Source organism: Gossypium hirsutum, chromosome D12 (genome assembly GCF_007990345.1).
Source record: "Gossypium hirsutum isolate 1008001.06 chromosome D12, Gossypium_hirsutum_v2.1, whole genome shotgun sequence".
In the NCBI taxonomy this organism is placed as follows: Eukaryota; Viridiplantae; Streptophyta; class Magnoliopsida; order Malvales; family Malvaceae; genus Gossypium; species Gossypium hirsutum.
In genome coordinates this window covers 32185588-32257676 of record NC_053448.1, presented here as the reverse complement: position 1 = coordinate 32257676, position 72089 = coordinate 32185588, and the positions used below count along the sequence as shown (strand labels likewise).

General features: G+C 34.6%; 2 protein-coding genes and 1 long non-coding RNA gene across 5 annotated transcripts; 1 reads left to right on the top strand and 2 right to left on the bottom strand.

The window, feature by feature from the left end:
* Positions 1 to 27183: 27183 nt before the first annotated feature.
* Positions 27184 to 45446, bottom strand: LOC107945744 (probable sodium/metabolite cotransporter BASS4, chloroplastic). The gene is made up of 14 exons (XM_016879850.2): positions 45145 to 45446; positions 44976 to 45057; positions 38932 to 39039; positions 38779 to 38846; positions 38135 to 38213; positions 36497 to 36555; positions 36341 to 36409; positions 35560 to 35673; positions 35304 to 35325; positions 34644 to 34711; positions 28372 to 28457; positions 27693 to 27822; positions 27450 to 27551; positions 27184 to 27374 (listed from the first exon to the last, which is right to left on the bottom strand). The coding sequence occupies exons 1-14, from the start codon at positions 45304 to 45306 to the stop codon at positions 27300 to 27302; spliced, it is 1224 nt and encodes a 407-aa protein (XP_016735339.1). The 5' UTR covers positions 45307 to 45446; the 3' UTR covers positions 27184 to 27299.
* A 1174-nt stretch (positions 45447 to 46620) lies between these two features.
* On the top strand, positions 46621 to 51552 carry LOC107945743 (uncharacterized). Of its 2 annotated transcripts, XR_005922121.1 has the most exons (7): positions 46674 to 46968; positions 47702 to 47817; positions 47901 to 48018; positions 50163 to 50253; positions 50382 to 50453; positions 50545 to 50581; positions 51503 to 51552. It is a non-coding gene; the product is annotated as an uncharacterized lncRNA (long non-coding RNA). The 2 variants fall into 2 exon arrangements; XR_001696717.2 differs by lacking the exons at positions 50163 to 50253; positions 50382 to 50453; positions 50545 to 50581; positions 51503 to 51552 and having other exon boundaries at positions 46621 to 46968; positions 47901 to 48209.
* A 14247-nt stretch (positions 51553 to 65799) lies between these two features.
* On the bottom strand, positions 65800 to 66855 carry LOC107947509 (protein LITTLE ZIPPER 4). 2 transcript variants are annotated; one of them, XR_001697145.2, is made up of 3 exons: positions 66617 to 66855; positions 66359 to 66454; positions 65800 to 66238 (listed from the first exon to the last, which is right to left on the bottom strand). XR_001697145.2 is itself a non-coding variant. In XM_016882143.2 (2 exons), the coding sequence occupies exons 1-2, from the start codon at positions 66638 to 66640 to the stop codon at positions 65984 to 65986; spliced, it is 279 nt and encodes a 92-aa protein (XP_016737632.1). In that variant the 5' UTR covers positions 66641 to 66805; the 3' UTR covers positions 65800 to 65983. The 2 variants fall into 2 exon arrangements, 1 of the variants encoding a protein (XP_016737632.1); XM_016882143.2 differs by lacking the exon at positions 66359 to 66454 and having other exon boundaries at positions 66617 to 66805.
* Positions 66856 to 72089: the final 5234 nt, after the last annotated feature.

The following is a 72089-nucleotide window of genomic DNA, read 5'->3' as shown; positions in this document are numbered from 1 at the left end:
AACCCTCTGAGATTAGCATACCCGTGGTTGTAACCTCCCTAACCTCGCCTAGACGTTATGACCGAATTATGAAGATTACATTAACTACCAAAATGGTCTACTTTAAACTTTCGTAATTCGAAACATATTTTAAAACCATTTGCTTATTTGTTCAAAACTGTTACATTTGATTGTTTATGATAATTTCATAAATTGATTGACTTAATATTGCTTTTGTAAAGATTAATCATTTTAAAATTTTAGTTGGATTTTATTAAAACCCATTTTTAGTATTGCAATGGAAAAGTATGGTATTGATAGATTTTATTAAAAACCAAGTTTCATGCATAATAATTTCAAATATCAATTTAAGCAGTTTAAAAAATTTATGTCAGCAAATCAAAATAATCCCATAATTAAAAACACGTGCCACAGTCCAAATAAATTTAATACAGTCCCAAAACAAATAATAGAAATAAGTTTAAAATACTTTAATAGCAAAAACATTCGATTCGCTCCTTCGAAAGCTATCCAAGTCCTAACCTCAAGGATTATCTGAAATGAAATAAAAAAAAAACTAAAGGGTGAGCTAATAAACTCAATGTGAGTCATAACGCAAAATAATCAATATAAGACAGTATAATAGCAGTCAAGCCAGTAATTAAATAGAGAGCAATATAGATTCAGAGTTACAATATGTATGAACATGTAAATGCAATATTTTCAGAGAAGTTCCTACCCAACTCTGCTACACACCATAATAAGAGTTCCCCAGAACTTATCCAGCCAATAACACACTAGTTTGTGGTCAAACCACCAGTAATTGCGGATACACTGCCAGTATTGTGGACAAGCCACCAGTATTGCAAACAAGCTGTCAGTATTGTAGACAAGCCACTTTTCTGCAACATTGGTGACTTGTCCACATCCATTGCATGATAGTAGAAACAATATGCCTAGTACTGCCAGTATATGTGGACAAGTCACCAATGTTACAGACAAGTCACCAATGTTAGAGTATTTACTTTCAGCCAATCCTAATAAAATGATTTATTTCTAATTGGTCACTTCACCAATAATTTTTAAGCATTCAGTTAGTCATAAGTTCAGTATGGATCATGTGGATATTATTATTCATTCACATATATTACTTATGGACAAATCAACCACAGTCTTTAATTTGTCAGAACCCACACTTTGAATGAAAGTCCATAATATTACATATACTCCTTCACACTCCTACGCTTCTGATCTAATTAGATCTTGTCTCGATTTAATTATAGCATAGTGGTACATACACCAAAAACACATGTGTCAGTTTCGACTATACATTCCAATAAAATCCTTTTATGAAATCAAATGAGAATCGACTTACTCTATCACCCTTTCAAACGAATATCCAATAATCCTTTTATCCTAATACAAATCCGAGCGATTCGGACTAAAATCTTCAAAGAAAACATAATATACATAAATAAGCGTAAGATTCGACCCTATCAAAGAAAAGAAAGATTTGAGATTTGCTTAGACCAATCATCACTTACGCTTTATCAAGCTAGATCGAAAAATTACAGTTCAACAAAAATCTTCAATAGATGGAGGAAAAACAACTATGAAGAAACAAAAATGAGTAAAAGATGAGTAGAAATATAATGGATCAAATTGAAAAAGAAAGAAGATTAAAGGACATCCAATTACAACCAAAAGAAAAGAAAAGAGGAGAAAAGGAGAAAAATAGGTGGCAACGGCGACGACGACGACAGTGGAGCGGTGATGGAAAAAGAATGGAGAAAGGGGAAGGGCAGTGGTACAGGGGCGGTTATGTGGTGGTGCAACGACAACAACTAGTGGTTAGAGTGGTGTCAAAAAGAGAATATGGTGACACAAGGTGATGATGAAGAGAAAAAAGGAAGAGAGGAGAGAAAAGATGAAAGAAATTAAAGTTGAAGGGTTTTTTTTGGTGATAGAGGCGGTGTGTACTAGTCAAAAGGGGAGGAAATGGAATGTGAGGGAAACAAGGGGAGTGAAAAGAGGAGAAGATAAGGAAGAAAAGATGAAGAAAATGGAGGAAAGAATCTTTGTGTTATGGCAAGTAATTTGGGCGACAATGAGGGTTGACTAAGGGGTGTGCCAAATTTAAAATAAAAATGCTAGAAAAGGGAATTGAACATGGGTCTCAAGGATAACTACACTACTTAACCACTAGGGTAGCTACTCAACCTTATTCAAATGCTAAAGATAACTAAATAAAAACAGGACGTGACAGTGGTAGTACAGGTTGGGGTGCCTCTATCAGTTCTGAGAGCTCATGGTCTCTTAAGTAATCTCGATGTGCGACCACCTCCTTATTTTTTTCTCCACCAGATCGACACGTTGATTACAGAGTCGTGCATAGATGACATTGTTTAAAATGCCCTTCGATAGGTAGGTCGGTTCTTCAGGATCAATTACGACACCTATCCTCTAGTACATTTTCGCATGTTCTCGAGGATCTGGTCTCCCACATTAATCTGTCAGCCTAGCTAAATAGCGTACAGAAAAAAGAACACAATCACGGGTCACCTCTGCGACGTACTGAGAATGTAATAGTTTTGCACTAATAAAGTACATCCACGTATTGGCTTCCAAGGTCATAATTGATTGTTGAAATCGTAATGGCTCTGGGTCACCTGATTTCGAAGCCAATTGCCTCGACCCTTGATTAAGTAGTTAATTATATCATCATAGTCCACCTCATCCTTATTTACTTTTTTGTAAACATTTGAGGTAGGTGTCCTATGAAGGGCTTCGATCGCGACTGGAGAGACGTCTACGTACACACCTCTCAGAAAGACTTGGTTGTCTTGGGCTTCAAGAAAGTTCACGTAAAATTCTTAAACGATCGATATTACGACTGATTTGAGTGATTTTCGATAGAATGTGTTCCAATTTAACCGGTTTACTTTCATAATTAGCGGGTCATGAAATGATTGCATGGAAAAATCGAAGCCACGTTCTGAGATCATTGGTTTATCAAGATTTGCCACTTGGGCCACGACATTATCGGAGACAAATCATCTCCTCGGCTCATCGAGAATATCGTGTTCCTTGATTCACCAAGATGCTGGTCGTTTGTGAGAGAACCAAAAACGTGTTATATAATCATATTCGAGATTTAAATAAGCTTATGAAAGCTCTTTCAATAACCCAAGACTGATTAAGAACTAAAATGTAAAATTTTCAAAATTATTGGGTTGACGTTGCAACTTTAGAAAGTTCATGTCATGACATCAAGAGTAAAATCTCAATGTCACGACTACAATAGTGCAATGTTATGACTTTGAAAATAAGAGGTTGAGGTCGTGACATCACTAGAAGAAGTCGTGAGATTGAAGGTTGATGTCGCAACATTCATAGAGTGGTGTTGCGACAATGAAGGTAGACTCCTTCAAAACTTGCATTATTTTATTCAACCTATCAATTTGGAAAACTTAATGGGTTTAAAGGCACCAAAGTACAATTCAACTCAACATATATAATCATTTACAAATCTCAAACCATTTAAGCCTTATACTACTTATATACACACCTTAAACAATTTGTATGTCATTTTTTTATCTAACATCTATTATCCAAAGTAAATTACAACTTAAAATCAACTTAACCCTAGGTATATGCCATTTAACGAAACATAGGGAGATTATACAAACATTATTGAGTTGAGAGTTGTATATTGGATGCTGAATTACTTTTCGAAACCTCGAGAACTACTGATACCTATGCATGAAAATAACCAAATCGTACGTTGAGCAATAAAACTCTGTGATACTTTCAAAATCCAAGAAAGTAAAACATGAAAATTAACATGTTAAGAAAAAAAATTACATTCAACCATTCATGTCTGATATACCAAGTTTATACAATAATCCATTTGACCAAATTCATATAAACATATCATGTCATGCTTTATAACCACATATCACATTAATTTTCATTTCATTTCCTACTACTTATTCATTTCATCATCTTGATCTTTCTCGAACTTATTGATTTGTTTATATCCATATTGGCCCTTTGGGCTTGTATTAATCGGTTTATATGATCTTACACATGCTATCATGTGTCATATTTCACATACATGTACAATATACCATTTTCATCATTATTTTGTATCACATATCATTTGGCAAGTTCAAGTTTTATAACCTTTATCAACCAAACATAGGCTTAAGACAAATACAAGGATCTATTTTACTCCATCATCCTGGGTTGTTTAACAATGATGACTTTTAGAACTAGTACATTCTACCAATTTGTGTTACCCAACAACAATGACTTTCGCTATTTGTTAGTACTATTCATTCTACCATCTCAGGTTGCACGTGTGACAGCCCAAAATTGACCCTAGCCGGGAAGTGGTTTCGGGACCGCTAAACCGAGTCACCGAAAGGTTTGAATGTGATGTTTATTGTCTAGAATATGTAATCATGAATGTGTAAAAATTTCAAGCTTCGATTTAGTCGATTGCATGTGAATTTAGTCAATAGGACTTATATGAGAAAATTTTAAAATGTGATAGGTCAATGCATGAGGACCTATTAGTGCATGTGGAAGAAAAAGGGGACTTGCATGTCAAATTCCCCCTCCCTAATATGTAGTGGCCGGCCATGCTATAGGTGGAAACATGTCTCCAACATGTTATGCTAGTGATGCATGTTAAGAATAATAAAATAATAAGCATGGTGATTAAATAATGAAAGAAGGGTGATGGAGAAAAAAAAAAAGTACATGGTCTCACCCCCCCCCCTTGTTGCCGTGAATTGAAGAAAGAAAACAAAAAAAAAAAAAAAGAGTTCATTCTTAAACATCCTTGGCCGAATAGAGGAAAGAAAGGAAGGGGAAAAAGGCTTGAGAAAAATCGGCTATGGTGGTGGTTAGACTAAGGTATGTTTGATGTTGTCTTTGAGATGCATGCATGTTTTAAATAGCCCATGTTTAAACTTTGAATCTTGTTGATAACATGAGCAATCGGTCATGAGAAAGTGTTCAAGGAAAAGGTTGTTGATGAAAGAAATTAATGTGTTAAGGGATTATATGAAACTTATTCATGTTTATATATGTTATATGCAACGAAAATGGTTGATGATTTTGGAGGTGATTAGCTTGAATCGGCCACGGTATATCCATAAACACGATCTATGCTTGTTATGTTACTCATGGTTAAAACAATTCGGCTAGGACATTCGGCCATGGATGGTTGTATTTCTTTGATGTTGTTTTTGATGCCTTAGGGCATTGAGAGTTGATTATAGATGAGGTGAGCTTCTTGATTTAAAAATTTGATGGATGTTAAGCTAATTGGGCAACCAAAGGTTCAATATTTTTGTTATGAGGTCATATGTGCATTCGGCCATGGTCTTTGCTTGAATATGAGAATTGTAATGTGATTTTCCTAAATTGTCTATGAATTTGGTTGTTGATTTCATGGTAATGGTATATTGAATCCATGAGAATTTAGTAAGGTTGCATTCGGCAACTTACTTGAAATTAAAAATCGATGTCTAAGCTTAGGTGATTTCGATGATGATATATGTGTGTATACATAAGTATATTTAGTTGATTCGGCTTTGGTAGTTGCATGAGATTATTAGCCGAATATACTAACATACATGTACATGTGAGATTGGATTGTAAATATTTAGCAAGGTGGTTAAACTAGTTAAATTATTGATATAGCTCAAGGAGCTAAAGGAGGTGAATCGAGCAAAGGCAAAGAAAAGGTTATCGAGTAGCCGAGTTGGAACCGTCTTACCCAACACGAGGTAAGTCATTAAGCATGTAGTTGGTATTATTTCAATGGTCATAATGTTGTGTATTGATGCTGAATGGAATGAATAAATGTACATATATATATGCATGTACGTATGTGATGATGAAATTGTTGAATGAAATAAATGAGGTGAGATGTAATGAGTTGTTGATCTCGGCACTAAATGTGCGGGATAACCATTTATGACCATGAGATTGGTGCTAAGTGCGCGGGATTAAATTGTACAGCACTAAGTGTGCGATTCTACTTTGTTGCACTAAGTGTGCGAAATGAATATGATGCACTAAGTGTGCGAATTGACCATGCGGCACTAAGTGTGCGGGTTTGACTATGTAGCACTAAGTGTGCGATTTGATTACGTGGCACTAAATGTGCGAGTTGATTATATAGCACTGAGTGTGCGGGCTCAATATACATTCGTGAATCATTATGGACACTATGTGTGCGACACTATTGAGCTGATCGCGGACAGCGGATCGGGTAAGTGTCTTGAGGACATGGCTAATATGTGCTATGCGTATACTTGGTGTTGAGCTCGGTAAGTTGAACCTATGTGACAACTATACTTGAAGTCACGTACATAAAAATTTATCGTAGGATGGGTGAAAGGCCGTTTTGTGGTTTGATTGTAACGAAAATAAATTGATTTATGAAAATGCTTCAATGTCCTATTGATGAGTATATGAATTGTGAAGGCATGAATTGATATGAAATTGAATCGGTAGGTTGGTGGAACTATGGTATGGTTCGGTATGGATGGAGTAAATTGTCTCATTCCATTTTATTCCTCTTGTGATAATGTTATTGATGTATAGTAGAGCATTGCTTATGACTTACTGAGTTATAAACTCACCCGGTGTTTCCTTGTCACCCATTATAGGTTGCTTGGACTCATCAATCTTTGCGGGGTCGGGCCGTCAACGAAGTCATCACACCAGATAGCTAGTTTTGGTACTTTCTTCTTAGTGTGCTTAGAAGATCATTTTGGCATGTATAAGCTAGTACGTTGTGTTTGAATTATGGCATGTAAACTTTAAGCCATGCGAAAATGGCACGAATGTTCGATTGAGTTGGATCGAGGGTAGGCATGAAATGGACCTAGTTACTTTCGTAACAGATGCTGGCAGCAGCAGTGTCATGAGATTGAAAAATCACTAAAAATAGTAGGAGTGGAATTAATTGATGAATAAATTATGTAATCGAAGCTCGATGAGTCTGTTTTCATGAGGAAGTAACGAAAAGATCATATGGGCAGTATATTAAGAGATAATCAGATTTTAGTGGGACAGGGCCAGAACGGTTTCTAGATTCCCTGCTCCAACTTTGGAAATTCATTATAAATTAACCAGAGATAATTAGGGGTCGTACCATATATGTGCAGATTCCTCTCTGAGTCTAGTTTCCATAGAAACAAACGGCAACAGTATTGAAGCCCCGTGCAGGGAGATATCCCAGTCGTAATGGGCAAAGGTCAGTGTAGTCGACCCCTGCAACTTGGGGAACTTTGACTAATAAACTGTACTAATTGGCCCAACCAAAAATTCTAGAAAAAAATACATAGATGGGCACATGAGTCTAGTTTCTGGGAAAAATTACGAAACTGATTTTCGAGTTACGAAACTCAAGATATGAATTTTAAAACGACTAGTACACAGATTGGGCAGTGTCTGGAAAATAAATTTTGTAAGAGGGTAAAGCCAGTCAACACCTCGTGTTCGACCCCGATGACGGTTTCGGGTTCGGGGTGTTACATTTTATTGGTATCAGAGCTATGGTTTAGTCGGTTCTAGGACTTCCATAGCACGTATGAGTCTAGCTATACATGCCATAATGTTAATGTTTAAAAGGGTGATGACTTCTGACGGTTGAAATGTTTTTGTCTTGATTAGTAAATGGATCCCGGTGAAGAAAGAACCCTAGCGGATGACGTTGAGAGCGTAGCGGCTGCTCCTGCACAAGGGACGCCGCCTGTTGAACCCCAGTCATCTGCGAATAATCAAGGTGAGGGGGCTAAACAAGCCTTCTTTACCATGATGAATGAGTGGGTCGCGCAATATGCCCGAGCCAACCCGGCTGTCCAACAATTCCCAAATTTGAATAACCCACCCCAAGAGCCTGTAAGGCCGTCAGTCGCTGATCCTGTGAGGCTGAGTAAGCTACCTGTAGACTTGATTAGGAAGCGTGGGGCCGAGGAGTTCAAGGCCATAGTAACTGATGATGCCGAAAGGGCCGAGTTCTGGCTTGATAACACCATTCGGGTGTTCGATGAATTGTCATGCACACCCGATGAATGTCTAAAATGTGCTGTATCTTTGTTGCGAGACTCAGCCTACTATTGGTGGAGGACATTGATTTCCATAGTCCCGAACGAGCGAGTAACTTGGGACTTCTTTCAAACGGAATTTCGGAAGAAATTTATTAGCCAACGGTTCATTGACCAGAAGCGTAAGGAGTTCTTGGAACTCAAGCAAGGCCGTATGACTGTATCTGAATACGAACATGAATTCGTAAGACTTAGTAGGTATGCCCGGGAGTGCGTAGCTGATGAGGTTGCTATGTGCAAAAGATTTGAGGAAGGATTGAACGAAGATTTAAAGCTACTAATGGGTATTCTGGAAATAAAGGAATTCGTAACACTAGTCGAACGAGCCTGCAAGGCGGAGGAACTTGGAAAGGAGAAGAGGAAGGCTGAATTTGAAGCTAGAGATTATCGTAAAAGATCGACGGGTAAAGCTCCGTTCTCAGCTGTGAAGAAGTTCAGGGAGGACATTAGTAAGTCGAGGGCGACTACGGGAATTTCCATCAGGGCAAGACCATCGATGGGCTCCCGAGCTACTTCGGTAGCTAGTGTGGGCAATAATCGGCACGAGAAACCTGAATGTCCCCAATGTGGAAGACGACACCTAGGTGAATGTTGGGGCAAGTCTACTAACAGGGCCTGTTACGGATGCGGTTCGAAGGACCACTTCATTAGAGATTGCACGGAGCTGGATGAGAAGAATAAGATTCAAGGTGCAAGACCTAGTGGAGTGACATCTAGAGGTAGACCACCGAGAATTTTTGGAGGCAGGGGTGGTAGTCAGAGGGGGGCTTCTGATACGGCCGATCGCGCCGAGAACCGTGCTCCTGCTAGAGCATATGCCATTCGCGCACGAGAGGAGGCATCCTCCCCCGACGTCATCACTGGTACCTTCACTCTCTTTGATACTAATGTGATTGCATTGATTGACCCTGGTTCTACTCATTCATATGTATGCGAAACCTTAGCAACCAGTAAGACTCTACCTGTTGAGTCTACTGAGCTCGTAATTCGAGTATCAAACCCTTTGGGTCAATGCGTACTTGTTGATAAAGTGTGTAAGAGATGCCCTCTATTAATCCGAGAATCCTGTTTTCCGGCTGATTTGATGCTTTTGCCGTTCGACGAGTTTGATGTTATTCTTGGTTTGGATTGGTTAACCGCGCATGATGCGGTTGTGAATTGCAAAAGCAAGACTATCGATTTGAGGTGCGCAAATAACGAAATAATCCGAGTTGAGTCTGCGGACTTAAGGGGGTTGCCAGCTGTAATATCAGCAATGTTGGCCCAGAAATATGTAAGGAAAGGGTGCGAAGCATACCTCGCGTATGTACTTGATGACAAGGAGTTAGAAAAGAAACCCGAATCGGTGCCGGTGGTTTGTGAATACCCGGATGTTTTTCCTGAAGAGTTACCGGGTTTGCCACCTGTTCGGGAAGTAGAGTTTGGAATTGAGCTTGTACCTGGAACTACGCCAATTTCGATCGCTCCGTATCGTATGGCACTAACTGAGTTAAAAGAGTTGAAAGCTCAGTTGCAAGAATTGACGGATAGAGGTTTCGCTCGACCGAGTTTCTCGCCTTGGGGTGCACCAGTATTGTTCGTGAAAAAGAAGGACGGAACCATGAGGTTGTGCATTGACTATCGTCAACTGAATAAAGTGACGATAAAGAATAAGTATCCGTTACCGCGTATAGATGATCTGTTCGATCAATTAAAGGGAGCATCGGTGTTTTCAAAGATAGATTTGAGATCGGGTTATTATCAGTTACGGATTCGAGATTCGGACGTACCCAAAACTGCTTTCAGAACGAGGTACGGTCACTATGAGTTCTTAGTGATGCCGTTTGGGCTCACTAATGCCCCTGCGGTGTTTATGGATTTGATGAATCGGATCTTTAGGCCGTACTTGGATCGGTTCGTAGTTGTGTTTATTGATGACATCTTGGTCTATTCAAGAGATGAGGCCGAACATGCTGAGCATCTGAGGCTAGTGATGCAAATTTTGCGGGATAAGCAGTTATATGCTAAGTTCAGTAAGTGTGAGTTCTGGCTAAGAGAGGTTAGCTTCTTGGGTCATGTGGTATCCGCATTGGGTATTCGGGTTGACCCGAGCAAAATTTCAGCCATACTTAACTGGAAGCCTCCGAGAAACGTTACCGAAGTCCGGAGCTTTCTAGGGCTCGCCGGTTATTACCGACGATTTGTCAAAGGTTTCTCGATGATAGCCACACCAATGACGAAGCTACTTCAGAAGGATGTTAAGTTCGAATGGACGGAGAAATGTCAGAAAAGCTTCGATCAACTGAAAACTCATCTGACTAAAGCTCCAATTTTGGTGCAACCCGAATCGGGTAAAGAGTTTGTCGTTTATAGTGACGCATCCCTACTCGGGTTGGGTTGTGTATTGATGCAAGAAGGTCGAGTTGTGGCCTATGCGTCGAGACAATTGAAGCCACACGAGAGAAATTATCCGACCCATGATCTCGAACTAGCCGCCATTGTGTTTGCATTGAAAATATGGCGACATTATTTGTTTGGTGAGAAGTGCCATGTGTTTTCGGATCACAAAAGTCTCAAATATTTGATGACTCAACGGGACTTGAATCTGCGACAAAGACGTTGGCTTGAATTGTTGAAGGATTATGAGCTTGTCATTGATTACCACCCGGGAAAGGCTAATGTGGTTGCGGACGCCTTAAGCCGGAAATCACTGTTTGCTTTGCGAGCGATGAATGTACACTTGTCTGTTCTACCTGACAATGTGTTAGTAGCTGAATTAAAAGCCAAACCATTATTGACTCATCAAATTCATGAAGCTCAGAAAGTCGATGATGAATTAGTTGCAAAACGAGCTGAGTGTGTTCCAAACAAGGAATCGGAGTTTCAGATTGATGATGATGGTTGTTTGAGGTTTAGAAGTCGTTTGTGCGTTCCAAGGAATTCGGAACTCATTCCGATGATCCTGAACGAAGCCCATTGTAGCCGAATGTCAATTCACCCGGGGAGCACGAAAATGTACAACGACTTGAAACGTCGATTTTGGTGGCATGGTATGAAGCGAGACATCTCCGACTTTGTTTCGAGATGTTTAATATGTCAGCAAGTGAAAGCGGAACATCAAGTGCCTTTAGGGTTACTTCAGCCGATCATGATACCCGAGTGGAAATGGGACCGAGTCACAATGGACTTTGTGTCCGGACTGCCATTGTCCGCAAGTAAGAAGGATGCGATTTGGGTTGTTGTTGATAGGCTGACTAAGTCGGCTCACTTTATCCCCGTGCGTACGGATTTCTCATTGGATAAACTAGCCGAGTTGTATGTTTCTCAGATTGTGAGATTACATGGAGTACCTATTTCTATCGTGTCGGATAGAGATCCGAGATTCACCTCGCGATTTTGGAAGAAATTGCAAGAAGCTTTGGGTACCCAGCTGCATTTTAGCACCGCTTTTCATCCCCAAACCGATGGTCAATCCGAGCGGATAATTCAGATACTCGAGGATATGCTGAGATGCTGCATCCTTGAGTTTAGTGGTTCATGGGAACGGTATGTACCTTTGATTGAATTCGCTTACAACAATAGTTTTCAATCAAGTATTAAGATGGCACCTTACGAGGCTTTGTACGGTCGTAAATGCCGTACACCATTGTTTTGGACCGAGCTTGGTGAAAGTAAAATTTTCGGAGTTGATTTGATTAAAGATGCTGAACAGAAAGTAAAAGTAATCCGTGAAAGTTTGAAGGCAGCCACAGATCGTCAGAAATCGTATGCGGATCTGAAACGGAAGGACATTGAATATCAGGTGGGAGATAAAGTGTTCCTTAAAGTTTCGCCTTGGAAAAAGGTACTTAGGTTTGGCCGTAAGGGCAAGTTGAGCCCGAGATTCATTGGGCCGTACGAAATCTCCGAACGAGTGGGGCCAGTTGCGTATAGATTGATTTTGCCCCCTGAGCTTGAAAAGATTCACGATGTCTTTCATGTTTCGATGCTTCGACGCTATCGATCTGATCCGTCGCATATAATTAGCCCATCAGAGGTTGAAATTCAAGCCGATATGAGTTATGAAGAAGAACCGATACGTATCCTAGCTCGTGAGGTGAAAGAGTTGCGAAACAAAAGGGTTCCGTTGGTTAAGGTGTTGTGGCTCAAACACGGGATCGAGGAAGCAACCTGGGAACCCGAGAGCTCGATGAAGGAACGATATCCAAACCTATTTACTGGTAAGATTTTCGAGGACGAAAATTTCTTAAGTGAGGGAGAGTTGTGACAGCCCAAAATTGACCCTAGCCGGGAAGTGGTTTCGGGACCGCTAAACCGAGTCACCGAAAGGTTTGAATGTGATGTTTATTGTCTAGAATATGTAATCATGAATGTGTAAAAATTTCAAGCTTCGATTTAGTCGATTGCATGTGAATTTAGTCAATAGGACTTATATGAGAAAATTTTAAAATGTGATAGGTCAATGCATGAGGACCTATTAGTGCATGTGGAAGAAAAAGGGGACTTGCATGTCAAATTCCCCCTCCCTAATATGTAGTGGCCGGCCATGCTATAGGTGGAAACATGTCTCCAACATGTTATGCTAGTGATGCATGTTAAGAATAATAAAATAATAAGCATGGTGATTAAATAATGAAAGAAGGGTGATGGAGAAAAAAAAAAAGTACATGGTCTCACCCCCCTTGTTGCCGTGAATTGAAGAAAGAAAACAAAAAAAAAAAAAGAGTTCATTCTTAAACATCCTTGGCCGAATAGAGGAAAGAAAGGAAGGGGAAAAAGGCTTGAGAAAAATCGGCTATGGTGGTGGTTAGACTAAGGTATGTTTGATGTTGTCTTTGAGATGCATGCATGTTTTAAATAGCCCATGTTTAAACTTTGAATCTTGTTGATAACATGAGCAATCGGTCATGAGAAAGTGTTCAAGGAAAAGGTTGTTGATGAAAGAAATTAATGTGTTAAGGGATTATATGAAACTTATTCATGTTTATATATGTTATATGCAACGAAAATGGTTGATGATTTTGGAGGTGATTAGCTTGAATCGGCCACGGTATATCCATAAACACGATCTATGCTTGTTATGTTACTCATGGTTAAAACAATTCGGCTAGGACATTCGGCCATGGATGGTTGTATTTCTTTGATGTTGTTTTTGATGCCTTAGGGCATTGAGAGTTGATTATAGATGAGGTGAGCTTCTTGATTTAAAAATTTGATGGATGTTAAGCTAATTGGGCAACCAAAGGTTCAATATTTTTGTTATGAGGTCATATGTGCATTCGGCCATGGTCTTTGCTTGAATATGAGAATTGTAATGTGATTTTCCTAAATTGTCTATGAATTTGGTTGTTGATTTCATGGTAATGGTATATTGAATCCATGAGAATTTAGTAAGGTTGCATTCGGCAACTTACTTGAAATTAAAAATCGATGTCTAAGCTTAGGTGATTTCGATGATGATATATGTGTGTATACATAAGTATATTTAGTTGATTCGGCTTTGGTAGTTGCATGAGATTATTAGCCGAATATACTAACATACATGTACATGTGAGATTGGATTGTAAATATTTAGCAAGGTGGTTAAACTAGTTAAATTATTGATATAGCTCAAGGAGCTAAAGGAGGTGAATCGAGCAAAGGCAAAGAAAAGGTTATCGAGTAGCCGAGTTGGAACCGTCTTACCCAACACGAGGTAAGTCATTAAGCATGTAGTTGGTATTATTTCAATGGTCATAATGTTGTGTATTGATGCTGAATGGAATGAATAAATGTACATATATATATGCATGTACGTATGTGATGATGAAATTGTTGAATGAAATAAATGAGGTGAGATGTAATGAGTTGTTGATCTCGGCACTAAATGTGCGGGATAACCATTTATGACCATGAGATTGGTGCTAAGTGCGCGGGATTAAATTGTACAGCACTAAGTGTGCGATTCTACTTTGTTGCACTAAGTGTGCGAAATGAATATGATGCACTAAGTGTGCGAATTGACCATGCGGCACTAAGTGTGCGGGTTTGACTATGTAGCACTAAGTGTGCGATTTGATTACGTGGCACTAAATGTGCGAGTTGATTATATAGCACTGAGTGTGCGGGCTCAATATACATTCGTGAATCATTATGGACACTATGTGTGCGACACTATTGAGCTGATCGCGGACAGCGGATCGGGTAAGTGTCTTGAGGACATGGCTAATATATGCTATGCGTATACTTGGTGTTGAGCTCGGTAAGTTGAACCTATGTGACAACTATACTTGAAGTCACGTACATAAAAATTTATCGTAGGATGGGTGAAAGGCCGTTTTGTGGTTTGATTGTAACGAAAATAAATTGATTTATGAAAATGCTTCAATGTCCTATTGATGAGTATATGAATTGTGAAGGCATGAATTGATATGAAATCGAATCGGTAGGTTGGTGGAACTATGGTATGGTTCGGTATGGATGGAGTAAATTGTCTCATTCCATTTTATTCCTCTTGTGATAATGTTATTGATGTATAGTAGAGCATTGCTTATGACTTACTGAGTTATAAACTCACCCGGTGTTTCCTTGTCACCCATTATAGGTTGCTTGGACTCATCAATTTTTACGGGGTCGGGCCGTCAACGAAGTCATCACACCAGATAGCTAGTTTTGGTACTTTCTTCTTAGTGTGCTTAGAAGATCATTTTGGCATGTATAAGCTAGTACGTTGTGTTTGAATTATGGCATGTAAACTTTAAGCCATGCGAAAATGGCACGAATGTTCGATTGAGTTGGATCGAGGGTAGGCATGAAATGGACCTAGTTACTTTCGTAACAGATGCTGGCAGCAGCAGTGTCATGAGATTGAAAAATCACTAAAAATAGTAGGAGTGGAATTAATTGATGAATAAATTATGTAATCGAAGCTCGATGAGTCTGTTTTCATGAGGAAGTAACGAAAAGATCATATGGGCAGTATATTAAGAGATAATCAGATTTTAGTGGGACAGGGCCAGAACGGTTTCTGGATTCCCTGCTCCAACTTTGGAAATTCATTATAAATTAACCAGAGATAATTAGGGGTCGTACCATATATGTGCAGATTCCTCTCTGAGTCTAGTTTCCATAGAAACAAACGGCAACAGTATTGAAGCCCCGTGCAGGGAGATATCCCAGTCGTAATGGGCAAAGGTCAGTGTAGTCGACCCCTGCAACTTGGGGAACTTTGACTAATAAACTGTACTAATTGGCCCAACCAAAAATTCTAGAAAAAAATACATAGATGGGCACATGAGTCTAGTTTCTGGGAAAAATTACGAAACTGATTTTCGAGTTACGAAACTCAAGATATGAATTTTAAAACGACTAGTACACAGATTGGGCAGTGTCTGGAAAATAAATTTTGTAAGAGGGTAAAGCCAGTCAACACCTCGTGTTCGACCCCGATGACGGTTTCGGGTTTGGGGTGTTACAGCACGACAATGGTGGTTTATAATAATTATACATGTGGCCCAATGACATGCCAACTACTCAAACAATTAATAGGGTAACCAATGTCCAATTATATATCATTACATGTTCAATATCATACTTCCATACTATTTTTGTTATCAATTCATATTATGAATCATTTAACAAGTTTATACCATGCTTATTTTTATTATGTTCGAACCAATTCATAAGAGAAGTAATGATCTTACTTCAATAGTTAGTATGCAATAATCATGTATATATATAAAGTCAAATCATAAAGTTCAAACCGAATTTTTTGCTACTCGTCTAAGATTTTTGTCTTTCCTTTCTCTCTAGATGGCCCAACATTGTCATTAGCTACATTTGATAATTCAATTATAAAACAACCAATTCACACTCAGATCACATGAAAGCACAATAAAACCATTTTTGTATTTTACTCATTTTAGTCCTTATATTCGTGATAGCCATATTTTTCCGTATCTAACATCAAATCAAAATCTGATTTTACATTCTTTCATTAGGGACCTTAAACTTCGTATCTATAACATAATTTTATGATAGTTTTCAATTAGTTTAATTTAGTCACTAATATCATAAAGTTATCTAACAAGTTCTTAATAATAAGGGCCCTCTAGCCACTTTCATAAGAGCCTAATAATTATTCTGAGTTGTGAGAAAATTAAAACAATTCTTGCTAATAAATGCCCTCTAACCACTCAAGCTGAGGTTAGAAAACACTAGGGGGAGTTTGATGAGATAACTTATTGCCATATACTGGCAAGTGTGGCCAACACCCTATATAGGCAATTAGAGTGGTGGAAGACCGCCAAAATGATTCTAGATAAGCTAGAAGACATGTTTGGAAGCCAAGTTGCCTTGGCTCGACAATATGCCATAACTAGCTTGATGAATGCCCAGCAAAAGCCCGATATTTTGGTTAAAGACCATATGATAACTCTTATAGGAAACTTTTTCGAGGCCACAGACAGTAAGTTTAATTTAGACCAAAACACTCAAATTGGGATGGTGTTCAAAAGCTTGTCCAAGGACTTTACTAGATTTCGAGTTGCATATAACATTGGCAAAAAAAACCAAACACTCACACAACTTAAGAAGGAGTTACAATCATATGAGTTTATGTTGAATGACGATTAGCCAGTCTAAAGAACATAAGCAAATATAGTTGTCACTTTTTCCTCAAAAGAGAAGGGAAAACGCGCTAAGAAAGGTAAGGTTAAGGTCTCTAGCCACCACAAGCGAAAAAGAAGATAACCAAAAAGTCTAAAGACTTATATAAGTCTAAATGTTTCTTTTGCGATAATGAAGGGCACTTCACGGTAATCTATAAAGAGTGGAAGGAATACCTGGCCACCATTTAACACTTGAAACCTGACCGAGTCATTTTGACCGCCAAATTAAATTTGGCGAGTTACATTAGCCACCGAAGTGACTCTCTATTTACTCCCAACCTAACCTCCAACACACCAAGTATATACAGCATAAAATGTGCTAAGTTATAACACAGTAGCGGAATAAATCATACACAGAATGAAAAATATGCGAGCTTAAAGAACAAATAGAGAAAAAGGTTCAAATACAACCTAAGTTCGCACATAACCAAAACATCATAGATTTGCATGCAAATAAGCATATAATAGAGTTATCACGACTAAGGGTTCGCATGCGTATTAGGGTTGCAAACATATAAGGGTCACAATAAAACTGGGTCGTTTATGATATTAAGTCATTCTTTGGTAAAAAGAATACAACATGATATGCATGCAAGGAAAAGAAAGGAAACATTAGTATTTATTCATATTAAAAAGAGACAGATTAATAAGTGAATATATTTAGTGCATAGTTTGCAAAAACTGTTAATAAAAAAGACAAAGTAGACTTAAAAAAATCGTCTCTATAACAAATGTAACATAATAATACTGAGCCCAAACAATTAATCCCATCGAATTTCTCTCGGGTTCTCTAGTATTTGTTCAAGATCTAGCCTCTCCCAAGTTATCTACCTCGCCACTATCATTCGTGACCTACTTACCTACGAAGTAAGAGAGAAGTGGGTGAGTTCACTGAGAACTCAGTGAATATTCAAAAAAACATAAGAGTATGCTTAGAATACGAAGTTTAAAATAATAAGGAACTTAGTTTGGAAATCATTTCGCATGCTAGGTTCGCTGTGAAAATGCGAGACCTAGTTTGAAGATCCTGCTTGTCGAAAAACATATAAGTTTCAAAAATAGTTTCAAATGTGCTTGTTGAAAATCATACTAAAAAAACTTGGCTTATTCTTGTTTGTAAACAGATATTGTAGAGCATGAAACATGCTCTTATAAGAATCTTTGAAGAACATAGGACATGTTCTCAACACTTGTCATAACTTGTATTGTATTTCTGTTAGATATACAGATATCTTTATAACGCCTAATAATGACTTAAAGAGTTCTTAACATGTCCCATTAGTGTAGTGTAAAGCTAAAAACTATCTTGTAAGCCAATATGTCCCTGTGAATGGAGTATAGCTCGACATTCTCTTATCTCTCCACATGTCCAGGGCCTCAACGCCCAAATTATAGAACTTGTAGGTGAGTACTCACAATCCTTTGGTATACCAATATATCCAAAATAAAGCTCACAAAGGAGCTTGCACAAAATAATTATCACATAGAGATCACATAGGTAGGTTGCTTGACAACACTTGTTCACATAAACCTTGCACAAAAGCTCGTAAAACATAGTTCATAAAACCTTACTTTAAAAACATATCTTTAAGATCTAGGCTTCATATAGGAGTACGTGTAGAACATAACTTGAAGCCATAACTTGAAAATAGAGTTTATAGAAAAACTTACTCTTGGAACTTAGTTTAAAAACTTAAGTTTTTAGAAGCATAACAATACAATCATACTAAAAAAAATAATAGTTAACACACATCTGGCGATAAAAACTTAAGTTTTTAGAAGCATAACAATACACTCATACTAAAAATAATAATAGTTAACACACATCTGGCGATTACTAGACACTCACCGAAAAGCTAAAAATTTTAAATGAGTTTTTCTTTATGACTTTACCTTTATTGGTAGATGGTCCGACTGGTCCGGTACATACATAAATACACAAATTACTTATGGAGACAAAACTTAGGAAATTCACAGATGCAAGCGAACTTAGCTTTCTGGACGATCAACCCTAACAAGACAGAGACGTACCTTAGTTGCTAAGAACTTGATTCTAAACCCTAATCGATGAGAGAATTTTCATGGAAAAAAGCTTATTTATAGCCACTAAGTGTCGTAGTATTCTTAAGATACCCTACTTGACTTAAGAAACCCTAGTCGATTTAGAAGAAGGTTACATGCACGAAAAGTATCTTAGATTCACAAAATCTTAATTTCCTAATTTAAGCCTGACTTGACTTTGACCGACGAACACCAATTCGCCGAATCAATTAGCAAACTTCAATTCGCCACTCACCTGACGAACACAACTTACAATGAATCTAACAAAACCCTCTTACTGTATCTTTTGGCGTACACGACTTTGCCTTCCTTCTGGTGTACTTCTTACTGATATTCTTTTGGCGTACCCTCACTTGCAAGGCTAAGACTTCCAAGCCCAATATATAAATGTTACAACTCTTCCCCACTTAAGGCATTTCGTCCTTAAAATGTTTTCTTTCAAACAATTGAGGATATTATTGCTTCATTGCTTCTTCTGTTTCCCAAGTAACTTCATTAGCCTTGTGGTTTCGCCACAACACTTTGACCAAAAGAATATTCTTTTTTCACAAGACTTTCACCTTACGATCCATAATCTTTACTAGTTCCTCCTCATAAGTTAAATCGGGTTGTACTTCAATATCTTCTGCTTACACTACATGGGATGGGTTTGCACGACACTTCCTTAACAGGGATACATGGAACACATCGTGAATTCAGTCAAGTTCGCGGGGTAACTTGAGTTGATATGCTATAGGACCGATTCTTTCCACTACTTCATAAAGACCAATGAGTCTCGGGCTTAACTTTCCTTTACACCCAAATCTTAGGAATTTCTTTCATGACGATACCTTAAGAAACACATGCTCGCCTACTTGGTACTCAACATCTTGCCATTTCAAATCAGCATATGACTTTTGTCTATCTAAGGCAGCTTTCAACCTCTCACATATCATCTTCACCTTGTCTTCAGTCTCGTGAACTAATTCAGGTCCAACGATTCGCTTCTTGTCTAACTTAGTCCAACATAGAGGTGTTCAACACCTCCTTCCACACAATGCTACAAAGGGTGTCATCTGAATACTTACTTAGTAACTGTTGTTATATGCAAACCCCGCCAAAGGTAAATAACATTCCTAACTTCCTACAAACTCCAATCTTCCAACACTTATATCACTCTTTCAGATTGGTCGTTTGTTCGAGGGTGATAAGTAGTATTGAAATTAAGTTTCGAACCTAAAACTTCTTGCAAACTCTTCCAGAATCTCAAAGTGAATTGAGGATTTTAGTTAGAAGTAATAGAAACTGGCACGCCATGAAGTCTCACTATCTCAGCAATGTAAATTTGTGTGAGCCTTTGCAAAGTGTAGCTTGCATGAATGGATAAGAAATGTGCACTCTTGGTAAGGCAATCCAAAATCACCCAAACAACATCTTTCTTTGTTGGAGTCAAGGGCAGACCTGACACAAAATCAATAGTGATCCTTTCCTGTTTCCACTCTAAAATCTTGAATGGCTGAAATAGTCACAGTATATTATATGCGATCGGGTCAGATATGGGGTGTTACAATGAATGTGTCAAAATTAATTAGCTAAAGTGTTGTTAATTATGAGTTAATTGAAATGATAATGATTATGATATGCAATAAAGAAAATGAAAGGTGAATGTGTTCACTATGTGAGAATTCATGTGAATGCTACTTAAATGCCCTAGTAAACTTGGTGTGAGATGCCATCAAATGTAGTGGTAATTTTGGTACATTTAAGCATTTAAAAAGCTTGTTCTCTAAGCATTTTAGTATTAATTATCATATTTTCAGCATTAGTAGCCTAAGTACAAAAATAAGCGTTTTTACACATAAGTTGATATTATTTAACCTATTAGGTCGATATGGGCCTTAGGGAGATTTAATGAGCTTACTTGAGTGTGCAGGATGTGTATTTCTAAAACCAAAAGCCTTAGGAACAATACCCGAGTGTAACACAAGCTTCCCAAGTCGTAACATGTGCAAACGAACATCAAAAGTCATAGTTGAAGTGTCGTGTCGCGACACACACTTGTGTTGAGACGAAGGAGCACCTATGTTGAGACACAGGCCTGAATATGGAAGGAAATATACAGCTGATTCCTAGGACGGCAAGTTTGGGATATTTCCTTACTTGGACCTCAAACATTTGATATTATATTGCATAAATTAGAATCAACGTGTACCTAGGTTAAGTGGGCACCAAGTAATGCTTAGCCTATATAAGTCCCTTAAGGTTACCTAAATAGACAATCAATTCTAGACCTAGCCACATAGTTTTCTTTATATTTTATTTTTACGTTCACTTGCGATCAGAGATTGTTCCGGAATCGCACTTCAATTATTTATCAATGAGAAATTTCATTTTCTCTCTTTTATTCTTTTATTTGTATTTCGTTAGCCTGATCAACTAATGTTTGTATGAATATTAGAATAAATTATTGTGCATTATTTATATCTATCATGTTTTGAATATGGAATTGATTAATCGATTTAATTAGTTATTTATCTAAAATTGGGTGTTTATTCAAGAGTGCTTAATATATTAGGAAGTGACACTTCTAGTAGAATATCGAGACAGGTGAGACCGAAAAAGTACCCTATCGAGTATAACTTGTGTCAAACGGTGAGACCGAAAGGGTATTTGTATACATAGGAAAAGACTGAAAGGGTGACTTAAGTGATAATCCTTAGTGAAGATGAGACCGAGAGAGTTTCTTAGCTAAAGGTGGTAAATAACTCGATCGAGGGTAATTAGCGACTTAATTGATAATTAGTAATTTAATCGATCATAGGCCGGGAACTCGCATCATCAACACTAGAAATAGGAAATCCCATTAGCTTAGCTTAGGTTAATTAATTTAATTAGTTTAATAAATACTTTAATTTGGATTCGCACTATTAGTTCGTGACTTGATTTAGATTAGTACTTATTTTCTGTAAGTAATTTAATAATAAATTTCTCCCATCTACAATCCCTTGGGTATGATTCTCGGAATACTTATTAGGATTTCGTTGTAACACACATATATTATAATTTGACTTGTATACTTGCGAACATCACTGATATTTTTGGTGTGATATTTATAATTTAAATGATAACACATTTAGAGGTGGTCAGTGTGATATGAGTTAGATATACTTGACATGCCAATAAGAATTGTTAACAGTACCGCGTATATTGCATATGAGATTATTATTTGCACTTGTGTGCCCATTAGTGTGATGAAAGATTACTATGCCCTATATGTGCTCATTGGTGTGGTGGTTGGTTCTATTTTGTATATTCGAATTTTTATTCCACCTATGTTTACTAAGGGTTGTGAATGTAATAATAATTATGTTTGTTATCGAGATTGTAATATGTTATGACTATTTGGGATGGTATGCTTGACTAATGATTTGGCTAAATGAGTTAAAGAACTAAAGACATTCTTGTAACGAATTGTGAATTTGACATAAGAGTAAATGATGAATAATGATACTAGAACTTTGATAAGCAATGAATGATAATATGCAAAGTTGAGTTAATAGTTGCAATTGAATGTGGAAATATGTTTAAATGTTCTTAAGAAGTCAGTTACTAATAAGTCATTCAATGGTAATAAAGGGTAATGAATCTAAAATGGCATATAAAGATGACAAATGCTAGGAACATTCACTAAAGGCATCAAATTCATTAATAAGAAAAAAAAAGGTAAAACGAAATTTATTAGGAGCACTAATAACCATATTGGATGCTTTGGTACATGGATTTGTTTTTCTTACGTAGGTTGAGGATCGACTTAGGAATACTACTTTCAAAATTTGCATCATATTCACGTTCAAGCTAATGTAATTGCTACATTTTGAACCATTTTGACTGTGTACTTAAGTTGCTTAGTCAACATGTACTTAGGTTTGTTGCAAGGTACCATATGATGTAACTATTTAGTTGGCATATTTATAACAATATGGTATGTTTTGAGATGAACTATTTCAAATCTTAATATGTTATCCTAGCCAATGGTTGTGATGAAGAGTAAATCTACATTTGGTTGAATTGGGGTGTGAATGGTTATAGGCATGTAATTGTTGTGGCAATTGTAACACTCTAACCTGGACCAATAATGATATCTAATTAAACTATGTGACATGATCACATTTCACAAATGATCATGTCAATCTTATTTTTAATACTATTCATTTAATTCACTTATGATATATCGATAAGAATTTATTTTATCAACAATTTATTTCTTTATGATTATCTAAATAAACACTATTCACATATTGCTCATTTATACTCAAGCTCATTTATAGTTTTCAATGTAATCAAAATCTTAAGTAATTGAAAATAGCATTTCAAAAAAAATCAAATGGATAATGAGCATATGTGCTACAATGGTCTCAACATTTCAAGATTACTATCCAATGATCTTACCTTGTTGGATATACAATATCTTCATTACCACGGTGGTTCGCTCAATTCTATTTTAGAGAATATGATAGCCTTAAATGATAATGATACTTGAGATTTAGTAAATCTGATTACAAGAAAGAAAGCAATATCTTGTAAATAGGTGCTTATGGTTAAAGTAAATCCAAATGGATCAATAATTCATTTTAAAGACATCTTGTTTCTAAAGAGCATGATCAAACTTATGGTGCTTTTTACATAATGAACTTCAGGTGGAAGTTTATATAAAGTAACTACATGCATTTGTTGCTTAGGAAAAGTTTGTTGCCTAGGCAGATCGTATATGGTTAGAAACAATGTACTCACACTTGGTTAGGTAGGTTTAGTGAGACAAATCAAGAATGAGTCAAAGAATAGTAATTGCGATCATTTAGTGTTCTATAAATAGTTTGAGGTTGGTATAATATTGCTAGTTGTGTTATCATTAATTGGAAGTGATATTGCAAGCATTTGATCTTCAAAATATTTTCTTCACATCAATTTTAATCAGTCGGGGTTGCTAAAGTATTTGTTGGGTGTTGAAGTGACACAAACTAATAAAAGAATCTTTTTGTCTTAAAAAATATGTTCTTAATTTATTGACACAAAAGAAATTAGGAGCCACGCCATGTAGTGCACCAATACCAAGTGAAAAGTTGATGGTAAACCTTTTGAAGACCTGGAGTAGCTATAAAAAAAATAAGTGGAAAGTGAAATCATCTTACAAGAGCTCACTCATATATGCTCACCCTATTGATGTTTTAAGTTGGTCCATATTGTTTCCAACAATTAAATTATTAGGCAACTTTCGAATAAATTTGTGTTATTTAAAGAGAGATCTAAGACAGTCTATTCTATGGCAATCATGGCCACACCAATAATGTTTTTTCCGATGTTGATTATGCATTGTTCGAAATTGATAAACTAATAAGAATCATGGAATAGACAAAGTTGCTTGAGTTCAAATGGATAACTTTGGGCCAATAACTCGTACTATGGCTAAACAAATGCAATATGAAATTACATTATACTTGCAAAAATTTTTAGCCCAATTAGAGAAGCTTAAAGGAGATGAATCCAAGCCCACTGAAGTCAAGCCCAAGTTCATTTCATTTCTAGTTTGCAAGTGTATGGAAGTTTTCTAAGTGACCTTTGAATTTATTTAATAATGTGCTTTCATTAAATAAATTAGAATGCATGAATTAGGAAGTTAGTGCATGCACGAATGTACATTACTTGCAGATATTTAGTTAATTAGCTATCAATTCTCTAATTATGCATGTATGTAGGATTAAATAGATGTATTTGATCATTAATGTTTTCATAATAATGAAACATGATGTTGAATGTTCTAAATTTCAAATTTTAATTATTGCAATTCTTTCCACTCTTATCTCAGTAAGTTTCCTTGTTTAGTAGTGAGTAATCCTGATTCTTATTGCTATTTTTTTTTTAAATTCTCTTATCACTTTACCTTTTTTTTTTCTTTTTCTTTTCCTTTTTATTTTTATTTTTTGTTCTTTAAGAGTATGAAGAATCAACCTATTTGTTCTTGTTTGTGGCAAATTTTCTGTATCGACCAAGGCTACTAGGATTTCCTATTTGTTTCGAGATGCAGTTGTCTTGAAGCATTTTCTTCCGATGATTTATTAATCTGTGCAGATTGTGTTTTTGTTGGAGGGAACCTAATTTCATGGAGAAAAAAAACGTGTCTTGATCTAGTGTAAAATTAAATACAATGATATGACAATATCAATATGTGAGATAGTATGAATATACCAAGTACTGAGCCTTAACTTGGTTATGGGTGAAATTACAACTGTGATATCAGGCTCCCTTTCATATAGACTTCAATCTTATGTTTCATGAACAATATTACATATGTTCTTGTGTGTTATAAATTGGCAAAACTAGTTTTCATTTCATCTGAAAAAAATTCAATAAAAGTTTATGTCTACAAGATATGTCAAAATTGAAGATCAATTAGAGATATTTTCATAAAAACTCTAAACAAACTAATTATTACTGTAACAAGGTGAGCATGATTGACATCTGTACTCCCTGAGGACAAATATAATTTGACATATTTGTAGGATTAACTTTAGGGGTTTTTCTTTACTTTCTTTCCATTTCCTATCTTCTGCAACATGAATAAATACAATACAAGCAATTCTTCCTCACTTCTATGATTTACATTTACAAAACAAAACAAAATCCTCCTTTCGTCACTCTTGGCTTCCTAAATTTTAAGTATGTTTTCCCCTCTAAATCTTCATTCCCTTCAAACTTTAAGCCCCAGCTTATCATAAAACTACAGAACCCAACTCATGAATCTCCAGTAATTCACATTTTTGTTTACTGGACTTGGCATAATTTTTTATTCAGTTCCCTAATCTTTAATTTTATCAAATTAAATCATTGGAACTTTTATTATTAATAAATTAAACCATCTATGCTAATTTTACATCTCATCAAGTTAATAATTAAAAAAATAAACTAAGCATGCATACGAAGTTTAATTTTTTTCGACAGATTTTTTCTTTCTAGCATTGACCTTACAATGACAATATGAAAAAGAAGTACCTAGAATGCTAACTAGACGAACTATTGTTACGCGATTTGAACTTTAGTCTAGTAAATCATGCGGTCTTAGGTAATTTTTGACTTCGAATTCACAGAAGTCAACCTAACTCCCAAAAAGTGAAAATTCAAATAAAATTTCACTAAGGCACTGAAATAAAAACGAAAGTAACTCGAAAAGGCAAAATGACTTGAATCAAACAAAAATGCCACAAGATAATAATAACACACCAAATGTTCAAGTAAATACTGTCAAAATATTCTTTAACTCAAGAATAAAGTAAAGGGATGAAATTATTACAAATGAGGAGAAAACCCTCTGGTTGAACTCCCTCAAATCCAACTACATCGATGACTAAGATCAGTGCCTATTTACAAAATGAGAATCATAAGGGATTTAAACTTTATACAATCTTATCTTACATTAATGATAACTTTAATTTTAATAGAGTGTTTCATTTCATTGAGCCACCAAAGCTTCAAATAAATAGACTATCCAATATGTTTCACGAATTGGGCCAATTCAAGTGAATTGAACAAACCCAATCGATTAGTTGACCTCCATGGCATGATTTATTGCATTCGTCATGACACTATATCAACCTTTCCGTTAAAATTACTTAACAAAGTTATTTAATTTATTATTATTAATAATGCAACTTTAATGATAACATAAACCAAGAGTAGATTTTAAACTTTAATAACCCAAAATATAAATGACTAACCCCTCTCTCTCTCTCTCTCTCTCTCTCTCTCTCTCTCTCTCTCTCTCTCATATATATATATATTCCTAATCAAAGTTAAGGTCATTATTTTGTTTAGGGAAACTTTATAAAACAATCACGTTAAGAGTTAGTAAAGCTCTTGAAATCAGGAACAAAGTAAAAAATTTAGTTCAGAGGGACCAGATAAAATTCTAAAATTTTGAGGGAGGCGAAGCTAAATATTTTATTTTAAAAGGACGCTTAGATTATATAATTAATTTTTAAGAGGGGCCAACATTACAATTTTTTAATTTATTTGAATGATTCAAGGAGTTAAAATCAATGATTAATATTTGACCAGGACTACTAATAATATTTTCCCATTTGACCAAGGCCCAAGGTCCAACCTGCTCCTTGGCTTTATCTTTGCTTAGAATTCAGTAATTCCAATTGGCTATTGGGGAACTTAGAGAAACAAAGCCGAATTAGTTACTCGGTCAAATGGGGATTCCACAAGCCAAATAACAGCATTATAGTACCGATAGCCTCGGAATAGAATAGTAATTCTAGTAAATCAAACATGCTGTTAAGGTAACACCAAAGAGAGAGAAAAATTAGGTGAAAAAAAAATATTGGCAAACGCGAGATAGAAGATGATAGCATATAAAAGGATTTTAAAATTATTCAAGATGGTTAAATTATTAGTCAACAGTTAATCTGTTTGACAGCATAATAAAATTGTGTCTACCAAGGATCAAGAAGGGTGTTACCACTCAGGCTACCTTGGCAGTATTTGATGAGAGCTCTTTTCGAAGCCAGAAGTTAGCCAGGAAGGAATCCAAGACAATCTGCAAAACAATATTAATTAAATGTTAAAAATATGGCAGTCACAGCAAGAGAATTGACACATAACTGATAATAACCTGAATTAAATGTGCAGCAACACAGGGTAGAACCAGCAAACCAGATTCACCAAATGCACCACCAAGCTGCTGCACAACAGCCACCATTACAGGTAGAGTTTTCTACAAAGAATAGTACATTTCAAGACAAAAACAATCAGCCAAATGAATAAAGGGAGCTGTAGAAAGTTTAACAAGTAGATGATAGCATCAGGTTTTACAGGATAAAACTGTGTAAAACAATAGCTAGCTCAAGATAGCCACCTGGCTTGCAACAAGCAAAGCTGCTTGGGCATTTTCTTTCTTAGAAAAAATTGATTTATGACCACCAGAGACGGCTGACAGGCTCCTTATAGCAAGTGCATTAAAAGCTAATAGACCGAGGTGTAAAAGCCAGCAAAAATCCATTCCTGAGTTGATGCAACCCCGCGAAGCGTATATCAATACAGAAATCATGCATAATAAATCCATCACATTTTTTTTGGTCTTTCTAAACAACTCTAAATAAAATATGCATCACTTGTATGATTGGCTATAACAAATTGGAAAGAGATTGGAATATCAGTTTTGATATACTGTAATTAGTAAACCCAGGCCAATCTGTCTACTAAAATCGCTTGTAATTCATAACCACATGAAGACAGTTCTTGTTAGTGAATGGCCAAGGACCAACTTAATTGAGAATTAGAATGAGGCAATAGCAAGCAAAAAATTCAAAACCGACTAGCGTCACCTTGCTCACATGCAATAGATTGGTCCCTGTTTGGAACAAGGCCCTGCAGTGACAGTTAAAAGTGGAGCTACTTTCCATACCATTAGGTCTATGACCAATTACTTTGGCACCGGGATTTAAAATCTTATTTTGATGCATGACAGTTTCAGTAATTTCGTGGTATATTACTTTCACTATTAAATTGAAGTAAGAAAGGAAGATAGAACGTACATTCCCATCCCAATAGCTACAATAAAAGCTGCAGGTTTAACCATCATCAGAAGCGACCTTGACCTGCTCACTTGCATCCATGGCACCTGGCAACCATCATATTTATGAAATATAAGTTAACCAATTCAAAGTTGCTGCATTGTTGCTACAAGGGTCACATATAGAATCAGACACATTTCCATAGAAACAATGAATCTTAAGGTTTTGATAAAAAGAGAACTTGATTTCAAATTAGGGTTTTGTTAATAAGATCCCTCAGGGAACTCTTTAAAGTTAGTTAATATACTAATTTTATTATACAAAAATTGCATTAACTGTAGTAGTTGAAAGCTTTAATCATCATTTCCAATATATTGGATGAAGATACTACTACGTATATGGTAACCTTAAAGTGTGCCCTTAGGACACCAGTATGCAAAATCCTCTAAATTAAGGGAAATGAAAACCAAAATTTGAAAAACATCATTTTGTTTCTATTTTGACGTAATATGAAAACAGGCCTTAAGTCTGATAATATATTATCCCATCACGTGTAACAAGAGAAAAGTCTATACACATGCACTTTAGAACCATAACGCTAGCATAAGATTATAGCTTAGTATCCAATAAACCCCACATCCAAACAACGACATGCAAAAATGCCTTTGAAATTATATCTGTTTTAATGATGAATAGTAGGGAATTCCTAACTGCCATAAAATCAGAAATTAAATAGGAAAGTATTTTCTTATTGTAATTGAGAACATTAAACAATTAGGCTAATTAATGATTCTTATTTCCAGATTTTCTCTCCCTCTCTATCTACTAGATTCTTGATAGCCATAGAATAAGGCTAGCCAAACCCAACTGTATAATGAGTCAATCCCAAAATTACTTCGATTAGGTTTCTTCCAAAGACAATATCATGTTATGGCTTTATGGACTTAGATATACAATATTTGTCTCTTCAAAACTTATTTCCTTATTTGTTTCTTAATAATTAACCAATCGAATTTAAGTGTGAGATTTGTCAACTCTTCAAACATACACACAATATATATCCCAGTCACTCATATAAGTCATCTCAACCTTTCTCAATAATCCATAGTGATATGCAAGGACCAACTAGGATAAGAACGATTATTGGCTCTTGTTGGTTTGTTTCCTTTATGCATGATACACTAGACTTACTAGGTTTTTCCTAATGAAAGAAAAATATGAAGGGAAAATTTTCAAAAAATTCAACACCATGATCCAAACACTGCTTCAAACCATGACATAAGTGCAAAGAACTAATACTGCCCAGGAGTTTTTTTTACAAATCCAAACTAGGGGATTACATAACAAGTTAAGGCATAGTTCACCAAGATAGTTTGTAGACACATCCCAGCAGAATGACATTGTTCAAAGAAACAATAGGCCTTTGCCTGAGGTCGCAAGGGCCCTTATGTTTCATCTCACACACCAAATATTTACTAAAAGGAAGCCATTCTCACAATCACACATCTGATAAACAAAATGCCCACTAGGACTCTAAAATTTCAAACTCTTTGTCAAGTGTTACTCAAATCTTTCCCAAATACATCATTTTCCGCAATCATTCCTTTCAAGATATTAAGATGTATTGCTATTGTTCATATCCACCATCAAGGTAAACTAGATCCTAGAGCCATTAACTATATTTTTGTCAAGTATTCTCAAATAAAAAGAATACAAGTGCTATTCTCCTACCACATGCAAATATTATAACACAATGGATGCTACATTCTTTGGCATATTACCCAATATCTGCTATTTCGAGGGAGACTGAACCAACCAAATTTGCTATTCTAAGGGAGAATGGACCAATACTAGAATATCAACTTTGGGGTAACCAAATGAGTCACAATGAGCCAATAAACAACACATATCTCAAGGGTTCACACATAGATTTCCAACCTTGCCAACAAGATCTATCTAATTCTAATCCTACAAAAAATCCTGACTCAGAAATAAGACATGAATCTCAAACCTCTGCACTAGAAACACTAGAACCAAATAGAGATCTCATTGCTTACACTAGGAGGAAAAAAAGACAAAAGGAGATTAAGAAACTAGCACTAATTCAACAAAATCAAGAGTCCGATCTAAGTTTAGATTCTAATAAACACATACCAAGTAACACAAGCTCTAATTCTAATAATTAGATAGCCTTCAATGATCTGTATTGTCCCACTGCTATTAGAAAAGGGGTAATCAACACTTAATCTCCAGCTTTATCTCATATGAGTCATTCTCAATATTTCAAGCATAGGTGACAATCTTTTGATAGAATTACAATTCCAAACAATGTCATGAAGCTTTAAAGGAACCAAAATGGAGAAAAGTTGTGAATAAAGAAATTAGAGCCTTGGAAAAGAATGAAACCTGTGAGATTAAGGATTTGCCACCAAACAAGAATCCAACAAAATGCAAACGGGCATTTACAGTAAAATATAAATATGGAAGTGCGGACAGGTTCAAGGTCAAACTTGTTGCAAAAGGATTCACTCAGTCTTATAGAATTGACTTCAAGGAACATTTGCTCCTATTGCAAAACTCAATACAATCAAAATCCTCCTCTCTTTAGCAACAAACATTTCAACAAGAATCACGCACACAAGGGTAGATTGATACAATATAAACCTCTGGTAAAATGCACCCCCCCGGTAACCCAGCGGATAAAGTACATTACATAGTTTGTTTTAGGGATTGGCGACTTCCCCATTCCGTGACTTTGGCACTGGACGTTCCAAAAATGGGTATTATTAGGTCGGGTGAATTCAATAATAGATGTTTGGTGGCATTCCAGCTTTTCATTCTCCTTTCAAGACCTGTCCGAAAGAGAGCCCAGTACTTCTCAGTCGTGAATATCTGAATAAGGCGAACCGCCCCGTGGATATCTTTGCTTCAGAACAAAACAAGATGAACAAGGAAATATTGATTCCGAGGATCAAGTCAAATTTTTGAAATTTTTATTCAATATAGTTATAACTAATCCCAACAATCAAACAATTAGAAAAAAATCTATTAGAATAAAATAAATAAGTAAAAAAGTTCCTCGATGGTCATACAAATTAATCGACGATTTAGAACAACGGGAGGGAGAAAACAAGGAAAATGTAACAGCAAAGCATGAAATTTGTTCAAGAAAATCCAAGCGCATAGTGATTTTTACTAATAACCAGGCAAACGCCGATACTTATACTAATACCAAGGATGCTAATGATCCTGATCAAACAGACGAAGTGGCTTTGATACACTATTCGCAACAATCAGATTTTTGGTGCGACATAATAAAATGTTCCATACGTGCCCAAAGAAGGAAAACAATTACTTGGGAGCTATTTCAAGCAAATGTACATTCCCCCATTTTTTTTGGACAGAGTAAACAAACCACTCTTTTTTTCTTTTGATATTTGTGGACCGCTGAAACGAATATCTCGAAATTGGATATGTAAAAACAAAGAATCAAAATTTTTTGATTATACAGAAAAAAGGTCGAGAAAAAAGACGAGGACAAAAGAGAAGAGAAAATGCTTTAGGGAGTTGAAAATAAGCAAAGATCCGGAGATTCCCGAATAGGACAGCCTTTCGAACTGCTGCTAAATCCATGGGTAGACAAGAGACAACCTGGTGAATTGAAACATCTTAGTAGCCGGAGGAAAAGAAAGCAAAAGCGATTCCTATAGTAGCTGCAAGCGAAATAAGAGCAGCCTAAACCGTGAAAACAGGGTTGTGGGAGAGCAATAAGAGCGTCGTGTTGCTAGGCGAAACGGTGAAGTGCAAAACCCTAGATGGCGGTAGCCCAATAGCCGAAAGCATCACTAGCTTATGCTCTGACCCAAGTAGCATGGGGCACGTGGAATCCCGTGTGAATCAATAAGGACCACCTTGTAAGGCTAAATACTCCTGGGCGACCGATAGCAAAGTAGTACCGTGAGGGAAGGGTGGAAAGAACCCCCGTTGAAGAGTGAAGTAGAACATGAAACCGTAAGCTCCCAAGCAGTAGGAGTAGCCCAGGGCCCTGACAGCATGCCTGTTGAAGAATGAGCCGACGACTCATAGGCAGTGGCTTGGTTAAGGGAACCCACCGGAGTCGTAGCGAAAGCGAGTCTTCATAGGGAAATTGTCATTGCTTATGGACTAAAGCCTGGGTGATCTATCCATGACCAGGATGAAGCTTGGGTGAAACTAAGTGGAGGTCCAAACTGACTGATGTTGAAGAAGCAGCGAATGAGTTGTGGTTATGGGTGAAAAGTCACTCGAACTCAGAGCTAGTTGGTTCTCCCCGAAATATGTTAAGGTGCAACCGTTGACTGGACATCTAGTGGTAAAGCACTATTTTGGTGCAAGCCGCGAGAACAGCACCAAATTGAGGCAAACTCTAAATACTAGATATGACCTCAAAATAACAGGGGTCGAGGTCGGCCAGTGAGACAATGGGGGATAAGCTTCATCGTCGAGAGGGAAACAGCCTGGATCACTAGCTAAGGCTCCTAAATGGCTGCTCAGTGACGAAAGAGGTAAGGGGCAAAGACTGCCAGGAGGTTTGCCTAAAAGCAGCCACCCTTGAAAGAAGGCGTAATAGCTCACTAATCAAGCGCTCTTGCGCCGAAGATGAACTGGGCTAAGTGATCTGACGAAGCTGTGGGATGTAAAAATGCATCGATAAGGGAGTGTTCCACCTTAAGGGAAGCACCAGCGTGAGCGGGAGTAGACGAAGCGGAAGCAAGAATCCAATGCCCCAAAAACCTAAGGGTTCCTCTACAAGGTTCGTCCACAAAGGATGAGCCAGCACCTAAGATCAAGCCAAAAAGCGTAGTCGATGGACAACAGGTGAATATTCTTGTACTACCCATTGTTGGTCCCGAGGGACAGAGGCTAGGTTAGTCAAAAGATGATTATCGGTTCAAGGACACAAGGTGTTAAGAATACTTTTTTTAATGGAGATCTAGTGGAAGTAGTGTACATGAATATTCCATTGGTCTTTGAAGCACAGACCACTAAGAACAAGGTGTGTAAACTAACAAGATATCTATATGGGCTCAAGCAATCTTCTCGAGCTTATTTTGATAAATTTGCCAAAGTTGAGGAAAGACAAGGATATTTTCAGAGTTTGGCAGATCATACTTTATACGTCAAACATACAAAAAAAGGAATTCTCCGTCCTTGTTGTGTATGTAGATGATATAATCTTAACAAGTAATGATATCGTGGAGATGAATAGTCTAAAGGAGCTATTGGAAAAAGAATTCAAGATAATGGTAAATGCATACTCAACTCATCATAAGTTTTCTTGACAAGGATATGTTCTCTCTGAATTTGCAGCACTTTGATATCAATAGTAGATGGCAAAAGCATATTCAACTGATCATAAGTTTTCTTAAACTCCATAAAATATGCCATGAGGATCTAATATTCTTTCCAATACGATAAAAGGATTTGCATACCTGATAGATACAAAATAAATTCCCTTTGCCAGAACATAAAAGTTCCAAATAGTCTATCAGTCTTTTACAAATTCACAATGTTGATAAGGCCGACTACCTCGCTAAGGTGTGGTCAAAAGTGCAAACCAACACAGAAGTAAGAGGTCAGCATCATGAAACAACCCCATGCTCTCACATGTCAATGTGTGAAAGATGAGTGGAAAATTTTCAGCGGTGCATATGAGTCATTCATCGAGAGTTTGGTCACCGAATTTGGATGGATGGCAAAAAATTGAGGTGCGCTCCTCCCAAGGTGGTTGTAATACCCAAATGTTACGATAGAAAGGATGGAGAGAGTGAAGAGATGAAAAGGAAGTAGTGTATACTGCTTCTAATTATACAAGTATTTATGCAAAGGTAAACTCTATATACAAGGAAATGAATAATTATAATTAATCCTATCTTATGCCCCTAATTGCTCTCTATTGATTCTTTCAGATCGCTATAAATACGTTAATAGACAGTTAATAGTAGTCAAGGTAAGGGCCATAACAAAGAAACAAACAGTTTTATCTAAAACCATCAAAGGGCCAAGAAACACGCATCCAGTGTAATTGCTAAGCTTGAATATTTTGAAGCTAGTCATTATCATAAATTAAAAGATTCAAAGTTCAAAATTTCATTATAGAGAAGAAAATGAATATGTAACATAACTTCTGAACTGCCAAAATAGAATTCGAAAGAAAACAAAGAAATTATTTCATCACAATAAAAGTCAAAATTACTTGATACTTCATCATTATATGTAAAATAGAACTCAAAGGATGAAATTTCAAGCCTTACTAAGCTGAGGAAGACAGCATTGATCTTCGAAAAAAGTCTACGGTTATGGTCAACGAAGTTTGCCAATCCTGTATTACACATTTAATCATGTTTGAGACTATGAGTTGGTAAATAATATGGATGGGGACATCCTAGCACTCGCAGTATGTGAAACAAGAACTCCATGATAGTCTTTGCTGTCAACAACAAAGTTAACGATAGTTCTTGGTGCATAGTAGTAAACTACTTTTGACATTTGGAAGAAAATAAAAGAATGCAGGAGAAGGGAAAAATGTGAACCTTTGAAACCTAAAGAAAGATAACCTCTTTTCCTTCTCTGAACTAATCTTATCAATTCTAAAAGTAGTGATGGAATTCCCTTCTCCTAAACTTTTGCATTTCAATTTTTACATTTTGACAAGATGCATATCAAAATTGACATGTACAAGAACTGAAGGTATTAAGAAGTACCAACAATAATCAATAACTTAACAAAAAGACAATCTCATTATTAGCTATATATTCCAATCAGCCATCTATTGTTTCATGCAATTGAAACATTATAACATGAGAGAGCTATCAAATCTATTGCATTAACATCAACATGGATGCAACATAAATGTTATCCAAAACCTGCTTACAAGGAAAAGGGTAAAAAATAGCCATGACAGAGAGGCTTACCTCTAGAAGATTCTCGTAAAACCTGTAATTACGCAGCAAACATTACAGTTAGGAAACAATAAAAACCTAAAGACAGGTTATTCTAATACAATTTGGAGGATCAATATAGTGTTAACTTCTACATTCCTGAATAAACAACATTTTTTTGTATCAGAGGTTAAACCATTTTTTATGCTGCTGAAGTTTAAAAACCCAAGAAACATTCTTTCTAAAGTAGTGATACCAAAAGAAGTTTCTTCTTTCCAAGTAATATTACCTTCCCCAAGATCAAAGGAACCAAAAGTGTGAGAACAAGACTTTTAAGTAGTTGTGCAGTTGGAACATACACACCAACTCCAACAGCTATGAATTTTGAGATGGAAAATGGAATCTGAAAATGATATAAACCGAAACATCATGCATCATCATACATACATACATACATACATACATACATACAATGTACTTACATACATACATACATACATACATACATATCAAGCAAGTACAGCATCTTACTAGCAATTAAATTTTTTGCATCTTACATATCAAACAATATAATGGTTCCATCACCTAAAGTGTGTCTTGCACCTTTGACAATACTGACCTTATTGATATTTTTTTCTCAATAGTTCAGCTCTAATATGAAAGACATCTACTCAAGCTTACTATCCCATTATAGAAGTTTAATTGACAGTAGATAATAATCTTCTACGACATTACAAAATTCACTAGAAATATATTTGCTTTGCCATTAGATTTTTCCAAAACACTTCTCCTCAATCAATATTGATTTATGAATACAAAAATAATAATATAAGGGTAATTAATACATCCAAATTATGAACAGAAAGAACACATTGGACAATAATGATTGACATCAATAGAGGAGAACAATAAAATAGCATAGAGACATAGATAACACTAACAATCAGCAAATCAATCATTGGCAAAAAGTCCATCGAGATTTTGAAGGGGAGGAAGGTTATATCAAACATCCAAGCAAAGATAGATTTTAATAGGATCTTAACCATACACCTTTTTTGCGTGCAACTTACAATCAAGATTCCTAGCAAATTAGATAGCACCGTCATTGCAAGAGCGAGTGCTGAGTTCCCCCCAGCAAGCTGCACATGAAAAATGAAGGCCCTCTTTAAACACAGAGCCAAAGACATCAAGGAATTGGTTTAGTCAATAAAGAGAAATCTGCATGCCTGAGTAAGTGCAACTGCGCTTGATAATGTTGTTGGCATACAGCTAAATATTGCTAGTCCTGTAGTTAAAAGGGGAAAAAAAAAAAGGGGGAAAAAAAGAGGAGATCCATTTATAATTTAACAAGAATTCAAAATATTCTTTTACCACTTTTGTTGGATTGTGCCCTTCTTAGAACAACTCACCAAAATTTCCATGACTATACAATCAAAGAAGAGCACACAGACATAAAAGGCCTAAGACCTGATCCTTTTTTCTTTCCTTTATTGGGTTAAACTAAATCACTAGTTAAACCCTATGAAGAAGGTATAAAGCTCTTCCGGAACGGATTGTGGGCCTAAAGATTGTGAACCCAACTTAGAAATAAAAAGGAAAGGCGTGATCTATTTGCCATTGCTCTTTTCCATATGGTATAGCTATATAAGATAATGTTGCTTGTTAAGCTCAATATCTTCCTTCCCTCCCTCCCTGCTAAGTCCTACCCTTCTTTCTTTCTCTCTTTGTGGATTACCTTAGGTTCAAGTTCAAATATCTTTCTTGTCCTTGATATAAAAATCCTTGATTTTAGGTATCCAAATTACATACAAAGAATTAGAAGGTTGTTAAAGAACAGCAATCTGGATTGTAGATTCCACGATTTAGAGCCTATTTATGTCTAAGTCATAGGTTTGCTAAGGCTTTCATATTCAAGTTCAGTGTTGATGTTACAGTCCAAAGTTAGACTAGGTTTAGTTGTAGGCAATCTGGCCCAATTGATAGTATTATGGGTCAAGTTGTTTTTAAGTCACGAGTTAGTTATGGCATATAGAAGTGAATATGCAATAGGAAAATATAACAAGAATTGATTTCAAAACTAACTTCTCTCTTCTCATTCTTTTTCTTTAAAATTCTCTTCAGAAACCTTTCTCACACATTTTGCACCCACCGAAGTGGTACCAGAGCCATGGTGCATATAGCGTCCACAAGATTGCGAAAAGAGTTGTTGCATTTGTCATATGGAAATGAAAAACTTTCTCACACACTTACCACTATTTTTGAATCAATCAACATATATTGTAATGAAAAACTTGACACCCACAAAAAAAAATTAAAGGCCCAAAATAATAAATACTCAAAAGATCAAAGAATAACAATAATCGAATAATAACCAATACCACACCTAGGAAACAAAAAACCCAGCACCAAAATAGTGTTGGAGCATTTTCCACAAAAAAAGAAACACCAAACAGCCTTCAAAATCACCTCTAATCAAACACCAAATCTCTTGGATTGGGTGGGAATGTCAAGGTGACACCGAAGGAAAGTTTCGATAAACAGATTCGTGTGAACTTGTACCTTCATTCATCAAAGAATATATACATACACTAGAGTTTATCTAAAAAAGGAAAGAGAAGAAAAGAATTAAATAAAATCTAATCACTATAATCTACATAATCCTTATAATTCTGCTATCTACAATTTATGAATACATATTATCTATTAAGTCTTTTGCAAACTTGCTAGTAGATAAAAACAATAGACATATGGTAAGTAATTAATTTTCACAACTTCATTTTTCTCAAATGATAAAATCAGGAAAGCAATAAATTACCCTTGAAAAGATTAAAACATGAAGGAAGTTTTATTATCAAAATTCAAACCTGTAACAAACTCCTGAGGTTGAAGTGGAATTAGCAATATTATCCTTGAAAAGTACGGTGTAAAAAATAGGATGGAGCACTGCAATAAAAGAACGCAATAAGTATTTAAACAACTATTCTTGCCCTATTTTTTGAAAAATAAAATTAAAAATTAAAACAATGGTCTTGCACGTTTAGCTACAAATGCTGCATAATGCCAAACATTGAAATAAAATGTTGGGAGAAGAAAAGAACAAGGTAATAAATGATAACAAAAAACAGCCATCTAAAAGTTCCTAGTGTCTCTTCTGTAATTGATGAACAACTACCCCTAGCAAAATAGAAGTGCCACTCTTTAGCCCAATCCTGGAGTTCTTGAGGAAGCTCTAAATTAAAGCAATTTTTCTCAAGCTAAAACAGCTTTAAATTTTATAGTATATAATTTCCTTCTGACTTCCCTGGTCCCTTGATTCCAAAATTTCCTCGAAACATAATGTAATAACTCGAAATAAAAATTAGATGTTTTGTTTGATCGGCATTATTGGCAGAGAGAATCGCACAGGGGGAAGAAAATCTAATGTGCATGAAAGAGAGAATGGCGAAACGCAAAATAAGAAATGAACCTACAAAATGTACAGTGGCACATAAGAAATTTGAGGTCATACTAGCCCAAAAAGTCCTACAGGCCATGCTTTCACAGCAGCACCAATTGCATCACTACGCAGAGTCAAACCTGGATCATTGGTGGCTTATGAGAGATGTGCATCATAAAACAAGATCATTACCATGAGAAGAAAGGAACAATGCTAAATTTTTACCTGAGACAACAAATATCCCAAAAGTGCTAAATTTTGACAAATTACATTTATCAGCAAGACAACCAAGGGTAGGATTTACAAGTCCAAATGCTACTCCACTGGTAAGTGCTGCTTGTAACATCACAGATACAACCAAGTCCATATTTTAGAGAATAAAAATAATTATCTCACAAAAAAAAAAGGAATAAGAAAAACAAATTTTGATGCCAAGGCAAATTTTCCTAGATTATAAGAAAAGAAAAACTTTAACATATTCACATTTTCCGTTTTGCCTCAGAATCAAATTTCAATAACATGAATGATATGTCACTACTCATTAGCTGGAACAAGAAGTGCATATGTTTATCCACCTACTATAATCAATACTGATGACATCATTATTAAATCATGAGGATTTGTTTAAGTCTTATTTTAGCCTATATATTGAGCATCTCATGTAGCAAGCATTCCTCTTTTTTTCTTCCTTTGTTGAATCAATCACAGATGACAACATCCCAACTTTTATCCTTGTAATAAGCACTATTGTATACAAATAAAAATAAATTAATATCGAGCATTTGAGAGTTGAGACACGAACTCTAATGACAAGGATGGGTCAAATAATGGGTAAGACATTGGAGAATTTAAGCACTTGACTAAGAGTTTGTCTAACAAATGTTTACGAAAAATTCCAAGAGAACCAGAAAAACACAAAAGGGCAACATGGACTTCTCCAAGGAGGGCGACAAGACTTCTTAAAATTGGATCAGCCTATGTTCTCATCTTGGGTCAATTTTAGTCTTAATTTAATTGTTTTAAGTCCATTATGTAATTAAATGCCATGAGCTTATCGCGTGATTTCATTAATGGCATTTTGATAATTTAATAATTATTCTTAGAGAGTTATTATCCTTGGCCTTTTTTTGTGTTCAAATTGGAGGCTTATATGTAGTTTATTTGGCGATTAAGAAAGCCTTATCTATAGTCCAGCTGGAGGATAAGTGCAAAGGTTAAATTAGGATTAGTTTTAAGAGCTTCTATTTATCCTTGTAATCTAATTTATCAAGGCCAGTTTATCTAAATAGCCTAGGACATTATCTTTGTAACAAAGAAGAAATCAAGAAGAAAGAAAAAATTTTGAGAACTTCTGTTTATTCACATCATAGGTATCCCATTTATACAAGTTACAAAAGTCAATTTAGTGAAAGAACTTAAAGTAAATAAAACCCCTAAAAAATTGTACAAAATAATATCTAAATAATATATCTAAAATTTAGCTAATTGATATCTTATTTACAACACAACCCCTAAAGCAAGAGCATAGATATTAATTATGCTCAAATTGCTACAAATGTAATCAATTTAAGTTCCATTCAAAGCCCTTTTTTTTAAATATCTACTAGGTGATCTCCGGTTTTAACATAGCTTATAGAGATGAATTTTTGTTGAATTTTTTAAAGAACAAAATAACAGTAAACCTTAATATACTCAATTCGTTTGTGAAACAATGAATTAGAGGATATATAGACAGCTTGATTGTCACACCAAAACTTTACTAGTAATGCAGTTTTCAAAATCAACTTCACTTAATAATTAATATGCCCATACAATCTCACATAGGTTGTGGCATGGCCCTATATTCTGATTCTGCACTAAATCAAGATACCACATTTTGTTTCTTGCTTTCCCATGAAATCATTTTTCCGACAATATTCTGTTGTAAATCTTTTGCTAGTCTTCGATTCTGATAGATATCCTAAAGTTGCCTTAAAAAAACCAAAGAATTTGTTCCAAAGCCACCTAATGTTTATCCGTCGAAGAAGACATAAACTGACTCACAACAACAAAGTATTCAATGTTCAGACAAGTTACTGTAAGATAGTTCAATTTCCTAACTAGCCTCCTAAACTTCTCAAGATCTTCAATTAAGTCAATATCATATTTAATAAGTTTTGAATTGGGAACTATTGACACACTACACAGCTTAGACCCTAACAAGAATGTTTCAGCTAATAAATGAAATTGATATTTTTTTCAGATGAGAAAATACCTTACTCATAACTTCACCAAAAAAACACTTCAATAGCCCCAAATATTTCATCTAAAATTGAGTGCTACGGAAAGCCTTCACGGTTGAAATGCCATTGGTACACTGCATGGCTTAAACCTTATCTTTCCACTTTCAGCTAATAAATCAAGTGTATTTTCTTTTGGAGAAGGAAATACCTTTCTTGCTCTTCATAACTTCAATACTCAAAAATTACTTCAATTATACCAAATCTTTTGCCTAAAATTAAGTATTAATTTATTGAACTTGGTTTCAAAAGTTGGTGATTCCTCGATATTCTGTCTTTGTGTGTATCGAGTTTGTTGCTTCCTATTTTTCATTGATTATATTATCATAAAAAATTTTACCGCCTTTGCAAATTCAAGTAAATCTAATACTTATTCTATTTCTTCCTTGTTCAAATGAGTCATTGATGCTGATGCTATAGATCATATAACAAGTAATCCCAACCTTTTCTCCATCTTTTAATCAGATAACTCACCATCTCCTGTGACTATAGCTGATAGATCCACCTATAATACTATTGTTTCTGAAAATATCAATACAACTTTGTCTATTACCTTATCAACAATATTAAATTTGCCTAACTTTGATGTCACAAACTTACACCTAAATTGTTCCATCACGTTATTTCTAATCATTGTCATTCACAAGATCTTGTGATGAAAACTATTAGTAAAAGACATCTGATGGTCTATATATTATTAACATGTGGTTCCTCGATCCATTTCTTATTCGAGTGTTCCCTCTTAAGTTGAAGCACATTGTCAAATGGGACATCCTTCTCTATCATTGTTGAAAAAGATATGTCTACAATTTCATGATTTGTCTTCTTTTGAATATGAAACATGTCATTTTACTAAGCACCATCAAAGCTACTTGAGACTTAGAGTTGATAAACAAGTTAATTCTACCTTTGGGTTGGTACATTTGGATGTTTGGGGTTGCGTCCAGTAATATATAAGCCTAAAATTAAATATTTTGTTACGTTTGCAGATAATTGTTCTCGCATGACATGATAATTGTTTTATGAAAAATCAATCATTTTTTGCTCAGTTCCATGCCTTTTATGCTAAGATAAAAACTCATTTTAGTATGCTCGTCCAAATTCTTCAAAGCAATAAAGCTAAAGAAAACTTTTCTAACTCTTGTGCTAAGATTCTTCATCAATCCTCATGTGCTGACACAACATCCTAGAATGGAATAGTTGAACAAAAGAACAAACATCTCCTTTAGACAAGAAGAGCTCTCTTCTTTTTTTTTCCTTCGCTCGGCAGTTATAAGTTTATTAAAAACAATGACAATAGAATCACTACCAAAATTGGATCTTTAATACAGATAAGAGCACTTTAGAAGTAAACAACTCCAACAACCCAAGCCTTAAACAATCTAGATCTCTAAACACCTACTTTGGTAAGAGATCTTTTATTTCAAATGAATGTTCTTAAACATTTTTGGTTGATGTGATTTCAAAGACTTGCTTTCTAATCAATGCATGTGTTATGATATGCATAATCTTAGATATGATTTTGTTATGATATGCATGAACTTGGCAATTAGGTCCACTTTGGCACCTATACTTGTCTTTGGTCCATTTTTGTGCCTGAACTTGACAACTAGATCAATTTTGATCCTTGAACTTGTATTCTATCAAAATTAGAAAACGTGGCACGATCTTAGAATGCCACATCATCAAACATTTACTTTTGCCACGTTTAAGGACCAAAATGGACCTAGTTGTCGAGTTTAGATGCTAAAGTAGACCAAAAAATATACAAATACTAAAGTGGATCTAATTATCAAGTTCAAGGACTAAAAGTCATATTAACCCTTATCCAAATTGGGTAGCAAGGCGTCTTCAAATTGGATCTTATATTGCTAATTTTAAAAGCCTTAATTCTAATTGTTTTAAGTCCATTATGTAATTAAATGTCACGTGCCAATACTGTGGTTTTGTTAATGGCATTATGGTAATTTAATAATTGATTTAGGTGTTATCTTAGGAGTTACTATCCTTGGTCGATTTTTTTGTTCACATTGAAGGTTTATATATAATTTATACGCAAATTAAGAAAGCCTTATCTACATGGAAGATTGAAGCATAAGTCTTAAGGTTAAAATTAGGATTAGTTTAAGAGTTCTTATTATCCTTGTAATCTAATCTACTACAACTGATTTATCTAAAGAGTTTAAGGGTGGGTTGGATGAACGGTGCATATACTTGCAGTTAGTGTAAAAACATCGGTGGCGGTGAGATTAGATATTATAGCGTGAGACAAAAAGTAAGCTAAACGCACCGCACCATACCGCCCATCCAAACTTACCCTAAGACTTTATTAATCAGTTGGGGTTCTTATTTTTACTACTTTAAATAAGGATGAACCTTGTAAAATTCGACCACATTAATAAGATACATTCCTTGGCTGAATTCCTTTTAATCCTCAAATTTTTTATTTTACTTAGTATAGTTTAAATTCAAGAATTAAATATTTTGAATTTTCCTTAGTTGAGTTTAGTTAGAGGCCTTTACTTTTCACCCTTTAGAGATCTATATAAACCCAAGGGGGCCCAGGTATTTGTACTCAAACTTTTTATAATGAAATTTAAACCGTGAGGATTTTTCTTTTAGACTTTGCTTCGAAATGAATGATGGAAAAGAGTGATGATGGAAAATTTATTAATCAAATAATTAAGAATCATAAATACTTTCTTACTTATAGGTTACCTATTAGATTGAAAAAAATTCCATCTTCACTTTTTTCCATCCTCCATACAAAGGAAAACCTTAATGTTGAGAGTTTCACCTTTGTAACTTTGGAAATTATCTACATCTCAACTCTCTAGTGTGGTGTTTTCAATTTTATATCTAAACTATCCACGTTTCCAAGTGTGAGTTATGACAGGAAGTGGGAGGAAAATAGTGGAAAGGAATTATACAAAAAAAAAAAGTGAACACTTTAGTGCAATAAACAATCCTATTCAAGGACTAAGTTACAATACCCAATTATCAAATGCCGAAAAAGAAAAGCTACTAGTCTATATATACCAAGTACTATTCTAATTGAAAGCTAGGAAAAGAGAGAACGATGGAGCACATTCCCACCACCATCGCATCAGTCACCCAGTTACTTAACTAGCTCACTCCCCTAGTCATCCTAAATATATGAGCCTAACTGAACTAATGCATCTTGAGGCCCAAACAAACAAATAAAGCTGAACAGGTACAAATCATCATTTCTATCAAGTGTTCTATTTTTCATTCGTGAATAAACCCATAATGGTGGAGACACATCAAGTTATCTAGAGGTTGGTTAGGAAACAATCATTGTCATTTCTAGTTACAAATTGATTAAGGGTTACATAGGAAAAAAACAAGTCCTTTTTCTTCTAATTTAAAGGGTCTATTGTAACATGCAGATGCATGTAGTTTTGTTGGCAGAATTTTTGCCTCATGAGTCTAATTATTTTAGTTTCATTTTAGTTAAATGTCCCACCAAAGAAGAACATGTTCTGCTTTATTTTGAGAGGAAATATATTAGCACAAAAGCAGAGCTTTATTCGGATACTTGATGTTTCACTTTAAAGGATATCTTTTTTTCCCCTTTTTGCATACAGAGATGTGCTTCTTAGAAAGTAAGTCATACTGAAAATCAACTAAAATAAGTTCAGGTTTTCTACTCAAAAGTTTCATCATTTAGGGTTAACCCTAAATGCATTTCAAATGACCCATTCTCATTTTTCTCAAAGAGTGAGAAGAATGGATTCAGTCCTAAACACTAACAGAACATTAACTAAAATCCATTCAAAATAAACACACCATAAGAAACTTAAATTAGAAAATCAACAATCTCCCCACTGCGTTCTTCACCTAAAAGAAACATTTTGACCTTATAAAAAACAAAAATACAAGATAAAAAAAAATGACAAATGAAACTACAAGGATAGTTTAAAGAAAAATCAAAGCACTATCATTGCCAATGAATAGAAATTTCATTACCTAGGGGAAGAAAATTATTGGAGGCAAAATTCATTAAAGGTTTTGTCCAATTTAATCCATTAGCCAAATCTGAACCATGTATCTGCGATTCAATTCAAATTTCGTAAGCTGCAAAAGGTTAAAACGTCAAAAAAAAAAGTGAAATTAGAAGCTTAATTTCTAAGGGAACCTCATCGGACGGTTTACGGGAAATGATAAGTGTTGAAATGGAACGGCGAGGAGGATTGATTCTGAGGGAACGGCTGAAGAGACAGCAAGTTTTCCGGCAAGGAAACGGGCTGGTGACGATGGACGGAGGCGTCAAAATTAGGGATTGGATGGTTCCCGCCATAGACCTCTCAAACAATATCGAGAAATGATGGTCCTGAACTCTCCAATCCAGTGTCCAGTGGACAACAGTAATTTATCTGAAAATAAATATGTCATAACTGCATTTCTCACCCTCACCGTTTACAATATTTATCATTTTGGACCTTTTCCTAGCAAACAAACCGTTCAACTTTTTATTTAAATCAAATTGGTCAACATTTGATCAAAAACTTGATATGGCCTTTAAAGGATTCAAATTTAGATGATTCAATGTTTCATGCGGTTGAAAAGTATTTTTAAAAGATATGTAAGGATTGGTTGGGGAATAGAATGGGACTGTAATAGAATAAAACTGTAATGTAATAGAGTTGTAATGAAATAGAACTGTAATTAATAATTTAGTTGTTTCGTTGAATGGAATAGAATAGAACTGTAATAGGATTATTGTATTTGGTTGAGGCATTTGTTTCACTGAAAATGGCTTCCGAAAAATAATTTCTGGAAAATGACATACTTTTTTGGAAAACTAATATTTTCTGGTGTTTGGATGAATCTGTGTAAAATATTTTCTTTTGTTTGACAGGTTCTTTAAAAATATTTCATAAAGTCGTTTTCAATTAAACAAACATACATTTGAGATTTTTTTTATTTTTTTATTGTTTAATTGAGTTTATTTTATATCTATAATTTTATATTTTACATTGTTTTTACATATATTAACAATATTTTGTTAAATTTAGGTTCATTGCAACGATTATTTTTTAGTTACATGACTACCAACTGAGTATTTTTTATTTAAAAATGTGACTTTAACAAAATTGACAAAAAAAATCAACAATGTCAGCAATTGAACTTGATTCTCAAATCTGAAAAGTAGAGGGACTAAATTCTTGAAAACAAAAGTACAGAAACTAAATTGCAAATTTGTAAAGAGTATATAGACTTATGAGATATTTTAACATTTATACTACAAAATATTTATTATTAATATATTTATAATTGTAATAAATATTTAGTATTAAAATATTAATATTGATATTTTCAATAATATGTGAATAATATTATTTAAAATTATTATTTTTTAAAATTTACTATTAAAATAAAATTTAAATATTAAATAATTTATTAAAAATAATAAATTATATTAATATAATTAATATAATTTATTATATGAATAAATATAAATAATAAATATGTATGCTTAATAATATTAAAAATATAATATTTTATATTAATATTTTACATATTTTTAAAAATAAAAATAAAATTTATTATCAATGTAATAATATTAAAGTTGATTTAAGTTAATTTTTATATAAAAATAAAATTATCTATTGATGGGTTATTTTTCAAAAAATTACTTAAATTTTTCAAAAGAGTAAGGCGCTGTTCTCCTCTGCTTTTCAGACGAACTTTTGCAATAAAAAAAATTTTTCTCTTAAAAGCAAAGAAGAACGGACATCCTTTCAGAACTATTTTCACCATCTAAAAAGTGCTTTTTGGCTGATGAAGAAGTTAAAAATTTCAACTTTTCTTCAGCCAAAAGTTCGTTTGGCTGCCATTTTAACCTGTCTTCTCCCCAAAAAAAGTTTCTTTTCTCTGGTTCTTTGGAGCTCTATACCCATTTTTTTCACATTTTCACTTTCAAAGTTCTTTGTTCAGGTCCTTTGTTCCTCTTTCGCCGGTGAGTTTCTTTTCTTCTTCTTCTCTTTAATTATTTTCTCAGGTTCTGATTGTTTGATTTTTACAGGAATTTTACAGAAATTAATTGACTAATTACTTTGAAAATTAATTAGGGAAAATTTTGGCTTACTGCTTTGCTTTACTGCTTCTTTTGCTTTACTGCTTGTGCCTTACTGCATTACTTCTTTTGCTTTACTGCTTTCGATTAGAATCAGGGAAATTTCTGGCTTATTGCTTTCGATTAGAATTTTCAGGGAAAATTCTGGATTACTGCTTTGCTTTACTACCTTACGAAGTTTGCATTACTGCTTGTGCCTTACCGCATTAAACACATGCTCTTTACCTTTATGCTCAGCTTTGCCTAAAACCACCCAAATGGCGGTCACTACCATATTCTGAATCATTTTTGTCTCACATTTAAATGCAAATCCACAACAGTTTCCATAAGTTAAGCTTATTCATCTCCAATCACCACTGCCATGACAAGGTGCTGCAGGTGTTGCTTGCACTACTCCACGAAAATAGTGAATCTCATCATGAATTTTCTGGGGATTGCAATAATTGTTTACTCCCTTTGGCACCAAAAGAAGTGGAATATTGGTGTTTGACATTGTACAATTGTCACAGCAAGTCAGATTAACAAATAGATAACATCCATTTTCTGAGTTCCTCTTTAAATGTCTATATCTCTATAGAATTGTAAATCATTTAAATTTTCCTCCTTTTCTTGGCAGCTTGACTTACGTTATGGGGCAAAGAGGTCACTAGCTGATCCTCCTAAACTTACTCTGGCCTTGAAATCATGTGATATCAGTTCTACTAGACCTCATTTACTCATTGTTGGTGGGAAGTATGTAGTTGATCTTTCCTTCCTTTATTATTTATTATTTGCTTTTTTTGTTCTCTACTAATATTGTATTTGAATGTTTTCAGTGATGCATTTGCTCGGCTATATTATAGAAGGATGTTGCCACCATTGACCTCCTGCCAGAAAAGAATGTTACCACCTACTTGTGTTAATTATTTCTGCCCAATGCATCTCTCTAACTGTGTTAGTTTTGAAATTCTTTGTTAGTTCTTACTCTTATTGACTTCTTTCTTAGAAATATCTCTGGTAAATATGATTTCTTCTCATCAAGACCAAGTTTTATTTTGTATAGTGTGGAATTATGAATAGATAGTCCTGAATGATGTAACTATTCAATTAGCAAATGATAATAATTCTCTGCTTGTTTTCCTTTTCTTTTCATTATTGGTAAGTGAGTGAGCTTATCATCTTCATTAGGTCACTATTGACTAGTTTGCTCTTACTGGAATCTTTTACCTTATTACTCTACACATTGAAAAAAAAGTTTTGTTGGATGTTTCAAGTTAAAACTGTGGACAAGAGTCAGTTGTGAACTGTTGATTGTTATCAATTAACATCCCCATTAGTAACACTACTTTAATACATTTTAAAATAAAATAATACAAATGTGTTAAAAGTATTAATTAAAAATTAAAAATAATTCTGGAATAATACAATTATGTCAATATCTAATTACAAATATTTAATTATTATATTTAAATATTTAAATATAGTTTATAATTCTAATTAAATTTAATAAATAATTAATATTAATTACTTAGAAATATTTAAAATTAATATTATATATTAAAATATTAACAATAAGTTATAATAATTTATTTTTTATATTTTTACTAAAATATCATAATATTAACTTAGAAATATTTAAAATTAATATTATATATTAAGATTCGTAATCCCTTTGTCTCAAAATCCATTCCTCATTTCCTTCTAAAGAATACAGCTTGATATTATATCAAATATATTATTGCCTTCCAAGATCTCAATACCTTTAACTTAATAGGTAAAACGTTAAATGGTTTATCCATCGTTGACAAAACCGAATAGGAGGTTGAATCGGTTGGACTATCTATTTCTTATTTTTTCTTGATCCGTCTCTAAAATATTAGCTGGTCTGATTTTTAAAGTTGAACTTTAACTTATAAAGTTGAACTGCCAAATCAATAGATTCCTAGTTCAACCTGTTGAATTAGCTGGTCTGATTTTTAAAGCCATGGTTTTATCTCAAAAACTAAAATATTTTAAAGGTCAATGGTGCAACATTAACCTGGATAACAACCTCATTACTAACTCGCTGATAAGCACACAAATATACAAAGATAAAATGAGTGAATCTACATCAATACAGCATTTATGCTTGTCTATCGAACCAATAAAGACAACACCAAGTCCTAAACTACAAAATATAATGTGTAACACCCCGGATTTTGGGCCTAGAAGAAATAGGTTTTGAACAAGGGAACAGTGAAAAGACTGCACATAAATATTTAGTTGTGCAAGAAAATGATATAAATGAATGTCTGCTTCAGTGGTTAAGTAATTTAGGAATGTTTGGAAATGTCTGAGAAGTCAGGGGTTCAAGTCTTAGTGTTTGTAGAATTTTTGGTTTTGCTCTTAATTGAATCTGGACAGTGGCGTTTAGGTCATATAAATATTAGTGTCTATTTTATGACACAAAAAGAGTATGTGGTTTAGTGACAAGGTGGCGTGTTGTGTAACCGTGAGGTCTGAGATTCAAGTTTTGGGTTGTGCAACGAAGTACTTATTTTGCTGCTTGAGTCGTGTATGTGGCAGAGTTGGAGTGAAATACTACCGAATGAAGTTTGAACTGGTCATAGAGGGAGTTAAGGAGAGATTTGTGGAGAAAATCGATGAGTTGTTGAGAGGAAGAGTTGTGCCGAAATTGGACTCTGGCACTCTAGAAATTTTGGCTAGGGGGATTGCTAGTGCCGAATTTGGCTTTTGACATTCTGTGCAATTGGAGTCTTGTGTTGTTTTCTCTGCTTGTTTGGTTCTGGTCAATTCCGTATTGCAGCTATTGTTTTTGGCAAGTTTCTTCTCGGGTTTGTACATTTTTCTATTCCGTTTTCTTCTTTCCTCTTCTCTCTGTTGGCCGAATATCACTCCCTTCTCCCCTCTCTTTTTTGCTGCCAAACCTGCTTTTGTCTTTTCCCTTTCCATCTCTTCTTGGCCGAATTCCGTTCCTCCCCTCCTCTTTTTCTTTGACTGAATGTTCTCCTCTCTCTCTATGTTTTGATTCTTAACTGGTATTATTTTATTTTTCCTTTTGAACTGAGAACTATCTCATTTCTTTGTGTGGGGTTTAGCCAATTGTACTCCTCTGTTCGATCACTTCCTGCGCTGATCTTCTTTTCACCGCTGTTACTATTCAAGTGCTGTAAGTATTGCAGATTATCGGTAAGTTGCGATGCACCTCACTTTTCGTTTTAATCGGTTCCTTTCCAATTTTTATCTTTAAGCTGAATACCCCTCCTGGCCATTATTATGGCCTAGTTTACTTTATGAAAGTCATTTTTGTGGTGCAGATTATCGTTGTAGTGTGTGATCATTTTTGGGTTAGCAGTTTGGAACAGTAGGGTTGGTCTCATACAATTAAGGTAAAGATAGTGATTTTTGGGTTGTGTCTTGTAAAAGAAGGTGTCTCACCCTAACGGTTAAAGGACTGATGTTGGATTATGTTGAATCTAGGTTGGGTACGTGGAGGTTGCACTCTTCTTGTAATCAGGTGTGTAATCACACTCTCTTTCAACTACAAATTGGCAAAAGCCGAAAAGCCAAAAAAGACGGCGCTGAGACCGTTAGGGCGTGCGAATGCTCGAATGGTCAACTGAGGCCACGAAACCCGATGTGAGACTATAAAGGCCCCGATGAGCATTGTCATGGGCTTAGGCCGAAATGGGGTAAAACTACCGAAATACCCTCGATGGGTAAAATTATCGAAATACCCTCGATGGATAAAATTATTGAAATACCCTTGATGGGTAAAATTATCGAAATACCCCCGATGGGTAAAATGATCGAAATACCCTCGATGGGTAAAATTACTGAAATACCCTTATAGGGTAAAATGACCATTATACCCCTAGGAGATGAAATGACTGTTATAGACTTTGCTATGTCTGACCATTTTGCTTTATGATATTTATATGACTGTTACTGAGTATGACATATTGCATACACGTATGATCTATGACATGAGATACTGCATGGGGTTGGGAATCTGATATAGGGGAAGTATACTGTACTGGTGGCTTTGCCACAAATACTGTTACTGGTAGCTTTGCTGCGTTACTGATACTGGCAGCTCTGCTGCATTACTGTTACTAGCAGCTTTGCTGTGTTACTATTACTGGCAGCTTTGCTGCGGTATTGGTGTGTTGGCTGGGTAGGTAGATTTTATCCCCACATGGTGTGTTGGTGGTACGGAGTGGTGTGTTGGCTAGATTGGGATGGGTTGTATTACTGCATTTGCACTGTTATTGTATTGGGCTAAGGCTCACACTCTGTTACTATGTTCGGCTATGGCCCACACACTACTACTATATAGAGATCATGCCCAGACTGATTCTGCATGTTGTATGCTGATTGTTTGGTAGAGGATTACACACTGAGTTTCGTAAACTCACCCTCTTTTCTAATTGTGCAGGTAATCCTTTGCCATAGGCGGTTCGGTGCTGCGAGGGACTCGGAGGTGGCCACACGATCACTGCTGTTCACTTTAGCTTTTATTTTTATTCTAATTAATAAGTTGGTTTTTGTTTTTGTAATAAGGCCTTTTATTTGGTTTTAAATTTTAATTGGGTTTTTACTTTCATATTTTTATACTGCTAGTTATTTGAAAACGAATTTTTAAAATAATTACTGTTTTCAAAGACACGAGCTTTAAACGTTAGAATTTTCAAAATGCTTCCGCACTTTAAATCAACTTAGTATAACAAAAAGCAGTTAACAAGGCAGGCATATGAATAAGTGCTCAGTTTGATATTAATAAGAGGTTTCCAAAAATAAGAAACAAGTTAGTCAACAAGCCAAATTTTTTTAGAGACACTTCAATGTGACACACCAGATACGACCATAACGTCTTGGCCGGGTTTGGGGTGTTACATAATGCATTTTCAAACATCTATTCCACATATCCTTGGATAGTACTAGGACAAACATGTACAAGCAATACGAAGAATTACAACAAAATGAACTTTCCTTGTAACCAAACCCCGAAGCACTCTCGGAACCAAGACCAGAGTCTCTTTTTTATTCTCATATAAGAAACAGAGAATTCTCTCCATAGTATTGGCTTCTCTTAGAAAGTCAAACTCATATCCAATTTTGACAACACAAATGATAAATAATTAACTACATGCAGAAGAACAAAGAAATCCAAATCCGAGTGGTACGATACTCTCAATTTATATAATCTGGAAAATACATAAAAGAAGGATAGATGTGTTTTGCAAGGAACAATAGTGTGAATACAAATACCTATTTTTCCATTTCCTTAGTAATGGAAAACAGATCAAATTTGATATTAGTCTTTTGAATGTACAGTACAAACGCTTGCAAGTTACGAATGTCAATCATCATAAGATCCTGGATTCCTAAATGTTGCACCTGCCATAAATTTGAATGGTCAAAATCACATAGACATATGAGGCTTTAAAATCATCTTCAAGGGGACTTACCTTAACAACAACATCGTTCTTATCACCTCTCAATCTTGTTTGATGAACCTAATTCAGATACGAACATATGTTAAGGTATATCCACTCGGTTTTTGTAAGCATTATTCTATTTCTGGAACCTGAGAACACTGCAAAACTATTAAAAATTATGGTAGCATTAAAACAAAAAATGTGCCATATCCTACTGTATGTTGGAAGCATAAAGCTTGTTTAATAAAAATGTTCAAACTTCAAAGATTTTATATGTTTAAATACATAAACCTATACCCTTCCCAACATATGCTCATATAAACTTACACCCTTCCCAGCAGGCTCATATAAACCTATACCCTTCCCAGCATGCTCATATAAAACTTCAATCCAAGTAAAGAAATGAAAAAGTAATACCTATGCGATCGATGCTGAACCTAGAGGATTTACATCAAAATTCTCAAAAATTTCACCCATGCTTCGACCAAACTCCTTCTCTAAAACAAGTTGAACAACATCAAATGGTATATTTACCAATAAAAGTATTTAGTACCAAAGTGAAAAGGAAAATATCAATAAGTAAAACAGGATTTCAAAAGGAACATAAATAAATTTGAACATGCAGGTAAAATTTAGTCTTTAATTGAATTGAAAGAACATAAAAAGAAAATGTTGTGCAGTTTGCCAATAGCTAAGAACAGTAAAATCAACAAAAGGAGCAATCAATAAGAATCAAACAGTACAAAAAAAGTAAAAACAGACAAACCAATTTAAATTTGAACCGAAAAAACACAAAAGTAAAGACTGTAATTTGCAAAGAGCTAAGAACAAAAAAATCAACAAAAGGGGCAATCAATAAGAATCAAATAGTACAGAAAAAGTAAAAACAAACAAACCCATTTTAATTGAACTGAAAAAACACAAAAGCAAAGACCGTAGTTTAAAGAACTAAGAATATCTAAATCAATCAATAAGAATTAAACAATAAAGAAACTAAAAAAAAAACAAACTCATGTTGTTTATCCCACATTACTTACTGCTTTTGTGGATCCTTCACAAAACTCACTCAAAGTTGAAACACCTATCATTTCAACAATTACCCAACAATGTAAAACTATCAATTAACAACAAAAAGAATAATAAAAAAATAAGAAGATAAAGAAGGGAATTTATAGCCCGTATAAATATCAACTGTTCGAACCCAGAATTGAAATGAACGATGCCAGGGTCTTAAATGAAGAGAAACCTTGTCTTGAATCACTTTGAAATCAAAACCAGACGCTAATGTGTTCTTCAATTGAGTTTGAATTTTTTTCCTTGCTGAAGATTTTTCCCTTAATTGGGAAATTTCTACGATCTCGATTCCTACGAGGAAAAGATTGTAAAAATTGGTGAGGGGCAATGGTGTTTAGGGCTTTATAAATGGAAAAGGTAATGAACGTAAAGGCTGTAGTTGAAACTGTAGAAAGGATGACCATGAAAAATGAGGGTAAAAATGAAAAAAAAAAGTAATCTCTCAGCATTCCTACCGTACTCTAAATGGCAATTTAAAGGGTGGGGCAAAGAATGCTATTTATCCTCTATTCAGTGATGAGCAGGAATAGAAAACTAAATAGCAAGGCCTGTAATACACGTTCCATTGAATCAAACAAGGGTTTGTACTGGGGCCATAGAATTGAGTTGTAATTGCTATACCATTACATTGAACCAAACAGGTTGATAGTCTTATGAAAAAGTATAAATTGTTAATTTTTAACTTTTTTTATCGAATAAAGGTTAAAATGTTTTTTTATAAATAATAGTAAAAAGTAAAATATTAATTAAGTTATATGATCTTTAAATAATTTAATACAATTATATGTAAATATAAATTTTAAATACTTTTAAGGAATTAAAATAAGAATTATTATTCCATACATTGCCAGTGGAGTAAAAAATTTCTATAAGCAGATCTTGGTTGATAACACTTTTTTTTAGATTGGATTAAAATAATAATAATAAAATAATTAAAAAAAGACACTTGACATCTTCCTAGACTCGTTTGTGGAGTTTTTCTACTCTAGTGGTAGTTGGATAAAATAATTAGCCTTAATATAAATTATTTGTAAAACTAATAATATATACAAATTTTAAAAAAAATTAAATATAATAAATAATATTTAAATAATCTAATATGATAATATATAAAATATAAATTAATTTAGTTTTATATATCTTTTAAATAGTTAATATAAATAAGGATATTTTAATAATTTTTACTCTCAAACACAAAAGAAAAAAAAATCTAAATCTTAGCTTTTTATATATATTTTAAATAGTTAATATAAATAAGAGTACAATGGCACTGCATACCTCAAACAATCTTCGGAAGGACGCAACCTTTCATCCAGAACTCTCTGTATGTTCTAACAAATACTCAACTCTAATCGGATCATCACTCACTTTTACCACGAAACTCTTCGGCTTCGTATCTTCAAACTTTATCATTAGAAATCTTGTTAATATTTTGTAGTATAGGCCTTTGAGGATGAGAGGGTGGAGGTCGTTAAGCCACAGAGTTGGTTCGCATAAATTTCGTGAACCATTAACCCATTAAACCAAAAAAGACATTTTTACTTCATTTTCAGACATTTGCAGAATCAGTAGACTACGACTTACTTCTTATTCGGAAGTCGAAACATTGTTATTTACTTCATCAGTGTCAGCACGACCAGACTTTGCCGACATCCTTCAAATCTATAAAAAAAAACTGGGGTTAGATCAAATCAAATTACATCACACTATCACAGGTTTATGTGGCATGTAATTTCTAGACTCCATCATGCTACGTTTAGTCCAAGAATCGACTAAATCGTAGCTTTGATACCACTAAATGTAAAACCTCTAACTCGTCTTCGTCGTCAGATTAGGGTTACAAAGTATTACGGCACACATAGAATCAACTATCATCATAAAACTATTCAATTATTAATTTAAATATCAATATTCAATCCATTCATTAAATATAGCATATATACAAATTACAAGCCTTATTTTGAGCTTATGGGACCTTAAAAATAGTCTGGAAATAATTAGGGACTAATTTGAAACAAAACAAAAAAATGTAAAAATTTTGGAAACAGAGTTCACATGGCCGTGTCGCAAACCGTGTGTCCACTCATTTGCAAATCAAAATAGGATCACACGGTCGTGTCTTCAAATCGTGTAACAACCTATGACCATGTGGGACAAACCTACACCAAAATTAACTAGTCCGCGCGGTCGTGTGATAGCCCGTGTCTCAGGTCGTGTGCACCTAAAATAGCTTTCAAAATAAGGCAAACCAATTACAAATCTTAGGTACTAAGCCAAACCAAAATCAACCATTAACATGCCTTCAAAAACACATCCAAACAAGCTTAAAAACATACCAAAACATTCAACTTAAGTGTCTAACCAATATGCCCTCATTGGCACTACATTTTATAAACCAACCAATTCACATTCAAAGACTACAAGTTCCTACCTATTTCACATGCCAAACATACCAATTCATCCATACCTTTCACATTCATGAAGCACCAACAAAATAGCCAAAACAATAACAAGCATTTCCATATCTTGAAAACAAATTCATAAACAACATAACTCCTATTACAAGACAAGTTCATTACCAAATTTTGATTTTCACAAAAATCTATAAACAACCACAATAATAACCTTGAACATATAGCCGTCACACTAGCATAAACATACCACTTGAAGTAAATACTTATAATATATACAAGATACTCTTATTACATGTCACATATCCCAAAAGAAAACATTTTCAAATTCTATTGAAAGATAGTTGGATAGTGTGATTTTTGAGTTGATCTAATCGCCTGATTCTATGATATCTACAAGGAAATAGAAAAAACAACACAAGTAAGCTTCAATAGAGCTTAGTAAGTTCACAGATTGAAACGATAAAACTTACCATATAACTTAGAAAATCATGTAATAACATTGTTTATAAACGTTAATCCTATCAACCACAACCATTCACGAGTGAGTTTCAATTATATACATGAGTTGCACAATCTATTTAATCATACAAGATCATTCGATATCAAGTCAGAATAATATTGAAAAATAATGCAAACATTTGTATAATTCAATAACAAGTCATTTAACCATTAAAAATATGTCCGATGAACAATATAACAGATACGGATATGCGGTTATCCACCCAAAACATTCCAAAAAACTCAAACGAGCCAAACCAACCAAGAAGACACTTGAGTATCAAGAGCCAAGCCCATAGGCTTTACATCTGCCCCCGATAACACGCAAAAATCATTGTAAATATAACATGATAGTCCACAAAAAATGTTGGACTCCAGTATATTCAGTGGATAGATACAAGTCAGGAATCATCGTTTTATCACAAATCAATCCCGTACAGTGCGCAATATAACCTATTGTCATGCCAATTTTATCCTATCCTATGTTCATCGGGGTTTGGTACAAGTAATCGTATAATATTTTACAAATCAATTACATTTCTTACCTTGAATTATCTTTACGATTGTAACATTATATAAATATATACGAATATTCAGCAAATCATAATTCACAAGTCAATATAATATTACAAATTATTATAATTTAGACTGTACAAACTTACCAGGGCTAAACTGTAAAGATGGTAAAAATTCAAGGACTAATCAGTAACTTTCCCTTTTCCTCTATTGTTTACTGGTTCTTGATCTATAAAGTAGTTTATTTCAATTTATTAGCCTCAGCTTCATGTAGTATTCAACTTAATGCATATGTCTTCCTATTTACATTTTTTTACAATTGCCCCAAACTTTTATACCTTAATCAATTTGGTTCATATGACCAAAACAAGATTATTTTCATAATTAAACTTTATACCCATTAAACCGAATTTATAAACTACCCCAAATTAGTCCTCACATGCTGAAATTTCATAAGAAAAACATGTTATATTTACATTATTTTTAATTAAATCCCTAAACTTAAAAATTATACAAAATAATCCTATTTAACAACCAAGCTTAATAATCTACCATTAAACTTCAAAAACATATCAAAATCATTAATGGCATCTTTAAAAACATTTAAAATTTTTACAAATTAGTCCTTGGGTTAGCTAGATTAAGCTACAACGATTACGAAAACATAAAAATCACTAAAAACGAGCTTGAAACACATACCGTGCAAGATTGAAATAAGATTGGCTGAAACTTTTGCTTCTCAAATATGGTGATTCAGTTTTTGACAAAAACAAACGGGAAAGATGATGGTGGTTTAACCTTTTCTTTTGTTTAAACTTTTATTTAACTATTCCATTACAAAATTAACCTTTTAAAATTAATCACATTTCCTTATAACTATACTCCAAAATCGTCCACTATATTTTAGCTAGGAAAATTTACCAATTAAAACCCTTAATTCATGTGTTTAATCAATTTAACGCAAATAAACCTATAGCGATTAACTTTTACATTTTTTACGATTTAGTCCTTTTTACTTAATTAACTACCCAATCATTAAATTTTTGGACCAAATTTCAACATACCTATATAATCACTACATAAATATTTAATAAAAATATTTACGGCTCGGTTGATAGAAACGAGGTCTCGATACATCATTTTCCAAAATCACTTGACTTTAGGAACCAACCACTTAAACTTAACTATTCATTCAAATAACAAAAATTATCAAATCAATATTTAATATAATACTATATTTGACTCGTAAATATTAAATAATAATATTTAAAGGCTCACTCGTTAGATTCATGGCCCCGAAACCACTATTTTCGACACTACTAAAAAATGGGTTGTTACAGTTTGCACCTCATCGTTCGGGGTCACTCAGAAACTTCATTCGGTAATAACCTTCCTTTAGTTCTTTTCTTGTGATGCCATAACCGACCAGTTATGGTCTTATACAATATAGTATCTCCATATGACACTATAGCCCACCAGTTACGATCTTACATGATATGGTGCCATGGACTTTTCCTTTCAGAGAATCGTGTTTAAAGTCTCGACGGACTCTTTTAGGGGACTCCAATACAGTGAACGGACTTCGACTCACTTAACCAACCTTCAAGCATTGACCCCATTTAAGACTTAACATATTTCCTTTTAGTTCATCTTATACATTTTAGAATCATTCATACAACCTTATTTTATTATCAGAACATCTATCACAACATTATCTTCCTATCCAACTTATCAGATATCATACAAACTACACATGTAAGACTCGTTTATTGTTCATACCACAACATTATCTTCCAATCATACTTTCCTAACTTCATAATCGTAGTGTGACTACTTCCTATAGAAATATCTTGAATATTACTATGCAAGCAAGAGTCGGCTTAGGGATTCACCTTGTAACACCCCTAAACCCTCTCCGTCGACAGATTAGGGTCACGGACATTACTAACATATCAATCAATTAAAAACTCATAATTAAGATGTAGGCTATTTAATTTAAATCATAGTAAAAAATTAACCATACAACCCCAAATACGAGTTTACAGGTCCCTAAAAATGATTTAAGAACTAATAGGGGCTAATTTGAAACAATTCTAGAAGTTTAGGGTGAAATATCAAAAAGCCTAGAAACAGGAGACACACGGCCGTGTGGAATGCCCCAAACCGTGTGACTTTCGAAGTTGGGACACATGATCGTGTCCCAGCCCATGTAACTTCCTAACTTAGGTCACACGACCGTGTCGCAGGCCGTGTGTCAGCTTGTGTGGAAACTATACTTATGCAATTATTCTACACGTTTAGGGCACACACCTGTGTGTGACACACGACCGTGTGCACCTAAATGTACCTTAAAACTCAAGTTTACCAAATTGTGATTACTTGGGCACTAAGCAACCATTTCACCAACCATTTAACCTATTCAAAACACAATTAAACATACTCAATTCATACCAAAGCAACCATCTTAAGTGCCTAACCAATGTACCCTCATTGGTACCACATTTTATATCTTCAAAACACATCAACAAGACATTATCCATTCAAGACTTTCATCCATACCAAATTTACCAATATAGAACTAACTTTTAGCTATTTAGGCTATCAAGATTTAAGCTAAAAAACATACCATCACATTAAACTATGCAACATACCAAAACACAACTTCAATCATCACCATATATACAATTGACCTCATTTCACTTAAAACCAAAATATTATCAAATATCAACAACATGAATTGCTAGGTACATGTCATTACAACTTAAAACATCACCACACTTGAATCCAGGATTCATTGTTGGATGCTGAGTCGACGATCAATTGAGAAGTACCTAACCTGCGCACGGAAAACAAAACCGCACGTTTAGTAAAACTCCGTGGTATTCCTATAATCCGAATGATTTAACTTAGTATAAGTAATTAAATGTAAAAATGCAATAAGCAATGTTATGAACATAAGTTTTAAATCAATAATAAAAATTTGCTCATTCTCTATTCTCATCCACAAGATTACACATGTTCAAACACAAATCAATGGTATTCCGTATCTATAGCATTTGGTAATTCAACTCATGCAATGGCATGATTCATCTTTTTTATCAATACTTGAATTCATTTCAAAACTCACATTTCATTTCATAATCCATTTTACATCTTGTTTCCATTCTCATCCATTGACATTTCAATATTAAGCACATCAATTTTATCGTATATTTTCCCTATTAACATGGCTCGGACTCGGACGGATAAACGGATACAACCAATACACCAGCTTAGCACCCAGTGCCTCATCAGATAAATTCGAAGTAAATAACTACGCCCAACGCTATATAAGTTGACACCCAATGTCTCATCGGTTAAACCAAAGCAAATTGGCACCCAGTGCCTCATCAACTCAAGGTCGAAGAAATCCCTGAACTCTTCCTATCTTATAGCATGCCATTTATATCCGACTCAGCTCGAAATAGTTAATAGGGTTTCATTTCACTTTTCAATACAACCAATGTCTCAATTTCATATATACACCTTATCACATATAGTCAATTCAATATTCATATAATCAACATATTTCATTATATACAAAATCAATCCATTTCAAATCAACTATGAATTCAATTCAATCCCAAAGTACCAAAGTACTCACATCAATTGCTTACCATATGCAAACAATTAAATATGCAACAATCTACTATTTAATTCGGATTATAGAATTACAAACCGTGAATTCTGTGCTATTTGATGTTGATTTTATCCTTCCCCTTTTTACTCGAGGATTCTGGTACGATGTTAGTTACGGAATAAAACAGTAAAGATACATTAATATTACACAATTCAATCTTCACATTAATTTTTCAATTTTTACACTATATTTGCTTAAACTTCAATTTAGTCCCTACACCGAGACTAATTTTAACCTCCTTGTTTAACTTTATATTTTTGTACTAATTTCACTTTAAGCTAAATTTAAATCTCTATTTTTCAATTCTACCACTAAATTTTAAAATTTTCTCAATTAAGTCCCTATAGCTCAAAATCAACAATTAACTCCACAATTTAGTCTTTTTCCACTTCTAACTTAAAAATCTATCAATTTAATCCTTATAGATATAGCTAACTAATAAGGGCAACATTCTCAAACTTGAAAAACATCAAAAATTGCAACACGGGTCGAATAGATCTAAGTACCGGGATTCCAAAACTATAAAAATTACAGGAAAAAGGGACTAAATTGACTAACCAATTGAAGTTGGAAACTTAAAAACCCCTAAGGTGCCGTCCAAGCTTATTCTCCTATTTCTTTCATTTCTTTTTTAATTTTTTTGCATGTAAAATAAAAGAAATGATTTTAGTTATTTAATACCACTATTATTTTATTACTATTAGTTAATTTAATATATATAACGTATATGAATATAATATACATAAGCATATTTAATATAACATGGCCAGTTACCATCCAACTATTTGATTAATGGTATAATTGCTACTTTAGTCCCCTTTTATTTGTTTTAATCTATAATTCAACTTTTGACTCTTTCATGATTTAGTCTTTATACCTTAATAACTCCTAATTTTGTGCAAATTACTTATCCAAAATTTAATTTACTACAAAACTAACCTCGTATATATTTAATAAAAATATCTACTAGGTTGTTTTACGAAAATAAAGTTCCGAACCTCATTTTCTGACAGCCCTGACTACCGGGTCGTTACAATTCTCCCCCTAAATAAATTTTATCCTCGAACTTTACCTGAAAAGAGGTGGGGATATTGAGATCTCATCGTCTCTTCTGGCTCCCAAGTCGCTTCCTCGACTTTATGACTACGCCCTAGAACTTTCACTAACGAAACATACTTATTACGCAACTCTTTCACCTTGCGAGCCAAAATTTTGACTGGTTCTTCTTTATTAGACAAGTCAGATTGAATTTCAATTTCTTCAGTTGAAATGTGGAAAATGTCATGCATTTTATGTAATTCTACAGGTAATGCTAATCGATATGCAACTGGTCCCACTCTTTCAGTGATCTCATATGGTCTAATAAAACGAGGACTCAGCTTCCCTTTTTGGCCAAATCTCAAAAATTTCTTCCAGGGTGACACTTTTAAAAACACCTTGTCACCAACAACAAACTCAATTATTAACTATTTTACTTAGAGAAAAATAGTAAATTGACTTTGGATACACGGGAGGGTAATACTCACATAAGTTGACAAAAAGAAATTAACCGATACACGATGTTGTTCACACAAGCTTCAGAGAATCCACAACACATATAGGATCTCAAGCCATCGGTATGGTATTCATCAATGGTACATAGTACATGCTAAATAACTATCAAAGGATGTCATATTGTCTTTTAGCTATGGTCTTAGTCCTATTTACTATGATGCTATAACGTCTTTTAGCTATGGTCTTACTCACTTCCGTCATGATGCCATAGTGTCTTTAAGTTATGGTCTTACTCGTTTGAATTATGATGTCATAGCATCTTTCAACTATGGTCTTATTTGTTTGAATCATGATTAACCTGCTCATATACATTTCATATGATATACCATTCAATTCACACATACTCATTTACCATGCTTCACAAAACAATCCTTCAATTCCATTTCATTACTTACCTCAATTAATCATGTTAACTATAATATATATACATAAACACATATATAATTGAATTCAAATCATTATAAACATAATAAACCTAATACGAACTTACCTAAATGCAATAGCTACGAACACTTCAATGACGACTATTCAACGACTTTTCCTTTCCTGCATTTATAAATAGACTGATCCATTTCTTGATCTAAATTTATTAATTTTATTCAATTAATCGATTCAAATATCATAAAATACCTAAATTCACATATTTGACCCTTTATCAATATTTTATACTTTTACCCTAAACTTTTACCTTTTATATAATTTAGTCCCTTAACCCGAAACTTTCAAATCTAAAAAAATTACCCCAATTTCATGCGAGCCAAAATTTCCCTTGTACCAAAACAAACCATATTTATTAAAATTTCACAAAGATTTCATGCCAAATTTAATATTTTATCAATTCAATCTTTTAACTTAAAACTAACTAAAATCACTTTACAAAACAATCCTATTTAACTATTAGACTTATAAATCTATCATCAAACTTCAAAAACATCACAAATTCATCAATGACATAACTCAAAACATTTAACAGTTTTACGAATTAGTCCATGGGTTAACTAGATTAAGATACAACGATCTCAAAAATATAAAAATCATGAAAAATGGTTTTAAATTCAACTTACATGCAAGGGAAGAAAATGACCGAACCTCCAACCTATTTAACAATGGCGTTTCATTGTAAGAAAGGAAAATAAAGAAGATGGTTTTCATGTTTCATATTTGAAATTTATTATTTTATTTTAATAATAAAAATAACATATAAAAATTAAAATAATTTAAGCTCAAACCCTTCCACTATTAAATCCATCCAATCATGTTTCTTTAATAAATTAACACATTTAAATTAATAGCGATTGACTTTTTCAACTATTACAATTAGTTTTTTCCTTAATTAATAATCTAAACGTTAAAATTTTTGAACCAAACTTCAATAAACCTATTTAGTAACTCTTTAAATGTTTAATAAAAATATTTACAGGCTTGGTTTATAGAAATGAGGTCCCGATACCTCATTTTCCAAAACCATTTGACCTTAGGGACAAACCACTTGAACTTAACTATTCATTCAAATAACTAATATTATCTAATTAAAATTTAATATAATACTATATTTGACCTGTAAATATTAAATAATAATATTTACGAACTCAATCGTTGGATTTGTGGCCTCAAAACTACTGTTTCCAACACCACTGAAAAATGAGTTGTTATATCCCTGATCAACTTCAAAGCAAGACAGAAATGGTGTTTACTTCCATAGTGGAATTTAACATGTGTCATCAACATTTAATACTACCCTCTCAGGGGTTAACATCTGTAAGGTTACGCTTACAAGAGTCTATAATCTTTAGGTATCTTTGATTTACCTCGTTGTTCATTCCTGACCATCTTGTAAAAATGTAACTTGCAAAATAACTAAGCAAACTTGGCGTACCTTACCTTTGGTGTTATCTTCGTTATCCAAAGAACCCATAATACTCTTATCATTCCCTTCATTTTTGCATACCTGCACCTTTCAGAAAATAGTATTTACCTTATACTCTATTATTAACTAAACGCCCTAAGTATACGCTAAAGGTGCCAATTGGGCGGATAGGACTACGCCACTTAGATTCCTTTAAGGCTACTCGCTCAACGTAGGACCCGTCAATTCTGGGTGTTACAATTATATTATATTTTAAAATTGTTTTGAAACTTACTGGTATGATATAATATTGTTTTGATATGTTTTAGAAGTGCTTTGAAGTGATTTTAGGTTTCTTAAACCTGAAGTATCTATACTTGGAGGACATGTATTGATACATGCATCTCCATTAGCCAAATTGCTAAAGTATCTGGTACATATACTGATGCATAGGGGAGAGGCACCGATACCTCTACCATTGCACCTTAAAATTTGTGTTTTTAAGCCCTAAAACAACCTCAAAATGTGGTCTAAATGTTATAGTTTTGTGTAAGGACCTTAGAAATGATTTGAAAAATGTTTTAAGACCTCGAAATAATTGAAAAAAATTGAAGTGTAAAAATAATTTGGTTTTTGTGTCTAACCTTATTTCTTCAATATACTGAAAAATCACATTTCAAGCTTAAAGAGATTCAAAAACTCATTTCATGTATTAGACATGTCCATATGACTTTTAAATGATTTGAAATGATTCTAATGTGAATTTAAACCTTTATAATATTACCAATTGTTTAAATAATTTTTACGAAGGTGCGAAATGAGTGTTTTTTATTAAAAGAAAAAAATTGTATGAGTTATGAAAGTGTCAATTTGACATCACTTATCTACGTTGATTGTCAAACCGGGTAAAGGATGTTATAGAAATGCTTGAGCTGAATTTAAAAAGATTGAAGTTCACATTGATTGTAATTTTAATAAGCTAACATAAGTCTATCTAAGAAAGGCTTGTTGAAAGTTTTTATAAATGAGATTGAGAACACTTATCTTGTTCATTGTGGATAACTTATTTTAGTACAACTTTGTTGTAAACAAATTGTTTTTTCTGTTTCATTTGTAACCAAGTTTCCAAAGGAAAAGTCTTAGTGGATAGAGTGATCTAGTTAATAAATAGGAGTGATGTTGTAATTTAGTGAGTGAATTGAACTTAAACTAGATCTTGTAAGAGAGTAATGCCCACAAACATAAAAAGTTTTTCAAATTGTATAACTTACTTCTATGCCGATCTTTAGTTTTTACTCTTTCAGAATGTGTAATATTTTAACTAAAACATTCATGAACTTTTTAATATTTTAACTAAAAAATTATTTAAAAAAATTGAAATATGTCATAGGTTCTTGTATTATTCTCAAATTTGGAATTTAGTCCATGTTCTTTTATTTTTAAGAATTTAATCCTTCTACTTTTCAGATTTCAAAATTCATATCCAACTGTTAACCCTATTAAGATTATTTTAATAAATCTAAATTTAAGTGTATTAACAATTGGAATTAAATTATGAAATCTAAATAGTAGAAGGACTAAATTTCAGGATATAAAAGTATAGGGACTAAAATCTAAATTTGGGAAGAGTACAAGGACCTATGATATATTTAACAAAAAAAAAATACAGCCATAGTCAATGCTCAAATTCTAATTTGCGAAGGCAATCGTTCAAGGGAGCAAATAGAAAGTTGAAATTATTTGTCTTCTATATCTTGTAGCTCATAACTTTATTATTCAAATAAACAATTTCCCCTTCTTTTTTCTACCTTAAAGAAGAAAGACAGAAAAAAATAAAAAAAGGTTCCGTAGCTAAACATAAATGCCATGAATGTCAATTGGTTTCTCCAATTATGATTTAGGGTTTATGCGGTTGATTGTAGTTGGGGTTTGAAGTAGAGCAAAGACAGGAGCCTTGGTCTGGATTGGAACGTCCTTTTTTGGCTAGCTTTTGCCTCAGCTCAGACAACAAAGCCTGGTTCTCTTGGTTCAGCTGTTGAGCCTTCTTCCTCAACCTTTCATTCTCTTTGATTATGCAGTAGTTATGCCAATATAGCTGTGAGTTGAGTTTATCCATCTTGGACCCTGTTTGCCTTACACCTGGAACAATGTCCTAGGAGAATACATAGAGAGAACATGGTAAAATAAGAAATCGAAAATAGGTAAAATGATCTGTTGTATTAATTAAGGATCAAGGCTTGAAAGGTTTAGTTGAAATTGACCGGATATTAACTTTAAATCTATGTTGTTCCCACTCCTGAAATTTTTGAAGTATTCTACCCGAGTTAACACTCATGTCTGGCACACAAGCTTAGAAAAAAGACCACACCTGTGACGGACACGTACACATCCAGCACTCGCACATTAACTTCAGATAAATAAATAGTAAGGATTTTCTAACCTGAATTATAAAAACGCTGGAAGATAAAAGAGCAAAAAGCCTAGAAATGAAGAACAAAGAGTGGTGAGATTAGAAACATGCGAAGCATACCTTGAATCCTTCAAGTAAGAGCATTATGGTAGAGAGAAGATATTTGAGGGTTTTGGTATTGGTTTTAAATACAAAATTGAGTGAAATAAGAACACAAATTTCCAAACGTAAAATGTGTTACTCAAAAACTACAAATCCCCCACGTCTGCCTTTTTTTTCTCCTGTAGATCTTTGATTATGCTACAACTTTAACGGTACAAAATGCACGAGAGATTGGGTTGGATATGGAAAGAAGGAATAAAGTTGATTAAGTTGTTAGAAGAGTGCATAAGTGAAAAACACAAAAGAAGATGCTTATGGGACAAGAAGATGAGGCATCAATACCTGTGTTGTTCTGATTCTTCTTTTCTCCTGCATCTTTATACTTTAATATCTAATACATATTTAAACACGATCAAAAACAATTAACTCTCCAAAAATTCAGTAAAATAAATTAATGTAAACATGTCCATATTGAACATATGTCCTTATTCCACTTAAGAAAGAGTGATATAAATGCTCATCCCTCGCATATATGCTTCTTCTTATTGTTCTTTTTATTTTTTGAATAATGCTAAATGCTCCAATATAATTCTCCTAAATTAAATGTCAGAGAAGAGCCAAAATTGAAGGGGTTAGTTTGGAAGAATAGGAAGGTAGTATTTGGGCAAGTGCAATAGTCGAAGCCAAGTTACATTCAATTGAGGCACGATGATCGTTGTATCAAGAAAAAATAAAATCCATCACTGCAATATTATGAAACTTTTGGGGGATAATTCATAACAAAGCAGGCCTCATTATCGCAATCCAAGCCCTATTGACTCAAAATCGGCAACCCCATTAGCAGTTCTTCTAACATGAAGAAAATCTAAAAACACTAAATAAACTAAATAATAAACAAAATCGAAGTGCCATGTCTCTCGCAAGCTTGAGCCTCCGCCCAACCCATCAACCGCCTTGCCATCCCATCCTCATCACTTACGACTCACCCAAGCCCCGCCGTACTAGTCCTACCTCCCATGCCGCATCAATTGAGCAATTCATTTTGGTTATTCGACTCTTTTTTTTTTTGCCAGAATTTTGGTTATACTTTTTCTCGTTAGATTTATCCCCTTGATTTTTTTTTTGGTTTACCAAATATCCATTAAAAATAGATAAATTTAAAAGCAAACAGATAATTATAATTTATTTGTTGAGTCTGGTTTCCGCAACCATTTCAATTACCTTCGAGCTGATGGATCATGGTAGAATCCCCCATTTATTTTATTTCGACACCATCAAATATCTAAGTTAAAATTTTATTAGAAAACACTTTTTTTTTGCATTTAAACTTAGAGTCCGTTTGTTTACATGTAAAAGATTTTACGTAAAATGTTTTTTACATTTTCCTGTGTTTGTTTCACAAAAAATAACTTGGTCAATGTAAAATTAGCCCTTTTTCCAGTAAAATGACTTTGTTGAGTAATTTGTCTCGTGTGTTATTAATGGTAGTGTTCGGGTATTTATACATGCTATTACAACTCACAATATGACCCCACTGTTTTGTCTTGACTTCGCCGTTCCTAGCACTGGCATTCCGTGCTGGCTCCAGACCCGCTCGACACGTGTTTCACTCTAGGTCGCTTGTGGAGCACATGGTCCTTTCTGTTCCTAGTACTAACATTCGGTGCGGGCTTCAGGCCTGCTGGACATGTGTTTCACTCTGGGTTGCCTGTGGAGCATGCAGTCCCCCTTCTCTGAGCTCCTTGGATGCATGCGAGCTGAGATCATGGCCTTCCCTTGGTTCGTGTGAGCTAGATCCGTAAGCCTTCCTTGCGAGCTAGGTCTATGAACTCTCTTTGTTGTCATTTCGTGATTCACCTCTCACTCAATCATTTAGTAAGATCTATCTGGGTCATAGGTAGGTGACTCGGATCCTATCTAGGACTCGGGTTGGTGGTCACTGATGTATAACAATAGTCCCCCTTACAAAGTCGCTCTTCTCAGATCTATCACCTCGAATTTAAATGTAGCTTGTTGGGTACGTTGAGAGCTATTAAAACCTGACGTCTACCTCGCCACGTGTTTGGGTGGATCGTGCTCGCATGGATCTGATCGTTGAGACTTTATCGTTATTGGAATCGTTATATCGCGTGGAAAATTTTTTCTTTAAGAAGTGGATCCTTTAAAACCCTAAAATTCATTCTTAACGCTTTCAAAATCAGAACCAATCAAAAATTTCTCTCAAGGTAAAAAATTTTCTCTGTTTGTTTCTTTTCTTTTCTTTATCAAACATGTTGAGAATGAGGGGAGTCGGTAACCGAATCATCCCAAGCCATCCACCACTAGAATGATCATCTAGGTTTCTGGTGGCGAACAACTTCTACACATACACTGTAAAAAAAGAGGAAATACGGCAAGTTTTGGCCGTGTGAAGGATAAAGAATCCTCATTTCGCCCTACAAGTTTTCCATCCTAGAGAGTTCTAATAGGCTGGGCAAAGTCACCGAGGATAGCTTCCTATTCCCCCTCCACACACTCAAGGCTGGGTTCTATCTACCGGTGCATCCTTTGTTCTATAGTTTGGTCAATGACTACAAAATTGCTCCTGGTCAACTTTTGAGTTTCTCATGGTGGATCGTTGTGTTGTACTTCATCGATTACTGCCAGTGTAATGTGGTTCATTTGCTTTCCATTTTCCAGTACTTATATCAGTTGAAGAGCCACGATTGGGAGAACTCATCAGGGTTCTACTATTTCTCTCTCCGCGAGAAGGTGATGAGCAATATTGTAAACCATTTTCCAATCTTCACCTGAATCGGGGAAGTACATTCGAGTCTGCAGTAAACTCAGCAATGGCTTTGGTTTACCCATTAAGTAGTCTTCGTCGAGTCAAGACATGTGCTCGTTTCAACGAATCCTCCCTACACTTAAAGCCTTAACTCAATTTTAGAGGCTTCATGTTGGACGTTTGCTGGTTCTGGAGGATCTTATAATGGCGAAGAATGTGTTTTGCTATTTTTTAGAAGGTTTCAGCTCAACGAGTAGAGGTGTGGTGACAATAGGGAGGTCCCCTAGTCTGTTGGTGCACAACCTGAAAGTAATACGTGGCCTTATAATTCTATGGACGAGTTGGGTTTAATACTGTGAGGTTACAATAAAGAACCAATGAATTTCTTCTATCATTTTTGTGAGATGAAGCTTCATCTCTAGGCTTCTACTACATTTTTGCGAGAGGAAGGTGGTAGGCAGAATGTTAATTTACTTATCGCTCTCACTAATCTTAGACTTGTTGCTGATGCAGGCATCGATCGCAGCTCCGAAAATAATTTGAGCGAGACTAACAATATTTCTCATGAAAACAATGAGGCCATGGACATCGATGCTTTGATAAGGGGCGCGCGCAGGAAGCGCAAGACCGCTGTGGGGGGCTATAAATATTGCTTTCACTAGTGAGGAAGAGGGGAACAATGGTCGTTTGGAGCAGCGCCATAAGATGTGAATGGATCCTACTACTCCCACGACAAGCTCGCCATCAGTGTCCCTTATCAGCTCGCCGATTCCTGTTGATGTGGACTCTTATCATGTTGTTCATTATGTTGCTCCATCCTTGCCTGCGAATGAAGAGGCAACAGTTGAAGGTAATAGAGACATGTTTCTGTGGTGTGGTCATCTGAGTGCACAGGAGTATCCTTATGATCCTGCTAATATTACCTAAAACTGAAAGCCTTCTTTGCTTGAAGCTGCAAGGAAGGATACACACGTCGTGGGGTCTTCAAGCAGCGCACAAAAACCCTCAGTGTCTAACCTTGCTTCCTTTTTTTAGTTCCCACTTTCTAAAGCTAATATGGTTGGGCTAGAGCTAGGTGAGGGCTTTCAAAGTGAGCTCGTTGATACTAAGGAAGAATTGGAAAGGGTTCGCGAGCTGTACCACTAGATTAGAAAGGAGACTGAATTCATCAACAAGCAGAATGAGGACCTTTTGAAGCACTTGGGGGCTGCTGAGGTCAAGGCTGATGCGTTATCACGTAAGGTGGCTGCTGAGAGGGAAGATAAGGAGGTTACGCAAGCTGAACTAGATAGGATTACTACAGAGCACGCCGTTCAAATAGATAGGATCACTACGGAATGCCACGCTGAAGTAGCGAGGACTATGGGAAAACAACTTGAGGCCTTAGAAAAATTCAAGGAGGAGACTAGTAGGAATGTGTGTAACTCCATTTCTCAGTTGAAGATTAACATTTTACTGCACACTCACGTCGCATGTGGGCTTTTTGGCGTTCGCAGGGTTGATTTCGATGCTCTCTACGATGTGAATATGGGTACACTAGGGTTCGACGTGTGTTTTCCTTCGAGTGCTGTGTGAGACTCATTCGTGTCCACCTAGAAAAATTCACAGGATTCCTACTTAGATGAGGACCCAGTTGAGAATGACAACATGACTCATCCTGTCGTGAATGACAATGTGAACCCTCCTTCTGAGAATGACAATATGATCCCTCTTGCTAAAAATGATACTTAGATGAGGACCTAGTTGAGAATGACAACATGACTCATCCTGTCATGAACGACAATGTGGACCTTCCTACTGAGAATGACAATGTGGTCCCTCCTGCTAAGAATGATACTTAGATGAGGACCCAGTTGAGAATGACAACATGACTCATCCTGTTGTGAACAACAATGTGGACCCTCCTGCTGAGAATGACAATGTGGTCCCTTTTGCTAAGAATGACAACGCGGGCTAAAACACTGATAGGGGAGAAGAGAAAGCCAATGTACCTTAGTTATTTAGTGCTTTTGTATTTTTCTCATGAAATAAAGTAAAAAATTTATTTTCATCAATTACACTATAATGTTATTATTTTTGTGAGTCCTTCACATCTATTGCGTGACTATATTGTTATCACCTAAGCGTAAACAAATTTTCAAAAATCACTAGCTACGAGCAATTTTATACTTAGAGAAAATTTTTCAAGATTTGTCAGCTAGGAATATTAGTTTGCGAGTTATTTTGAGCTTAAGGAAATTTTCTAAATTTAATAGTTGGGAAGATTTGTTCATGAGCTATTTTGGACTTTAAAGAAATTGTCTAAAATCAACAGCTAAGAATATTAGTTCGCGAGCTTTTTTAAGCTTAAGAAAATTTTCTAAAATCAATAGCTGGGAGTTTTTAACTTTCGCTGATTGTTTGGAGGCCGCGATATAGAATCAACGAGCCTTAGGGAGACAACTGAGATATTTTAACTTTCGCTAACTATTTGAGGGGCTGCGGTATTGAATCTGTGAGCCTTAATAATGACAGCTGGGAGCTTTTAACTCTACCTAACTATTTGGCGGACTGTAGTATTGAATCTACGAGCCTTAATAATGACAGTTGGGAGCTTTTAACTATCGCTAACTATTTGGGGGGCTGCAGCCTTAAACCTGTGAGCCTTAATAATGACAATTGGGAGCTTTTAACTCTCATTAACTATTTGGGGGCTGCGGTACTTTACCTGTGATCCTTAATATT

Excerpts from the sequence above, each read along its gene's own strand:
- LOC107945744 (XM_016879850.2), bottom strand. The coding sequence starts at position 45,306 with ATGGCGGGAACCATCCAATCCCTAATTTTGACGCCTCCGTCCATCGTC. Across the intron at positions 34,712-35,303 it reads TTTACGAGAATCTTCTAGAG|GATTGGCAAACTTCGTTGAC; the intron begins GTAAGCCTCTCT and ends TGTGTAATACAG. Across the intron at positions 27,375-27,449 it reads TTGCTGCACATTTAATTCAG|ATTGTCTTGGATTCCTTCCT; the intron begins GTTATTATCAGT and ends ATTGTTTTGCAG.
- LOC107947509 (XM_016882143.2), bottom strand. The coding sequence starts at position 66,640 with ATGCTCTTACTTGAAGGATTCAAG. Across the intron at positions 66,239-66,616 it reads TCTTACTTGAAGGATTCAAG|GACATTGTTCCAGGTGTAAG; the intron begins GTATGCTTCGCA and ends GTATTCTCCTAG.